The following is a 63,488-nucleotide window of genomic DNA, read 5'->3' as shown; positions in this document are numbered from 1 at the left end:
TGGCTATGGTAATCTGTATCTGTTTCAGTCAGCTGCTCGGTAGAGGCTCTCAGAGGACAGTTACGCTAGACTCCTGCCTGTAAGCCTAATAGAGTATGATTAATGGTGTCAGGGATTGGTGGTTCCCTATGGGATGTGGATCAAGATGGCCCAATTCCTCAATCTCTGCTCCAAATTTGTCCTTGCATTTCTTTTAGATAGAACTAATTTGGGGGCAAAAGTTTTGGGGTTTGGTTAATATCATTATCCCCCCATTGGGGGTTCTGTCTGCTTAGAGGAGGCAGCATCTTCAGGTTCCATGTCCCTAGTGTTATGCATCTCATCTAAATTCACCTGCATTGACTCCTGGGAGTCTTCCTGATCTCTGATATGGTTCCCCTTCCCCCAATGCCACTCATATCTTCCCTACCCAACCACCCATAAAACTATTCTTTTCTCTTTCATTTTAGAAAACAAAAAGAAAACACACAAACACAAAAGGAAAAAAACTAAGCCATAATAAAAGTTAATAAATAAAAAACACAAGAAACACACATGGCTTTTTCAGATATAAATATTAATATAGTAATGATTTGGAAGTTACTGTGTTCTTAATAAGAGATGAGGGAGTTCACTTTAATTATATTTGTTTCAGTTTATGATTACAACCTGCTTTGATTCTCCAGGGTCTAAATCCCTAATGCTGAGCAGTTAGATGTTAGTATATAAAATGTGCATAAAACATAATTTCAAGGCCCACTGAAGAACAATGTGTGGCTCAAACCATTACTACTTTGAAAAAATGATACTTCATTGGATTGTTTGCAGAAATTTGATTGTTATTAATAGAATGCCTTACTTGGTATGTAGATCTATTTTAATTTTGAGCAATATTTTCACAGCACTTAACAATGAATAGCAAGGACATAATTTAAAATGTACAATAAGAACATCTGTCTTTGATGAATACTTTAAATTTGAGATATATTTTTGTTTAGTATTGTATATATTGCTGTCATAATAATTTTGGAAGGAAAAGCTGATATGAAATGAGAAAGAGTAACATCTGCTTATTTGACTAAAGGTATGTATTTTGGTGCTTAACAAACTGTAATGAGCTCTGATATCATCTTACTGGTTTACTCAAAGCTTCTACTCAATTCCTTGACCCATATGACCCCAACAGTCACCATCTAAGCATAAACATTCTAGAAATTATTGTATGTACTGTTTACATAGTAGCAATGTACAGTCATTCCTTTCATTTTGTGAACTTATGTACATACATACATACATACATACATATGTCCTGTATGCATACACACACATATATGTATATGTGAGTGAGTTAAAGAAATCATTTTATTTTTATTAATATACCATCTCTGTTTCTCTGTCTCTTCATCTCTCTGTCTTTTGCTTTCTTTTTCTCTTTTTCTCTCTTTCTTTATCTCTCTCTCTATATATATATATGTGTGTGTGTGTGTGTGTGTGTGTGTGTGTGTGTGTGTGTGTGTGCGCGCACATGTTTGTATGACATAATTGTAGGTGCTAACAGGCATCTGAGGAGAATATCAGATTTTCTGAAGCTTTAGTGAAGTTACAGTTGGTTATGAGCTATCCCATGTGTGTGGAGGAAAATGAACAATTTCCCCACCTAGAGTAGCAACAAGCACTCTTAATCAATGAGCCATCTCTACAACAAAGTGGTAATGCAAGACTATAAATAAATATTTAACAATATATAAATGTCTCCAATGGCAATTAATATCAGTGGCATTTAAAATATTAGTTAAGAATTCAATGCAGATATATCATGGTTGAAATCATGTGTTAGAATTCTCTTCCCTTCTTATGATGGATACTGTTATATAGAAACTGAGAGATTTAAAGATAAACTAAGCAAGAAAGAACATTTTCATTTATGATTTTTGTTAAATTTTATTTTACTTATTCTTGAACTTATTCATAAAACTACGCATAGTGACACAGTAAAAAGTTATAGGTCAAAACCTTCATATATTATATACTATTAAAGTAATCTGAAGATCATCAAACTCTTGAAAAAGTAGCCAGTTATCATGAATACATTTAAATGCACCATTTTAACTTTGAAAACAAACTACATGCTATTTTTACTCTTGGTCACCTGACTTTACATCTCCACACAAGAAACTAGCACTGCTCTTTCAATGAAATTTGTTTTCTTGCCATATTGCCCTTCTTAGTTTCTGCTCCTAATAACTTCCACACCATTGTGAATTTCTTTGGTTTATATTAAAAGTTCTTTGGTCATGTTGGAATATTTGCATCTGGCCTTTAGGAATTTTGTATACATATGGTTTATTTTCAAATCTATGTTTTGGTTTTTCTGTTGAGATTTTCTGTTTCTTTTTTCAAATTTTTACTGGTTGTTTTGTTTATTTTCATTTCAAATGTTATCCCTCTTCTCGGTTTGTCTGCCACAAACCACCTATCCCACACCCTCTCCCCTGCTCCTATGAGGGTGCTTTCCATTTACTCACACTCTTCTGCCTCACTGCCTAGCATTTCCCTACACTGGTGCATTGAGCCTTCACAGGACCAAGGGCCTCCCTTCCCACTGATGCCACATAAGGCAGTCCTCTTCTACATATAACACTGGAGCCATGGGTCCCTACATGTGTACCATTTGGTTGGTGCTTTAGTCCCTGGGAGCTCTGAGGGTTCTGGTTGGTTGATAGTGTTTGTCCTCCTGTAGATTTGAAAACCCCTTCAGCTCATTCAGTCCTTCCCCTAACCCCTTTGTTGGGGATCTCAGTGCTTAGTTTGAAGTCTGCATTTGCATCTGTATTGGTCACACTCTACCAGAGCCTCTGGGGCATAGCTATATTAAGCTACAGTCAGCAAGTGCTTCCTGGCATCAGCAATAATGTCTGAATTTGGTGTCTGCAAATGGGATGGAGTTCCAGATAGGGCAGTCTCTGGTTGACCATCTCTGCTCCATTTTTTGTCTCTGCATTTCCTTTAGACAGTAGCAATTCTAGTCTAATATGTTTGAGATGGGTGAGTGTCCCTATTCCTCAAACAGGGGTCACATCTAACAACTGGATATAGTATTTACAGGTTCTATCTTCCCTTTTGTTGTGTATTTTGGCTACAGTCATCACTGTTTGGTCCTGGGAACCTCTTGCTGTGCTCTAATCTGTGACTTTCTAGTTGCGACTCTTGGTTCCCCATCCCACACCTCTACGAACCTCAATTTCCTGACCCTCTGCACTTCCCCATTTCCTCCCACACCTGATCCTGACCCCCTTTTTTCTTGCCCCCCCTTCCTCCCAGGTTCCTCCCTCTTCCTACCTCCCATGATTAGTTTTTGTTTTTTTGAAGTCCCTTATGTATTATACACAATAGTTTACATTCTATACTGCACTTTCACTCACTCTGTAATTCTTCCTTTCAACTACTTTTATTCTTTCTTGTAATAAGGCTTTTATTTGAGTATATTTCTTTGTTTTATCTTTGTGTTTTTGAAGGATTGAGATTCCTTCCCCATTATAATGTCCTGAAATATATCTTCAATCATGATGTTGTATGTAAAATTTTATTGTATTTTATGTTATGCTTAGTTATTTAGTATGATTAGATTGATTTTATAGTTGATATGACAGAGTCTTAATTCTATTATTGAACATGTGAACATATATTTTTCCTAGCACCATTTTTTGACAAAATGGACCTTATTCCATTCATGTTCCCAGTAATTTGATATCAGTCATTTACTATCAACATTGGGGTTTATTTTTATGTTACTTAACTTGTTCCATATCTTGGCTTGTTTTATGCAGTGTCCTTCTGACATTGATAATTAGAATTTTGCAGTATATTTCAAAGTCATGGAATTTGCCTCGAGCTGACTATCTCACTCAATATTACTGTGACTATTATAAGTTCCCCTGCTCATGCTGTGTGTTAAATTTATGTTCAGTTATATAAAGCTTGTCATTGAAGATTTGAATGGAGAAATTATTTCATTCTTTAACTGTTTGGAAGAACTCAGTAGAGGAACCTCCTCCTGAGCTTTCCTTGATGACTGATCATTTATTTCTAATCAAATTTCATTTTTTGATTGTTCAGATTTTTTATTTTATCTTGATGAAGAATTGACATGAAACATGTCTCCAAATTGGCTCATTGTTCAGAAATACTTTGCCATATATATTGTCATACATCTTCTGATAATCTCTAATGACTAATTGTACTTGAGATGTTCTACACTAGTATTTCAACGTTTAGTTATTGAATTAATTATGATATCAAGTAACATACAGCTTATTTTAATGACAACAACTGTAGTAAGTTCCCTATAAGTGAGGAAATCTATAATATAAAAACATAACATGAGATGGAGGATTGATGAGAAAAAAAGAGGATATAAACATGATAAGTTCAGAATTAAATAAAAATAAAACTTAAAAGATACATGAGAAATATTGTCAATGACGACTGAAATGTATTTTACATTTATCATAAACTCCTTTCATTTCATACTTCATCAACTTTTAATATCTCCTTGGTTTAGGTTGGGAAGATCACTCAATGTTTATGACATTATGATATGACCATACTAGGAATTATTTTTCACAACAAGGTAAAGACACTTTAAATTGATTTCACTGATGTACAAAGAAAATATGACATTTCTGAATTAATTGTACAGGAGAGTCAACACAGTTCTCACCCACAAAAATTGTGTGCAACCTCTATTGTAACATTAGGTAGATACTAATCACACTACCTGCCTGAAGTTAATTCCATACATCATGTAAGTTACAACATGATGTAGTTAAAAGGAACCATTGAGTTTTCCCTGCCTTTCATGATACTCAAACATTTATATAATTTCTACCTACAATCTCTGACCAAGGCCTCAGGTATAATCATGTAAATTTCTTAATACTTATACTCCTAACAAATAACTAAAATAATAGTTCTCATGAACAAATCAGGTATATGTTTTAAATTTTTTTAAAGACACAAAAAAAAAAGAAATTGTTTTTATTTAATATGAAAGCATATCTGTTCCTTCCCAGGCTTTTCCTATTTTAATCTTTACTAATTGATGGTTATTAATATTAATTCCTGTGTGATGAGATATGTACCACAGATGGACATGAAAGCTAAAGAAAGCCATTTTGAATCTTTGTTTCATTAAATTATCTTTAATCTGCCTTCCAACAGTTTCTTATCCTATTCCTTCTCCCACATCTCTAAGTAGAGGTCTGCACACTTCTGTACTCCATTCTAACTTGCCAGGCCTCCCCACTCCCTGGGGTCTCAAGTCTTTCCCAGAGAAGCACCTAAAGAAATGTTCAACATCCTCAGTCTTCCAGGAATGCAAATCAAAACAACCCTGAGAGATTCCACCTCACACCGGTCAGAATGGCTAAGATCAAAAACTCAGGTAACAGCAGATGCTGGCAAGGATGTGGAGAAATAGGAACACTCCTCCACTGGTGGGAATGGGAACATCCTCATAGGAGCAGGGGAAGAGGAGAGGAGATATGGGAGAAGGGGAAATGGTATTTGAAATATAAATATATAAAATATCCAAGAAAAATAAAATTAAAAAAAGTTAGGTCCATCTTCTCTCACTGACGCCATACTAGGAAGTCCTCTGTTCTCTATGTGTCGGAACCCTCCTACCAGCTAGTGTATGCTGCCTGTTTGGTGGCTCTGTGTTTGAAAGATATTATGGGTTCAGGTTAGTTGAGACTGCTTGTCTTTCTATGGGGTTGCCCTCCTTCACAACTTCTTGCAGCCTTTCCCTAACTCAACCACAGGGGTACCATTCCATTGGGGTCTTCAGTCCATTGATTAGGTATAAGTATCTGCACCTGTCTTGAGTCAGCTGTGTGTTGGACAGCCATGCTAGGTTCCTGTCTGCAAGCACTCCATAACATCAATATTAGTGTTAAGCCTTGGAGCCTCTCCTTGAAATGGACCCAATTTGGGCTAGTTACTGGACTTCCTCTCCCTCAGTCTCTTCTCCATTTTTTTTTCCTGTAGTTCTTTTAGACAGCAAATATTCTTGTCAGAGTTTTTGACTGTGGGATGGCAACCCCATCCTTCCACTTGATACCCTGCCTATCTACTGGAGGTAGATCATTTATAATGTCTTTAATTCCATCTTCATGAAATCGTTTTTGGCTGCTGAGACTCTTGAGCTTTTTAACCTTTCAGAAGGTGAAAATCTGAGTCCAATAACAATACTATCAGTGCTCTTCAAGGGCCACTTAAAATTATAAAATATATGTGATTTAAAAAGTAGGTAACAGTATAATGTTTGTAGGATAGTTAAATACAACACAGTACATTAATATGAAAAATTCTGTTTTATATATACATATACATATATATACTAATATACATATATACTTTCACATATGTATATATAATTTGTAATTATAATTTTATCAGGTGCTACTGTATAAATTGTACATTGAAAAGAGGAGCCCACATGACTGAAAATCAAAATCAATGAAAATAATACCAATAAGAACTTGATGCAAGGAAGAGTCCAATTGAAGGAGAATTTTCATGAATGAGAATGGACAACGTCTTGTTTTCAATAGGCCTAAGCTAAGATATCTACCAAATCACACTCTTCCACTTTGCTGATTTAAATTATGCTCTCTTTTATTCTAATTTTTTTCAGTGAAGTATCATGATGCTTGATTTGGGAAATGAGAGTACTGTGACCATGTTCATCCTTTTAGGTTTTTCAGAATATCCACATCTACATGCACCTCTTTTTCTCCTCTTTTTTATGATCTATGCAGTTACTTTATTCGGTAACATGGGCATAATCGTGGCCAGAAAGATCAATCCCAAGCTCCACACACCAATGTATTTTTTTCTCAGCCATCTTTCGTTTTTGGATATTTGTTATTCCACTGTATTTACACCTAAACTGCTAGAAATCTTGATTGTGGAGAACAAGACAATCTCTTTCAAAGGTTGCATGACACAATTTTTTTTTATTTGTGCATTTGTGATTACGGAGATGTTCATGTTAGCAGTGATGGCCTATGACAGGTTTGTGGCTGTATGTAACCCCTTACTCTACACAGTTTCAATGTCTCCTAAGCTGTGTGCTTTCCTTGTAGCTGGAACATATATGTGGGGTATACTCTGTTCCATGACTATTACATACTCTCTTTTGCAACTATCTTACTGTGGCCCAAACATAATCAACCACTTTGGTTGTGAGTACTCTGCCATTCTTTCTTTGTCCTGTTCCGACCCCACCTTCAGCCAAGTGATATGCTTAATCATTTCTATATTCAATGAGACTTGCAGCTTGCTCATCATCCTGGCCTCTTATGCCTTCATAGTTGTCACAATCATCAAGATGCCTTCTAAGGGTGGACTCCAAAAAGCTTTCTCTACATGCTCCTCTCACCTGACTGCCATCAGCATCTTCCATGGGATCATACTCCTTCTCTACTGTGTACCTAATTCCAAAAACTCATGGCTTGTGGTCAAAGTGGCAACTGTGCTTTTCACTGTCATGATCCCCATGCTTAACCCCCTCATCTACAGCCTTAGGAATAAAGATGTGAAGGGGACAATCAGCAGACTCATGCGCTTAAAACTTCAAGCTCATACAACATAATTTAAGCATATACTATATTTTTATACATACATATTTATATCAAAAAGTTGATTATAGTTTGATCATAACTAAAATTATTAGTCATATATATGTATATATAGAGAGAGACTTGAATATACACTGCTTTTCACTTTGTTAATAACATTTCCTTTCACTAATACAATGTACTCAGCTTTGATACATGTGAATTTCCTATATAAAATATTTTTAAATGTCCCTTCTGAATAGTGTAGAAATATGATTTATAAAGGGAAATTACATACTTAATACTTTTTACTTATGCTTTATTTTGACTTTTGATCAATAAGTTAAGTAAATAATGATAATTGTTCCTATATTATATAGACAGAATCCACAGAAGTATGTTTGAATGAGTAGCATGAATAAATTATGGTTATAATTCTATCTTAATATTGTATTTCATATCAAATATTGTTTTACATTATAAAATACTGCTTTGATTTAAACCGCAAGGATGCATTGAAAATATTAGTTTCTAAGCATAGCACTAACTTTTGAATGTCAACATGATATACTAAGAAAACTAAAATGTACTAAAACAATGCCAATATCAAGAATATATTCTAATTGTTTACAATAGTGTTTGCATATAGCATATATATGATTGATAGAAACATCAAAAAGAATTGTGACTTTTTTCTCAAGAATATTGAAAGTACAAATGATATTTTGTTCTGCAATGATTATCTATAAGAATTAAAGATCAAGACCCATGACTCCTTTTTCTTAGGAAAGACATAAAATGACCAAGCTATACCCATGTTGACTATTTTTCTTTTCATCATTTATTTTTTCATTCATATTACATCCCAATCACATTCCTCCATGCTTTTACACCTCAGACTCACCTTAACAAATATTTCCCCTTAGGGAAAGGAAAGTCCCCCCTTTGGTACCACCTAACCCTATGACATCTAGTCCCAGCATGAATAAGTACTTTCTCATCCACTGAGGCAAACCCTGTTAATCCAGGTAGAGGAAGGGGTTCCGATGGTTTTCAACAGAGTCAGGATAGCAACCTCTTCTATTGATAGAGGACTCACAGAGCAAGCAGCACACCTTTTACAAATGGGAGGAAGCTAGGCCCAGTTCTTGTATGCTTGTTGGTTGGCGTTTCAGTCTCTGTGAGCCCCCTTTGCCCATGTCAGACCATGTTAGTTGACTCTGTAGGTTTTCTTGTGGTGTCCTTGACATTCCAGCATATTCAATTCTATTCTACACACTTTCACAAGACTCTCCAAGGTCTGCCTGATGTTTGGTTATGGGTGTCTATATCTGTTTCCATCTGTTGCTAGAAAGCTCCCCAAGAGACATGCTAGGTTCCTGTCTGCAAGCAAGTATAGCAGAATATCTTTAATAGTGTGATGGGTCAGCACTCTCCAGTTATACGGGTCTCATGTTGGCAGAGTCATTGGTTGGCTATTTCTTCAGTCCCTTTTTATTCCTGTACATCTTGTAGGCAGGACAAATTTTGCATTGAAATTTTTGTAGGAATATTGATGTCCCTCTACTCCCACTGAAAGTCCTAGCTGGCTATAGGAAGTGGCCACTTCAGTCTCTATATTCCCGTGTGATAGAAATCTCTGCTAGATTCTCTTCCCTATCCCAGAAATCCAACTAGTCCCAGAGATGCCTCCCACTGAATTCCATTTTTATACGCAGCACTCAACTGGTCACCATTTCCATGTGCCTCCTCACAACCTCTTCTGTACAGTTTCCTCTTTCTATTCACTTCTCATTATTGTATAACCACTTTGGAAATCAACTTGGCAGTTTCTTGTAAGACTGGGAATGTTCTACCTCAAGAACTAGATATACCACTCCTGGCCATATACTCAAAAGAAACTTTATCATACCGTAAAGACATTTGTTCAGCTATGTTCATAACAGCTTTATTATAATACCAAGAAACTGGAAGTAACTTAGATGTTCTTCAACTAAGGAATAGATAAATAAAATGTGGTACATTTATGCAATGGAATAGTATTCTGCTATAAAATACAAAGATATCATTCATTTTACATGCATATGGACGGATCTTGAAAAGGTCATCATGAGTATGATAGCCTATGGTTTCGCATTCTGTCTCACTGCCGGGTGTGTGAACACCACACCTTGGACAGATGAAACACCGGATACTAAGACACATCCCATCCTTTCCACCATCAGGAGGCAGGAGTAGCATAACATAGTTTAAGGTGAGGGTCCCAGCTCCAGTGACAAACAATGCAATCTGAGACTGAGTTATTCAGGTTCCCAAACTCCTGTGTGTCCCATCATTGCTGGGAAGTTCATGGAGTCAGGAATGAAGGAACTCTGGGTTAGCTCAGGGGCTGAGTTCCAGAAGGCAGAGGGGCTTTTTGTAGAAAATTAGGTGGTGTCTCTGTATGACAAAGGCTTTCCCCCATGGTGAATTTTTTTTATTAACTTGAGTATTTCTTATTTACAGTTCGAGTGTTATTCCCTTTCCCGGTTTCCGGGCAAACATGCCCCTAACCTCTCCCCTTCCCCTTCTTTATGGGTGTTCCCCTCCCCATCCTCCCCCCCTTGCCGCCCTCCCCCCAACAATCTAGTTCACTGGGGGTTCATTCTTAGCAGGACCCAGGGCTTCCCCTTCCGCTGGTGCTCTTACTAGGATATTCATTGCTACCTATGAGGTCAGAGTCCAGGGTCAGTCCATGTATCGTCTTTAGGTAGTGGCTTAGTCCCTGGAAGCTCTGGTTGCTTGGCATTGTTGTACATATGGGGTCTCGAGACCCTTCAAGCTCTTCCAGTTCTTCCTCTGATTCCTTCAACGGGGGTCCTATTCTCAGTTCAGTGGTTTGCTGCTGGCATACGCCTCTGTGTTTGCTGTATTCTGGTTGTGTCTCTCAGGAGAGATCTACATCCGGCTCCTGTCGGCCTGCACTTCTTTGCTTCATCCATCTTGTCTAATTGGATGGCTGTATATGCATGGGCCACATTTGGGGCAGACTCTCAATGGGTGTTTCTTCAGTCTCTGTTTTAATCTTTGCCTCTCTCTTCCCTGCCAAGGGTATTCTTGTTCCCCTTTTAAAGAAGGAGTGAAGCATTCACATTTTGATCATCCATCTTGAGTTTCATTTGTTCTAGGCATCTAGGGTAATTCAAGCATTTGGGCTAATAGCCACTTATCAATGAGTGCATACCATGTGTGTTTTTCTGTGATTGGGTTACCTCACTCAGGATGATATTTTTCAGTTCCAACCATTTGCCTACGGATTTCATAAAGTCATTGTTTTTGATAGCTGAGTAATATTCCATTGTGTAGATGTACCACATTTTCTGTATCCATTCCTCTGTTGAAGGGCATCTGGGTTCTTTCCAGCTTCTGGCTATTATAAATAAGGCTGCGATGAACATAGTGGAGCACGTGTCTTTTTTATATGTTGGGGCATCTTTTGGGTATATGCCCAAGAGAGGTATAGCTGGATCCTCAGGCAGTTCAATGTCCAATTTTCTGAGGAACCTCCAGACTGATTTCCAGAATGGCTGTAGCAGTCTGCAACCCCACTAACAATGGAGGAGTGTTCCTCTTTCTCTGCATCCTCGCCAGCATCTGCTGTCACCTGAGTTTTTGGTCTTAGCCATTCTCACTGGTGTGAGGTGAAATCTCAGGGTTGTTTTGATTTGCATTTCCCTTATGACTAAAGATGTTGAACATTTCTTTAGGTGTTTCTCAGCCATTCGGCATTCCTCAGCTGTGAATTCTTTGTTTAGCTCTGAACCCCATTTTTAATAGGGTTATTGGTGATTTTTGACAAAGGAGCCAAAACCATCCAATGGAAAAAAGATAGCATTTTCAGCAAATGGTGCTGGTTCAACTGGAGGTCAACATGTAGAAGAATGCAGATCGATCCATGCTTATCACCCTGTACAAAGCTTAAGTCCAAGTGGATCAAGGACCTCCACATCAAACCAGATACACTCAAACTAATAGAAGAAAAACTAGGGAAGCATCTGGAACACATGGACAGTGGAAAAAATTTCCTGAACAAAACACCAATGGCTTACGCTCTAAGATCAAGAATCGACAAATGGGATCTCATAAAACTGCAAAGCTTCTGTAAGGCAAAGGACACTGTGGTTAGGACAAAACAGCAACCAACAGATTGGGAAACCAAATCTTTATCAATCCTACAACAGATATCCAAAATATACAAAGAACTCAAGAATGGTGAATTTTTTTTATGAGAGACAGTCCTTGCTTGTCCAAACTGTTTATTCCTTGTTCATCAAGGCAAATGAGTGCATATCACTCAGGGAGGACCAGAGATTAAATACTTTTGCAGGATGAATTTCTTAACTGATGATGCAATAATGAAGAAAATTATATTTAATTATATTGAATAAATAAATCCTGAAAAGTAAGCCTATAAGGATGTCTGTCTGGGTTTGTGTACAATCAGAAAGACTGGCAACAGATGAACAATGGCATAAAGTACTGAGCGGACCCAGAGAGAAGAGTTTTATAAATGTCACCTTGGTAATATTATAAGTTGAGAGTCTCATGCTAACTTAACATTCTCAAAAAGTTAACCAGGACAGGAGCAAGTAGCAAAGTTAACTGCAGATGGATAGTTATTTCATTGTTGTGGAGAAGGAGTAAAATGGAATGCCTCTTGAATAGTTCTCAGTTTGCTCTAGGCAGTCTTTTTGATCACCTGCAGCTGAGATGAATATGTGTCAGAAAGCTGGAAAAAGAAAATGGTATATCCGTTAACTAGCTTTGATAATGCAAACGAAGGAGGGGAAAGCTTTGTACGTTTCTTCATGATGAAAATGTCTTCAGATTACTCATTTTACATGCAGGGAAAAAATACGTAAGCTAACTGGAGTTAGCCTGGGTCCTGGGCTGAAATACTATTTTGAAGTCAATCCATAAGTTTAACTGACATGGCTTAACAGGGCCAAAATCAGGAGCAGGTCTCCTTAAATACTTTTAAGATTTCCAAATTCATGTTTCTTATGTGCAGTTAAAATCACTCTGAAATTTTATCTGACTCTAATTCATTGATATTTTATAGCTCTATTCTTACAGTCTATCTAAATCATTAGCTCTGTTTTATAGTTTTTCCACAATATACCATGTAATTATATTTTCTTTAAATGTATTATACCAGTTTACAAAAGACATAAATTTAACAGCATAATCATTCTTTAATGTGAGCTCAGAGAAGATAAAACACTTTTGAGGGGCAGAAGGGGCAAGAGGGGTTTTTCCCTCTATCCAGAAGACTGAATATGTATAAATTTGGCATAATGAGAAACATCTTTAAGTCTGTAGCTAAAAGACAATCCAAGGAAACATAAAATCTTGAGCTTGTGACTAAGACAGTTGATTGCATTAAATTAGCATAAATTTTGATATTTATGTCTGTAGTTAAATGACAACCTAGGAAAATTTGATTTTGTGATCATGGCAGTTGATTGGTATAGTAGATTATTTTATCAGAGTTAGGCTAATAATTTATTGGAACTCCATTGATTAATGTCAGAATGTGGAACTTTTGAAGTCCAAATATGACAGTAGCAATGCAAGGGGAAGAAATCTGAAGGATTTTGTTCTTTTTATGTAGCTTAAAATACTTTCCTGGGTTGGGGATTTAGCTCAGTGTTAGAGCGCATGCCTAGCAAGCGCAAGGCCCTGGTTTCTGTCCTCAGCTCCGGAAAAAAAAATACTTTCATATAATCAGCTAAGTTTTTGCATCTTGCAACTTTTATATCTTCTAATTAATAAACTCGAACATCCTATCAAGGCAAACATAATTGTCATTTTAAAAAGAGATGTGATAGTCTTAACTAGCTAATGAACTGACCAAAGAGCTAACATGGTGTTGGATTGCCATGCAGTAAGTAGCTAGTTGCTTGTTCTCTAGCTGTTGAGCTACAGTAAACTTAACTGTCAACATAATCAGAGAGACCTAAAAAGAATAAGTTACAATCTTGATTGTATTAAAATTATTAATATATTAATTAAAATGTAGAGGTTACCCTTAGTCTACTACCAAAACAGGTCTCTGAGGTTCCTGTGTGGATTTTTAATATATGTATAAATAGTGAATTAATATGATAGTGGTAATTCTTTACCTTGCATTAGTTCCCAATAGTCACAGAGATAAACCAAGAGTTATTTAAAACTGCAACTCAATAGCTGAGCAATTAAATAATTTGTTTTTACTTTCTATGTTAATCTGGTTACCTCCCAGCCCAATCCTTCGACACTTGCATATTATTATTGATCTGGATTTTCAGACTTCAGTTATGTTTCATGATTTCTTTCTGGACCATTCCTCATGTCTTCAAATCCTTCTACCTGATCTGAATCTCCCTTGCTCTCCTCTTTCCTTCCTCCTACTGGCTGACATCAAGCCTCTTCTCTATTCTGCCCAGCCGTTTGGGTGATCAGCATTTGTTTACAAAGCAGAGAATAAATGATAAGAATTTTATACACAAACTTGAGACAGGATATTCTTGGTGTAAACATTAAAATCCAATGTATGAGAGTAGAGACATGAGGGGAGAAAAATCAGCATTTGAATAACACATGGATAATCTTTGCAGTGTAAAAAATCATTATGCCTATAGCCATTTTCTCTCTACTCAGGCTATTATGTTTGTTCTAACAGCTTTAAAAATTCTACCTCAATTTTAGTTTTATATGAACCGCAAGTTCTGAATCAAATGGCCATACTCATTGGATTACAAATGCAATAGTAATAGTATACTCTGTTCTGCTGAAGCTCAATGAGTTAACAATTTATTTACAAAGAAGGTCTTTCTTTGTCAGGGTTAGTAGTCACAGAAATAGAAGCTGTAGCAACAATAACTCTTTTTTTTATTAACTTGAGTATTTCTTATTTACATTTCGAATGTTATTCCCTTTCCCGGTTTCCGGGCAAACATCCCCCTCCCCCTCTTTATGCTTGTTCCCCTCCCCATCCTCCCCCCATTACCATCCTCCCCCCAACAATTACGTTCACTCGGGGTTCAGTCTTGGCAGGACCAAGGGCTTCCCCTTCCACTGGTGCTCTTACTGGGCCATTCACAGGGTCAGTCCATGTATAGTCTTTGAGTAGTGGCTTAGTCCCTGGAAGCTCTGGTTGGTTGGCATTGTTGTTCATATGGGGTCTCGAACATAACTCTTAATGTCTCTTCAACCGTAGGAGTGGCAAGTTGTCTTAGAATCTACCATACCCTCTGCATTATGGTGCTTGTTTAAACTCAGTTTGTACATAGTTACACTTTCCAATATTTATATATGGGATACTGCAATTCTCAAGCCTCCAGATTCACTTCTAATGTTCAATGCTTATTTGTTTAAAGGATTTTATATTATTTTGTTCCTCTACATAAAGACAATATTGTTTGCTGTATATATTTTTCATGGCATATAGTCTCATGGTTTATCCTAAGCTAAGGCTAAACTATAACTTATAGGTCAAGCTTGCCCCAAACTCATGGTAATCATCTTGCCTCAATTTCTCAGGGTGAGCATTGCAGTAATATATAATTTATAGGGTTTTTATTTAGATACAAATTATCTAGAAATATAATAATATTGCTTATTAAGATATATGTATAATAATATTGTTTATTAAGATGTATGTGTACAAGCAAATGGGATGGATGTATAAAATAGGCAAGCATACCATTTCAAACAAGATAATGATGAAATGTTCAAGGTAACTCCAAACTGTATTTTATTAATCCATGCTTAGATAAAATTTATAGCTTTACAAATGACTCTCTGGTAAGGACACCATTGAGAATGTTTAGGTTATTTGACTAAAGACTTTAAATACAAAAATATATAAATAGAAGAAAAGCTGTTCATAGATTATCATGTATTCCTTGAAAATCTAAAAAAAATATTCATACAGATTATTGTGATTTTCTTCTCAGTGACACATGTTATAAATATAGAATTCTTATCACCTTCACAATTATGAACAAGCAAAATTATTATTATAGAAATACTGTTAAGACCTCTATAGGTAGATACTGCTGAACCACATTTCTTACAATTAATGTTTTATAATTTTGTAAGGAAGATATCCCTCATTCCATTTTATCTCTTTTTTCATATATCATTGGAATTAAGATGAAACTTATTTATAATTATAAAACGCAATTTTCAGAATAATCACATAGTTGTAATACATATCATTATAATTGTATTTATTATTGATAATTTCATATATGAATCATTCTCCCTGACCCATCCATTGCCCTAAATTCCTTCTGTGTGCCTACCACTCTTGCAAATCTATGATCTCATATTTATTAATTATAATTATTAGATATAAGTGTATACAAGTTTATGGATTTAGTCTGCTGAGATCATTTAGTATTGCTCAAACTTATTTAAGATTAACCTCTTGGGATTGGCTAACCTATCAGGGGGTATGTCCCTGGAGAAGACTGATGCTTTCTTTTATCTGCAACTTTTAATTGTCAGTGACTCTTCCTCTAGGAGTAAAGCCTTCTGAGAATTGTCCCATGTAAGGTGGCATGTCAACTGGTGTTGTCATACTTCAGACCTTGTTGATATTTCATGTTTGCAGCTCCTTCTTCACATATAAAAGACTCTTCCTCAGAGCAGACATATGGTCTGGCTCTTCTGGCTCTTAAATTTTCCACCCACCTCATTTTGTCTTGTTTCTTTATCAGTGGTTCTCAACATGTGGGTTGTGACCCCCTCTGTGGGTCATATATCAGGGATTTTGCATACTAGATATTTACACTGATTCATAAGCATAGCGAAGTTACAGTTATGAAGTAACAATGAAATAATTTTATGGTTAGGGCCACCACAGCTTGAGAGAGTGTATTGCGTATTAAAAGGTAACAACATTAGGGAAGTTGTGAACCACTGTCTTAAACTTAGATATAGGAGCTCCATTGAGAATGGATTGAAGACTGGACATCCCACAGTCAGTTACTTCTGCGTTTTCACCAGTTTTGGTTTTCTTTAATGATCTGCATATGCTGCAAAAAAAAGTGTCTTTAGTGAGGGTGAGAACTATTCTGTGGGAATAGAGATAAGTATAGAGAATGCAACTAGAAATTATACTGGTGCGGTGAATTGGTATTATTAGATTCTCTTCTAGGATTCATGGCCCCACCAGCCATAGATAGGAAGATAAATTTATAATACTAGACATGAATTTACTATTATTCAATGAGCCTTAAGTCCAATTTCATGACCATTCTTTTACCTCTAAGATATATGTGCTATTATTGCATCTTTCAGGAAATTTTGCTATTCGTAGGTAATTCATTTTATTTATAATGATCATATTTTTTTATTTACAGATAAGAGGCATGAGCAACTCCGTGAAAAAACACAAGGCATGTTCAAATAGAAAGTGGAACTTGATTGAGATAAAACATAAGTATGGCAGAGAGAAAATAATACACATTTGATACATGGCATTCCAGTGGCTCCTCTTGGAGGTGTGCCTTTGTTCCGTCATACCTGTTCTTATGCTGCAGACCACTGCTTAGGATGAATTCTGTGGTTCCTTCTACCAGAAGCCAATGGTGGAATGAGGGAAATCAAAGCATGGTGTCTTCTTTTATTTTGTTGGCTTTTTCAGAATTTCCAAACCTCCAATTGCCCCTGTTCCTGGTATTCTTGATCATGTACACAGTTACTGTGTTGGAAAATCTTGGTATGATTTTTGTCATCAGAATAAATCCCAAACTCCACACTCCTATGTACTTTTTTCTCAGCCACTTATCCTTTGTTGATTTTTGCTACACATCTGTAATTGCACCAAAGCTGTTAGACCTCTTGCTTGTGGAAGACAAATCAATCTCCTTTGAAGGGTGCATGGTGCAATACTTTCTTGGGTGTACATTTGTGATTACAGAGATGTTCATGTTGGCAGTGATGGCCTATGACAGGCTAGTGGCTGTTTGTAATCCTCTGCTTTACACTGCTGCCATGTCTCAGGAGCTCTGCTCAATCCTGGTAGTAGTTACTTACATATGGGCTGGAATATTTTCCTCAACTCTCACATACATTCTTTTGCAGCTCTCTTACTGTGGACCTAATGTCATCAATCACTTTTGCTGTGAGTACTCTGCCCTCCTTTCTGTATCCTGCTCAGATATCTCCTTCAGCCAAACAGCATGTCTAGTCATTTCTATGTTTAATGAGGCTTGTTGCCTCCTGATCATCATCACCTCCTATGTTTTCATAGGTGTCACTATCATCAAAATTCCCACAAAGGGGGCCTTCCAAAAAGCATTATCCACCTGTGCCTCACATCTTACAGCTATTGGTGTCTGTCATGGGATCGTTCTTCTACTGTATTGTGTGCTCAAATCCAAAAGCTCATTGTTTCTTGTAAAAGTCGCCACTGTATTCCACAGCATGGTCATCCCTATGCTGAATCCCCTCATCTACAGCCTCAGAAATACAGATGTTAAAGAGACTGTCAGAAAGTTAGTCTACCTGAAATGTATTTTTCATTCAATATAACAAGCATTTTTAATTACTTTCATAAATATACTTTATATATTTTGCAGCAAATTTGCAGCTATTTCTACCAATAATGAGTGATATTTATTGAGGAGTTAATTTATGTGTACTTACAAAAATTAAATTTAGTTATGCCTTAATAATTAACTGTAAAGAGTAGAGAATAATTGTTATATGTTCAGAATTCAGTATATTACTGTGGAATTTTAATTTTTTCAAAAAGTATGTTTTATAACTACTAATTTGCTTTGCTAATATGTAGTAGTACTTTAATGTTCAGACAGAAACATGAAATATCTAAAAAAATCATTACATTTAATTCCAAATGGATTATACTAATATAAAAACAACCAATAAAATATGCAATATTTACATATTACTTCATAATGTATAGTATAATTTAATTGAATTTATTCTAGCTTTATAAATTAAACAGTTTCTTTGCTGTTAAAAACCAACATAGGACTCAAAGTATAGTCTAAATTCCCGTGTGTCCTTTGTGATAGTATAGTCATTCAGTGGTTATTTATTGTTATTTATGTAAACCCTGGCTGAGATAACTTTAGTTTCATTTCCTTTGTGGAAATCAGGTATATGAAATTAGTTTACTTAGGTTCTCCCATAATTCATCAATATAACAACAAACTTATTGTTATTGATGTAATAAATGCATTTGATATTTGATGCAGTTGTTGGAGATTTTATAATATATATTTATATATATTAGATATTGTAGAGGGCTGCAATAATATTCACCACCACAAGATGGCGCTGGTTTCCACTGTGCCCCACATGGAAGGCCAGGATAGCTTTCGCCATTACAAGATGGCGCTGGCCTCTGCTGTGCCAGCCGACTTCCTTTCAGGAAGTTAACTGTTTGCGCATGTGCAAGAGTGCCTTCGTGCCAGGTCTTTGCCCACTCCGGGGCGTGCCTAATGAGATCATGGGTAAGCAACCAATCAGGTGTGGATGCGCTGTGCTGGGGTGTATATAAGCCAAGCCATGCCGGCACACGGGGCCTCTCCTTAAGATTCAATAAAACGTTTAGCTGGAGCAAGGATTCGTATGTCCCCGCGTGTTTTCTTGCTGGCAAGGTCGCGCGGGACAATATATTATATACATTTATATATTTTGTATATATACAAATATATATAATATGTATAATATATATTATATAATATATATTTATATATATAAAGGATTTTTAACAATTGTTTGTTATTTACTATAAATTCACTAGTTATATACTATAGGCTATCTGTTTGCACCTGTAATTTTACTGAATTATGGGGATTTCAAGTCTAGGCTCCTGAACTATTAAATTTGAATCTTCGAACATATGCACATAAAGACATTGGGCTACTCATCTGATTAAAGCAGAGTCATAATAAAGCAATCTAAGTTCAACTTTTATCATAATTTATGTTATGCTTCATCTGTTACCCTAACTCAGGAGAAATTTAAAACCTAAGCCCCAAATCTATAGAATAATCTAAAAATAAATGTAGACAAAATGTAAACAAAATGTATTGTCATAACGGGGTCATACTTAGTCAAGCTATTGATAACATATTTCATGTGTTAAACTTCATTGCCATTGTTCCTATGACCAATTGAAAAGTTGAAATGGTGTTCTTATTGTTATATTACATAATTCAGAGTTTAGAGTGAAATGTTAAATGTAAATTAACTCCTGACATTTAATAATTTAATAATAAATACAACTGAAAATACATATGAAGTGTAATTGGAATATAATCTCATATCTAGCAAAATGAGTCCTGAAGATAGTAGAATAAGGACAGAAATATTCAAATATCCTTTTCACCTTTGTTTGCTGATTTCACAATGAGCAAAACATGAAATCATGAAATAATAGGCAGGAAATACCAGGGAGTGATAAGAAATAGGAAACCAAAGACAATCAGCAGTTAAGAAAGAAAACAATGAAATCTGAGTTACAACTAACTATTAAGGGATGATGTGGTTACTATATTACAGTCTCAAAAAAAGCATAACCATAACTAATAAAACACTGTGGAATATAAACTCTTAGGGTTTTCTTTTTCACAAGATCCTGATTAGTAATGCCCTAAGTTCTTTGTTTAATTAACTATAGAAAACTCTGTGACCATTTTTTTTCAAAAGTAAAGTTCTGATATTACTTACAAGTTCCTTGTTTTCCTAGTAATTTATTGTTTACAAGATTGGTGCAAAGCTAATGTATAAAACAGAGCTAAAAATTTGTGACATATTTAAGGATATAATAAGAATAAATCTCTTCAATTTTTAAATTTACTTATTTATTTTTACACTCCAGATTTAATTCCCTTCACTGTCCACTCCCTCAACTGTTCTATATCCCATAACTCGCTCCCCACCTCCAGTCTCTACAAGAAGGTTCCCATCCTACCAGACCTCTATACTTCCTGGGCCCTCCAGTCTCTTGAGAGTTAGGTGCATCTTCTATGCCTGAACTCAGACCTTCAAAACATACATTTTATTGACAATAATATCAAGACTCTGAAAAAGATCATGTAGATATTCTCAGTTAAAGTTCATCCTAACCATTTTACAACATCCCAAATGTATTACATGAAAAATGTAAATAAAGATAACAATGCTTTCAATATTTCAAGACCTATTTCAAGTTTGGCACACTTGATTGCTGTGTCTCTCAAGGTATGTACTCTAGGAAAGCTGAAAGCTGGACAGGGGATGGATTTCAGTCTTGGAAACATATGGTGGTTCTTATAATCAGAAATCTTGTTGATTAGGAGCATTCTGCCATCTTTTGCTTTACCTGAATAAGGCATGCATTACTATTTGTATATGAAATAAATTTGGAAATGAAAGAAAAATATGTACAATACACAGAGCTATAAGGGAAAAGGGGCAGGGAGTGTTAGGGAGAAATAGGAGTAGAGCAAATATGGTGAGCTTTGATCAAAGTATACTGCATGCACATATGAGATTTGGACTGCAAGAAGTTTTATTCACTTGTGTATCCTGTATATTGACACCAGCAACTTCCATGGAATCTTTTTCCATCTGTATATGACACTCGTATCTTGAATTCATGGTGCTAAGCATTGTAAGCGGTGCATTTCTCCCACTGTCAGGTGGATACTTTACTGACAAATTCTGAAACAAGAAATCATTGCCAAACACCAGGAAGATAGCTATAAAAATGTCTTCTCACTGAGTATAATCCCATATGTACATGTACACACACACAATTTACACTCCCATACACACACACACATACACACACACACACATATACACACACACATACACACACACACACACGTATTTCTCTCATTATTTTAAAGAGTGTTGTACATTTCTTTGAAAATTATTGTTTTCTTCAAAGATGATATCATATTTTCAGAATGTGTTTTCATATTTTATATACAACTTTAAGCATTCTATAACTTTACTGTCAACAAAAGAAATTCTCTCTCAGGAAGTAATCATTTGTAGTTGGTACATAAGTACCATAATTTTCTGACTTATGGAAAATTCTGTAATTGGTACCACTATCTTTCTTTAAATGTGCCACCATGGTAGGTTGCCTGCTATGGCTTGTCCTTCCAACTTAATTGTCCAAATTTATTCATAATTATTTTTGCAAATGGCCTCCTTGCATCAAAGTCTTTGTTTTGGGATTATTACCAAAGGCCAATGACACCTATATTAGTTGGTAAATGTGAAGCTACACTCACATTTGTATAACACATGTCACACAGATATAGGGTCATATTACTAAAAATAGAATATATTTAAAAATATATATGTTTTGTTAATATAGGTCAGAATTGATGGCTTAAGAGACAATGCCAGGAAGGAGTCATATTTTATGATTCTTGGTAATACTATTGTAATGATACTTTTCTTCATTTGATAGGTATGCATCTTTGTTCATTATAGTATATTGAGTTGAATGCAATGCGCTACTTCATTTTATTTCAGTTAGGCTTCTAAAGAATTAATCAATAAAGAACTTGAAAAAATTATATTTTTGGTTACTTTACATGTACATATTGAATTGTAAAGCAGCTATTCTCTATGTACTTTTTGAGGAAGAGTTTGTTTTATTTATTTTAATTAAAAATAGATTTTTTTTTATTCAATAGATTATCTCCTGCCAACACTCCATTCACTTCCCATCTTCTACAGATCCATTCCCCTGCTATCTCCTTTAAAGAAAGAACAGGCCTCCAAGAAATCAAAACTAAACACAACAAAACTAAATACAATAAGAAAAGGCAAAAGGTCTTACACCTAGACTGTATACTGCAAGCCAATGGGAGGAAAAGGGTCACACATGCAGGCAAAAGAGTCAATGTTCTACCTACTCATACAGTTTGGAGTTCCACAATGACACCATGTTACAGACTCAATATTTATGCAGAGGTCCTGGTACAGACCCTTGCTGACCTACTGCTTGCTGTTTTAGTCTCTCTGAGTACATACATTTGTGCTCTGAATAGATGATTCAATGGGTCGTGTTCACATGGTGCCTATATTATCTCGGACTCCTACAATGAATGTTTTATCCCCCTCTTCTGCAGGATGCCTGAGCTTAGAGGAAGGGACATGATGGAGATCTCTAATTTGGATACTTTCTCCACATATTATCTGGCAGAGGGCACCTGTATATGCTCCCATATGTTGCCAGGGGAAGGTTCTTTGAGGATTATAGGACAAGGCACCAATTTTTGTGCAGAATATATGCTTAGGATATTTCATTGATTTAAAAACAGTTGTGTTTTGTTTTATTTGTTTCAATTGTTTGTTCATGTCATACAGGCTTTCTTTAAGGTAATTTACCCCAAGTGTTCATTTCTGTCTCTCCTGATTCCTTTAAGTAATTTATTTATTTCCTCTTTCCTCTATCATCCTTGTTTAGTTGATTTTAAGGACTAATGTTCAGGGCCTGCTGGGATCTAGTAGAGCCATACTGCCATGGTTGTTTTTGACTGTGTACTTATGCTGGCATTTGCATCTATACATCAGATTTGGGGATGATTATAGGTCTATATCCTGATTTCAGGATTCACCTTTCTTTGGTGAGTGTTTGGTTCCTTGGTTTCAGTTTCCTCTTAAGTTTTACAGAGAGTGTTGGCTGTGTTTTGCCTGTTTGTGCTGGTTTGTTCAGCTGGTGTTTTCATGGGAAATATCTCTTGTTGATGAAAGCTGAGATGTGATAAGTGAGGAGAGGGAGGTCAGGAAGGATGACATGTGGGACACACTGAAGGCATTGGCAGGGAGGAGGGAAGCTGCTTCTGGTGTTGTTGCAGAGCTATATATTATCCTGAGGGACTGGGTCTCCTGAGGGAACAGAGGGAGTAGAAAAAGGTGCTCATGTAGACTAACCAGCCTTCTAACAGGTCTGGCTTTGGATTGAGCAGGGAGTAGCTGTCCAAGTTATGGACTGGAAAACACCAAAGAGTGGAAGGAGGGATGTGAAAAGAGGGTGGTCTGTTAGATCCACAAAAGGAATGGAAGTGGGGAAGTAAAGTTGCATTTGGTATTCTGTTGTAGCACAAGGAATGAGTATAAGGGATTTGGTCTTCTGGGAGAGGAAGTTTTATGATATAGAATGTGTTTTAGGAAAAGCATATTAATAAATAAATAAATTCATCATTGAATAAAGAGATGACTTTGATTGTCAAGAAATCTGCTGTGATTCAGCCATTCCTATATACCCATGACTAGTCAGCTGTGATTGCTTCATATACCTAAAGCCAGTACTTAAAAACATATATGTGGGTTGTCAAGTGTTTCATTCAAGGGGAATTCTGCAATTTGTTCATATTTGTGGACTTCCACATACCACTGATGATAGTCCAACTTGCTTAATTTTTCTATAGAATTTTAACATGCACATTATAACTAAAATTGTTACTTCTTTTAAACCACTTTTAAAAACATTGTAAAGGAGAAGATAAAATATGGGATAAAAGTTTTCAAGATATATTTTATATATGTGTAGGATTTTCATAAATGAAATTTTATAAATAAAACAAAAATATATGGATATTATAATTGTAATTTTTACATAATAAAATGCTTATCATACTGCCTTCTATTTTATTTTTTAATTGGATAATTTTTATTTACATTTCAAATGTTATCCCCTGTTTCCAGTTTTTCCATCCTTATACCCCCTATTTTATCTCTCCCTTCCCCGACTTTTATGAGCTTGCTCCCCACCCATCCATCCACGTCTTCCTGCCTTACCGTACTGACATTCTCTTATACTGGGGGGTTCAGCCTTCACAGGATCAGGGGATTCTTCTCCCATTGGTGTCCAACAAGGCCACCCTGCTACATTTGCAGATGGAGGCATGGGTCTGTCCATATGTAATGTTTGGGTAGTTGTTTATACCCTGGTAGCTCTGGTTGATTGGTACTGTTCTTCTGGGGTGGCAAAGTCCTTAAGCTCCTTCAATTCTTTTTCTAGTTCCTCCAGTGAGAACCCTGTTCTCAGTTCAGTGGTTGGTTATGAGCATTCAGGTCTGTATTTGTCATGCTCTGGCAGAGGCTTTCAGGGGACGATTATATCAGGCTCTTGTCAGTATGCAAATCTTGGCATCAGCAATATTGTCTGGGTTTGGTGGTTGTATGTATATGATCTGGTTCCCCAGGTAGGGTAGTCACTGCATGGTCTTTCCTTGATTCTCTGCTCCAAACTTCTTCTCCATTTTATCTCCTATGAATATTTTGTTTTCCCTTCTAAGAAGGACTGAAACATCAGCACTTTGGTGGTCCTCCTTCTTGAGGTTCATGTAGTCTATGGATTGTATCTTGGGTAATTTGAGCTTTTAGGCTAATATCCACTTATCAGTGAAGGCAGATTATGTGTGCTTTTTTGTGGCTGGGTTATCTCACTCAGGTTATTTTCTAGTTCCATCCATTTGCCTGTGAATTTCATAGAGTCATTGTTTTAATAGCTGAGTAGTACTCCATAGTGTAAATATACCACATTTTCCATTTACATCCCTCTGCTGAAGGATATCTGGGTACTTTCCAGCTTCTGGCTATTATAAATAAGGCTTCGATGAACGTAGTGGAGCATGTGCCCTTGTTTTATGTTGGAGAATCTTTTGGGTATATGCCCGGGAATGGTAAAGTATAGTCTTCAGGTAGTATAATATCTAATTTTCTGAGGAACTGCTAGATTGATTCCCATCATGGTTGTACCAGCTTGCAATCCTACCAACAATGGAGGAGTGTTTCTCTTTCTCAACATCCTCACCAGCATTTGTGGTCACCTGAGATTGTTACCTTAGCCATTCTGACTGGTCTGAGGGAGAATCTCAGGATTGTTTTGATTTGCATTTCCCCAACAATGACCAACGATTTTTAACATTTCTTTAGGTGCTTCTCAGCCATTTGATATTCCTCAGCTGAGAATTCTTTGTTTAGCTCTGTACCACATTTTAAAATAGGGTCATTTGAGTCTTTGAAGTCTAACTTCTTAAGGGTTTTGTATATATTGGATATTAGCCTTCTATCAGATGTAGGATTGGAAAAACTATTTTCCCAATATGTTGGTTGCTTTTTTATCCTAATGACCTTATCCTTTACCTTAAAGAAGCTTTAAATGTTTATGAGATCCCATTTGTCCATTCTTGATCTTAGAGCATAAACCATTTGAGCTCTGTTAAGGAAATTTTCCCCAGTGTCCATTTATTTGAGGCTCTTCCCTACTATTTATAATATTAGATGAGTGCATCTGGTTTTATGTGAAGGTCCATGATCTACTTGGACTTCAGTTTTGTACAGGATAATAAGAAAAGATCGATTTGCATTCTTCTACATGCTGACCACCAGATTAACCAGCAACATTTGTTGAAAATAATATCTGTTTTTTTCCACTGGGTGGTTTTTCTCCTTTGTCAAAGATTAAGTGACCATAGGCATGTGGGTTCATTTCTGGTTCTTCAATTCTATCCTATTGATCTACCGTACTGTCTCTGTACAAATACTGTACAATTTTATTTCTATGGCTCTGTAATACAGCTGTGTCTAGGGATGGTGATTCTTCAGAAGTTCTGTTATTGTTGAGGACAGTTTTCCCTATCCTGGGATTTTTTTTTCTTTTTCCAAATGAATTTGGAAATTTTTCTTTCTAATTCTATGAAAAATTGAGTTGGAATTTTGATGGGGAATTGCATTGAATCTGTAGATTGCTTTTGTCAAGATGGCCATTTTTCCAAACTTAATCCTGCCAATCCATGAGCATGGAAGATCTTTCCATTTTCTGAGATCTTCTTCAATTTTGTTCTTCGGAGACTTGAAGTTCAGATCTTTCACTTGTTTGGTTAGAGTCACATAGAGGTGTTTTATGTTATTTTTAACTATTGGGAAATTTGCCATTTCCCTAATTTCTTTCTCAGTCTGTTTATCCTTTGAGAAGAAGAAGACTACTAATTTGTTTTAATTAACATTATATCCAGCCACTTTGCTGAAGTTGTTTATCAGACTTAGTAGTTATCTAATAGAACTTTTGGGGTCACTTAATTATAGTAACATATCATCTGTAAATGGTGAGAGTTTGAGTTCTTCCTTTCTAATTTGTGTCCCTTTGACCTCCTTTTGTTGCATGATTGCTATGGCTAGGACTTCAAGTACTATACTGAATAGATAGGTAGAGAGTGGGAAGCGTGTCTAGTCCCTGATTTAACTGGGATTCCTTCAAGTTTTTCTTCATTTAGTTTGATGGTGGCTACAGGTTTGCTGTATATTGGTTTTACTATGTTTAGGTATGGGCCTTGAATACTTGATCTCTTCAAAACTTTTAATAGAAAGGGTGTTGAATTATGTCTAGTGCTTTTTCAGCATCTAATGCGATGATCATGTGTTTTTTTTTCTTTAAGTTTGTTTGTATGATGTATCACATTGTTGGATTATCATATTTTGAACCATCCCTGCATCCTTGGGATGAAGCCTACTTGATCATAATGGATGATCATTTTGATGAGTTCTTGGATTCAGTTTGTGAGAATTCTATTGAGTATTTTTGCAGCAATATTCATAAGGGAAATTGGTCTGAAGTTCTCTTTCTTTTTGAGGTGTTTGTGTTGTTTATCTGTAGGCATAATTGAGGTTTAGTAGAAGGACAGTGTTACTTTTTCTTCTATTTTGTGGAACAGTTTGGACAATATTCATATTAGGCCTTCTATGAAGGTCTGATAGAATTCTGCACTAAAACCATGATGTCTTTTATATTAATCTATTTTGAAAAAATTAAAATCATATATTAATTAAAATGTTAAGTCTTTTAATATTAATTGCAGCTTATAACTTGTATACTATGTATTTATAGGTATAAATATGTAGCTTCAGGCTTCTGAAGCAGACCTAGTGCCACAGCTCCCTGTATCCACATACTTTGGGGAATGAGCTGGATTCTCAGAAGTGGAGACAATCCTGAAAGCACAAGTGAGACAACCATTTCTACTCACAATCCTGGCCCAAAAGGAAAGCATCTGGAGCCCTCTGGAAACATAAAACAAGGAGTAGCCTTGGACAGAATCCTTCTCGTTTCTCCTTGTGCCAAGAACTGACCCTATGACACAGCATTCTGTACCCATACCCTGCTGGGAGATAGTCAGTCTCCAGGAGTGCTAACACACAGGCTTATAGGAAGGTCAAGCCATTGTCAGAGAGAGCAAGGCCAGCTAACATCAGAGAAACACAGATGGCAAGAAGTAACTGCAAGTATCTAAACAACAGAAACCAAAACTACATGGCATCATCAAAACGCAGTTCCCCCCCCCCACAGCAAGCCCTGGATACCCCAAAACAACTGAAAAGCAAGAGTTCGATTTAAAATCACAACTCATGATAATGTTAGAGGTCTTTAAGAAGTACATAAATAACTCCCTTAAAGAAATATAGAAAAACACAGGTAAAGAGGTAGAAACCCTTAAAGAGGAAACACAAAACATCTGTTAAAGGATTACTGGGAAACACAATCAAACAGGTAAAGGATCTAAATAGGGAAACAGAAACAATAAAGAAATCACAAAGGGAGACAACCCTGGGGATAGAAAACCTAGGAAAGAAATTAGGAGTCATAGACATAAGCATTACTAACAGAATACAAGAGATAGAAAAAATCTCAGTGACAGAAGCTGCCATAGAAAACTCTGACACAACCATCAAAGAAAATGTAAAATGCAAAAAGCTCCTAACCCAAAACATCCAGAAAATCCAGGACACAATGAGAAGATCAAAACTAAGGATAATGGGTATAGAAGAGAGTGAAGATTCCCAAATTAAGGAGTCAGTAAATATCTTCAACAAAATAATAGAAGAAAACTTTCCTAACCTAAAGAAAGAGATGCCCATAAGCATAGAAGAAGCCTACAGAACTCCAAATAGATTGACCTGAAAGGAAATCCCTCCTGTCACAAAACACCGAACACACAAAACAATGAAAGAATATTAAAAGCAGTAAGGGGAAAAGGTCAAGTAACATATAAAGGCAAACGTATCTGAATTATAGCAGACTTCTCACCAGAGAGTAGGAAACCAGAAAATCCTGGGCAGATGTCATACAGACCAGGAAAAGAACACAAATGCCAGCCCAGGCTACTCTATCCAGAAAACCTCTCAATTAATATAGATTAAGAAACCAAGATATTCCATGACAAAACCAAATTTATACAGTATCTTCCCCCAAATCCAGCCCCACAAAAGAAAATAAATAGAAAACTACAAGACAAGGTGGGAAACTATACCCTAGGAAAAGCAAGAAATAAATCTAATTTCAAGTAATCCAAAAGAAGATAGCCACATAAACATATTTCCACCTTTAACAATTAAAATAACAGGAAGCAATAATTCCTAGTCCTTAATATCTCTCAACATCAACGGACTAAATCTCCCAATAAGAAGATAGACTAACAGACTGATAAAAAAAGAGGACCCAGAATTTGCTGCATACCTGAAACAAGCCTCAGTGCAAGGACAGATACTACGTCAGAGTAAAAGGCTGGAAAACAATTTTCCAAGGAAATTGTTCCAAGAAACAAGTGGGAACAAACATACTAATATCAAATAAAATCGACTTTAAACCAAAAGTTAAAAAAGATAAGGAAGGACATTTCATATTTGTCAAAGGAAAAATCCACCCAGATAAACTCTCAATCCTGAATATCTAAGCTCCAAATGCAAGGACACCTACTTCATAAAAGAAACCTTACTAAATCTCAAAGCACACCTTGCATCTCACACAATAATAGTGGGAGTCTTCAACACCCCACTCTCAGCAATGGACATATCATGGAAACAAAAAGTAAACAGAGACACAGAAAAATTAATAAAAGTTATGAAGCAAATGGATTTAACAGATATTTATAGAACCTTTCTTCCAAAAAAATACCTTCTTCTAAGCACCTCATGGTACCTTCTCCAATATTGACCAAATAATCAGTCATAAAACAGGCCGCAAAGATATAAGAAGATTGAAATAATCCCATGCATTCTATCACTTCACAAGTGACTGTGAGTCTGGTGTTCAATAAAAACAAAAATGACAGAAAGCCCACATACACATGGAAGCTGAACAACTCTCTACTCAATGATAACTTGGTCAAGGAAGAAATAAAGAAATTAAAGCCATTTTAGAATTTAATGAAAAAGAAGGCAAAGCTTACCCAAACATATGGGACACAATGAAAGCAGTGCAAGAGGAAAACCCAGGGCTGTGAGTGCCTCCAAAATGAAACAGTAGACAGCATACATTACCAGCTTGACAGCACACCTAAACTCTAGTACAAAATGAAGAAAATGCACTCAAGAAGAAAAGATGAGAGGAAATAATCAAACTCAGGGCTGAAATTAAACAAGTAGAAAGAAAAAGAACTGTATGAAGATTCAACAAAAGCAGGATCTGGTTCTTGGAGAAAATCAGCAAGAAAGATAAACCCTTAGCCAGACTAACCAGAGAGCACAGAGAGTGTATCCAAATTAACAAAATCATAAAATCAGAAACAAAAAGAGACATAACAACACAATCTGAGGAAATACAAAAAAGTCATCAGATCGTACTACAAAAGCGTATACTCAGCAAAACTGGAAAATCTGGGTGAAATGGACAATTTTCTAGAGAGATAACAGGTACCAAAGTTAAATCAGGATCAGATAAACCATCTACACAGTCCCAGAACTGCTAGAGAAATTGAAGCAGTCATTAAATGTCTCCCAACCAAAAACAAACAAACAAACAAAAGCCAAAAAAAAAAAAAAACAACAACAATGACCAGATGGGTATAGTGCAGAATATTAGATGTCATACCAATACTCTCCGAACTCTTCCACAAAATAGAAACAGAAGGAACACTACCCAATTCCTTCTATGAAGCCACAATTATGCTTATACCTAAACGATACAAAGATCTAACAAATAAAGAGAATGTCTGATCAAATTCCTTTATGAATATCGATGCAAAAATACTCAATAAAATTTTCACAAATGGAATCTAAGAATACATCAAAACGATCTTGTAACATGATCAGGTAGAATACAAGAATGGTTCAATATACAGAAATCCATCAATGTAATCCATTATATAAACAAACTAAAAAAATTATCTCATTATATGGCGAGAAAGTTAGTTTAAAAGTATTTAGTTAAATACTAAATTCAATTTCCTTTTACGTTAAAAGTCTTGGAGAGATCAGGAATTCATGGCCCATAGCTAAACATAGTAAAAGTAATATACAGCAAACCATATGCCACCATCAAACGAAATGTAGAGACACTTAAAGCAAACCCACTAAAATCGGGGTCTAGAAAAGGCTACCCACTTTCTCCCTACCTATTCAATATTTTACTCGAATTTCAATCAGACAAAAAAAATACAGGTTAAAGGGATACATAAAGGGGTTATGGAGAAAAAGTTTGGAGCAGAGACTGAAGGATTGGACATTCAGAGCCTGCCCCACATGGGGATCCAGCCCATAAATATATACAACCACCATGACTAGACAATACTGATGAAGCCAAGGAGTACATACTTGGTAAGAGGCTGATATAGTTGTCTCCTGAGAGGCTTAGCCAGAGCAGGACAAATATAGAGGTGGAGGCTAGCAGTAAACCATTGAACTGAGAAAGGGGTCCCCATTGGAGGAATTTGAGAAAGGATTGAAGGAGCTGAAGGGGCTTGCCACTCCATAAGAACAATACCAACCAACCAGAGATCCCAGGGACTAAGCCTTTATGCAAAGACTACACATGGACAGACATCCATAGCTCCAGCTGCATTGATAGCATATATAGTGCCTTGTTGGGCACCAAGGGGAGAAGAAATCCTTGGTCCTGCCAAGGTTGGACCCCCATTGTAGTGAAGGTGGGAAAAGGGGGTGGATGGGGAAGAGGAACACCCTTATAGAAGAAGGGATATGGGGCTTATGGCCAGGAAACCGGGAAAGGAAATAAAAGTATCCAATAGCGGGTTGGGGATTTGGCTCAGTGGTAGAGTGCTTGCCTGCCAAGCGCAAGGCCCTGGGTTCGATCCCCAGCTCCGAAAAAAAAAAAAGTATCCAATAGAAAAAAATTCTACCAGAGAACTCCAAAAGCTGTTAAACACCTTCAGCAAGGTGGCCAGATATAAAATAAACGCTAACAAATAAGTAGCCCTCCATATCAGAATGATAAATTAGATGAAAAAGATTTAGAGAGACAACACCCACCCTAATAGCCACAAATAATATAAAATATCTTGTTGTACTTTAACCTTGCAAGTGAAAGGTCTGTATGACAAAAACTTCAAGGGCCTGATAAATAAAATTATTAAAGTTATCAGAAGATGGAAAGATCTCCCATACCCATGGATAGGGAACATTTACATTGTGAAAATGGCCACCTTACCAAAAGCAATCTACAGATTCAGTGCAATCACCAGCAACATATCATTTTTATAAACTTTAAAGAAGCAATTTTCATGTTCATGTGGAAAACCAAAAAACCCAGGATACCCAAAACAATCCTGAACAATAAAAGACCTTCAGGAGGAATCATCATCCCTGATCTCAACCCTGCAGAAACTCAACTTCAAGTGGATCAAGAACATCAACAAAAATCCAGATACACTGAATCTAATAGAAGAGAAAGGAGGAAACAGCCTCAAACACATTGGCACAGAGGAAAATTTTCTAAACAGAATGCCAAAGGCCCAGGCCCTATTTAAGTTCAACAATTGATAAATGGGACCTCATGAATCTGCAAGGTTTTGTAAAGGACACTCTCAGCAGGACAATTTGGCAGGAATAAGATCGGATAGGATCTTATCCAACCATATATCTGACAGAAGGATAATATCAAAGGTTTACAAAGAACTCAAGAAGTTAGACATCAACCCAAATAATCCTATTAAAATATGGCATACAGTGCTAAACAGAATTGTCTACAACAGAATCTCAAATCACCAAATAGCCCTTACAGAGATGTTTGAAGTCTTAGTCATAAGGAAAATGCAGGTCAAAACAACTTTGAGTTTCTGTCTTAACACCCATCAAAATGGCTAACATCAAAAATTCAAGATACAGCAAATGCTGGCAAAAGATGTAGAGCTAGAGGAACACTTTGTTGCTGGTGGTAGTGAAAAAAAATTCATACAAGCACTTTGGAAATAAATGTGGGAGTTGCTTAGAAAACTGGGAATAGTTTTACCTCAAGACCCAACTGTACCACACCTGTTCATATATCCAAAAGAATCTCTAACATTCCTCAAAGACACTCGGTCAACAATGTTCATAGCAGCTTTACTTATAATAACCAGACACTGGAAGCAACCTAGATATCCCTTAACTGAATGATGTAAAATGAAAATGTGATACATCTACACAATGGAATACTATTTAGCTGTGAAAAACAAAGTCATGAACTTTGCAGGCAATTGGATAGAGTGGAGAATAACCTCCTGAGTGAGGTAATCCAGTCCCTAAAGGATATTCATGGTATGTACCACGTATAATTTGGTATTAGCCATAAAAGGCTGACACCATGCTACACTCCACAGACCCAAAGAAGCTAAACAAAAAGAAAGGACATAGTGAGGAAGACTAGATATAACTTACAGAGGGGAATAAAATAAGAGGCAAATGGAGAGAGGGAACTGGGAGGAAGAAGGGTCAGTGATAGGATTAGATGTGGGGAAGAAGAGGAGAGATTTCTAGATGGCCATAAAAATGCATAGAAATCTGTAACTGACAGGATTGAGGGAGTCAGGGACATCCACAAGATTAGACAGAGACCTGAGGTAAGGGAGGCACAATAATAAAAGGGGATGACCTTAGCTATAACTCACTACTTTGGGAATATGGAACAAGAAGAAGCCACCTTCTGTAGCCAGGCAGGAACCACAGTGGGGCAATAGAAATATAAACCCACTCACAAAACTTTCAACCCAAAATTCATCCTGTATACAAGAAATGCAGGCATGAGAGATGGAGCAGAGACTGAGTGATTAATCTATCAATAACTGGCTCAACTTCAACTGAGTGGGCAAGCAATAATCTCTAATACTATTTATGATACTCTATTTTACTTGCAGATAGAAGCACATTGTCCTCCGAGAGACTCCACTCAGCAGCTTACTCAGATACAGAATCAAAAAGTAGATGGAACTTCCAGAGTATTATGGAAAAATAGGAGAGAGCATTGTGAGTCCTGAAGGGGATAGGAACTTCAGACGAAGACCAACAGAGTCAACTATCATGACTCTGGCCTTGGGCTTTCCAGAGTCTGAAACACTAACCAAAGAACACACCCGACCTGAACCTAGACTTCCCAGCACATATGAATAGATGTTCAGCTTTGTCTTTATATGGGATGTGAACCCCTGCAACAGGGCCTATCATAAAAGCTGTTGCCTGTACACGGAATATGTCCTCTCTGGGTTGTGTTATTTGGCCTCAATGAAAAAGGAAGCCCCTAGCCTCATAGAGACTTGATACGCCATGGTCGGGGAATACCCAGTGATCTCCAGTTGCTCGGAGGAGACAGAGAGGGTGAATAGGGATAAGAGAGAGTTGGAAAATCTATTAAAAATATTACTTTTAGTCACAATTTACACATTTTACAGAGACAGTGACCAAAAATAATCATAGTCTTCAAAAATGAATTTAATATCATTACATACAAAGGAATTATAGCAGGTTATTGATTATATATTTCTTATATAAACCATATGTAACTAAAATATTATCATCTATCTTTCTTTCCAAAGGATCATTATCACTTCCAGCAGAAATTTTTTTATGTCATTGATTAACAAAGATTAAGCAGGCCAAGTATACAGTAGTAAGTTTTTCCATATGCTTTGTTGACACCAATTTGTATTTACTAAAGATCAGGTAATCTATCTTATGTCTTATCTTTGAAGTTCTGTTCAGGCAGGATGGCTAATCATCTGTTTTCTGTTCTTATATTCATAATAGAATTATTTGTTCTTTATTATAACATTATTATTATTCTGCTTCACATTGAAAACCTGCTATCTCATCACTAGATAAAAAGATGAAGGAACTCATGCCCAACCTATAGTATATGCGTCTTTGATCATTAAATTGTCCCAAGCCTATTTTTCTCGCCTCTGTGGTACTTGAATGCTCATTATACTTTCTTTTTTCTTCTAACCAAAGAAGTTTTTGGCATTTTAACAGGAAAGGGTACATTTCATTCTTCATTAAAGCTTTCTATCAACTCTCCTAGTTTCCTAACTTTATATTCCCAATCAAGTACATTAAGTTCCAAAATTATTAAAATCAAGCTAACGTCTGAAAACTACTGAAATCAGTTCAGAAGTTCCATAAAATCACTAATTAATCAGAACAGCTATAACTCAGGAACTTTCATCTACATGTTGAGTTTGCCCAACAGAATGGGCTATCACCTAGGAAGTAATCACATCAAGTTATAGTCAGTGAGGTTCTCTTGTTTTCCACTCATACCAAGCCAAATGAGTGAGAAGTTTGGCAATGACAAATGTGAAAAAGTGAATCAGTATCAAGAAGTATCTGATATCATTTCACAGCAGAGTTTATTTTCCACACCTGAGCAGGACAGTGGGCCATCTCTATTAAGCTCACTTGTCTACTCTAGCTCTTCCTGCATGGTGTCTGCCAACTTGAACTTAAAAACCATTTAATTGTGTAATTAACCATTGCAATAAAAGGTGAAGTCTATTTAAATTGATATTTATGTGGTAAATTTGTGATTGATAGATAACTAACTCATTGCTATTTATAATAATTCGACAATACAAGAAGTTATTTTACATATACTGTCTTCTAGCTTCAGTTTGAAACAATTATTTGTGTCCTAAATTCAAGTTTCAGTTCTACATTATAAATGCAACACAGTTGGACTATACATAGTATTGTCCATACTATAGATTTCTATGATAGTGATGCTAGTAGTTTTATATATCCCCTATTCTCCCATAGTTTCTGTTTTTTAAAAAGCAATATGTTCAGTATTTTTTAATTGGACATTTTTTATTTACACTTCAAAAGTTATCCTCTTTCCCAGTGTCCTGTCCATAAACTCCCTATCCCATCCCCCCTCCTCCTTCTTTTATTAGGGTGTTCCCCCACCCATCTACCCATTCCTTCATGTATCCCCGCTCTAACATTCCCATACACTGGGGGTTCTAGCCTTCACAGGATGAGGGAATTCTTCTCCTATTGGTGCCCAACAATTCTCTGCTACAAATGCAGCTGGAACTATGAGTCTGTCCATGTGTACTCATTGGAAGTTGGTTTAGTCCCTGGAAGCTCTGGTTGGTTGGTATTGTTGTTCTTATGGGGCTGCAAACCCCTTCAGCTCCTTCAATCCTTTCTCTAACTTCTCCAATGGGGACCCCATTCTTAGTTCAATGGTAGGCTGTGAACATTTGTCTCAAAGACTTTACTCCAAATAATGGAAAATCTCAACAAACTGATGATTTTCTAGACAGATACCATTTAGCACAGTTAAATCAAGATTAGGTAAACTAAACATCCCTGTTTCCCCTAAGGAAATATAAATGCATTAAGTATCTCCCAACCAAAGAAGAGCCCAGGGTCAGATGGCTTCAATGCAGAATTCTACCAGACTTTCAAATAGGAGTTATAACAATACTCCGTAAATTATTCCACAAAATGGAAACTGAAGAAATACTGCCAGGATCATTTTATGAAGCCACAGACACCCTGATATCTAAACCACACAAATTCTCAACCAATAAATAGAATTTCAGACCAACACTTGTTATGAACATTGATGCAAAAATGATAAAATTTTCCCAAACCCAATCCAAACACATCAAAAACATCATATGCCATGACCACTCAGGTTTCATACCAGGGATGCACAGATGGTACAATATACAAAATCCATCAATATAATCCACCATATAAACAAATTGAAAGAACAAAATCACAACAGCATGTGCTTAGATGCTGAAAAATGCTTTGAGAAAATCCAATACCTCTCTGTATCAAAAGACTTAGAGAGATCTGGGATAAAATACCTAAATATAATATAAGCAATTTACAGCAAGCCAATAGCCAACATCAAATTAAATGGAGAGAAATTTAAGCAATTTCATTAAAATCAGGGACAAGGCAAGTCTACCCACTATTTATTCAATATGGTACTTTAAGTTCTAGCTAGAACAATAAGACAGCTAAAGGATATCAAGAGGATAAAAGTTGGAAAAGAAGTCAAAATATCACTATTTGCATATGATATGATTGTATATGTAAGTAACCCCAAATATTCTACCAGAGATCTACAACTGATAACCAATTTCAGCAAAGTGGCCAGATAAAATATTACTCAAAAATTTAGTTTTCCTCCTTTATACAAATAATAAACTGGCTGAGAAAAAATTAGGGAAACAACAGCCTATATATATATATATATATATATATATATATATATATATATATATATATAGTATATAATATACTGTTATTAGTATAACTCTAATCAAGAAAGTGACAAACCTATATGATATGAACTTTAAAAGAATTTGAAGAAGATATAGGAAAACTAAAAGATCTACCATGCTTAGGGTTATTAGGATTAATACACACACACACACACACACACACACACACACACACACACACACACACACACACACACCACTCCAATAGCCCAATCGCCCTGGAAAGAGATTTTGGTAGTTCAGCCCATTCTGCATTACCTCTGATCGTCCTCATAGGACACAAGCCTTTTGTCTCAGTTTCTCTTTTGTCAGAGCTTACAGAAAGGGAAAGGTTTGCTGACAGAGAATTTCAGAGTTGGTTGAGGAGTGTCCAGGGTTCTTTTACAATGAATGAGATTGAGTTTCCTTTCTGACGGAATCTCCCCTTGGTCTGTTCAGCCTCTCCTCCCACACCTTCTTGCTGATTTGTTGCTTCCCACCACCACTAACATGCTTCAGATGCTCCTACATCCAACAGGATGGCTAAGAAAAATAAAAAAACAGTGAGAAGCTCCAACATTTATGGTGACTGCATAACTGCTGTGTCTTAATAAACAAGAGAAATACATCATTACATAATATTTGTAGGTTGTAAGTACATAGTGCACACATCTATATAACTACTTTTGAGACTATATAAAATTGTGTTTAATATGGAGTTCTAATGTTCCAGGCATGACTTTTTACTATTTTTTTAATTTTTTGAGATATAATTGTCTAATTTCCCTCCTTTCTTCTCTTCCTCATTTTCCTCGATTGTTACTCACATATATGAACATAGCATTAAAATCCTTATATTCACTGGCATTTTTCAGGACCACTGTAGAGTAGGACTAGAATTTTGCTACTCCCCACTTTCATATTGTGTCATTGTACATGAGAAGTCACCTGGAAATAGGGCCTTATTGTGTTAGTTATTCCATATTAAAATTACCTCCCAGAATATGAAAGAAAGCACTGAGAATATAAGCAGCTGCTCATCTTGTGAGTCCCCCACAACTGGAGCAGCAGGCTGTCCCTAAACGTGTTTGTGTGGAATTCTTTCCCCTAACACTTTGGCCTGTTGAAAAAGAGCCACCTAACTCTACAGATACTTGAGGTGCCAGCCAGAGTGGAGTGATTCTGAGATCAGATCTCCACTCAGAGGATCAGAGAAGGGGATGCAGATAAGAGAAGGGACTACAGGAGGCTGCAGGCCCAGTAGTGGATTGACAACATATAATGAATTCAAGAACATTTTTGGATGTTTCTTATCTCATACAGTCATGTGAGACCTCAGAAACATTATTTTGATTTTATTTTAATCTCTCCTTTTAAACTTGTATGCCATTAGCATATACATTACAGGTTCCAATTAAGTGTTTTTCAGTAATACCTGAGTTTGTGAATGAGTAAAGCTCTGTCTCTTTATCTGTTTCTAGTGCATTTCCTTGCGAATTTTTCCACTATTTATTGTATACTATTTCAATGTATTAGATTTTTTATTTTCCCTGATATTTTATTTTGCTCACTTAGAAGAGTGTTTGTTCTCTACTGAGAGAAAGAAGGGGGCAGATCCAGATGGAAGGGAAGGTTAGGCAGAAGTGAGAAGAGAAAAAGCCATAATCAGGATACATTATGTGAGAGAAAAAGATATTTTAATAAAAAGGGAAATGCTTGACTGAAAAAATTAGAGTAGTTATCTTAAGAGAGTTCTGTTGTATTCCTTGACAATTTTGAAGATCTATTCAGCACATAATTGTGTGGTCTACATAATGATATGAACAATATCTGCCAAATGATTCCTATGAGATGTCATGAATGCTGAATTAGAGGGCCCAAATAAAATGGTGGCTTGCATGGTACACTGGATAGGTCAGAGAGATTCTTTTGCTTCATGTATTACATACAATCTACAGTTTTTATATTGTTATGAAAAATGTTAAATTATTTGTCTTAAATTGCTATATACTCTTTTAAATAATCCAAAGAGATCTACTAAGCTCAGCAGAAGATAAGTGAATGTTTGGATAATATTTTCATGCCAGCAACAGAAGATGTCTTAATATGTACTAAGAGTGCTTGAGAGTGGACCTCATGGCAGAGGCTTCTTTGTCCTTTCAAGATAAGTCTCATTATTAAGGATTCTTCAAGACAAGATTTGGTATTCATAGTAATTACCTGCTCTGAGCCTATATGGAATATTGTCTTGAATTTTCTTTAGAGTCGGTCCCCAGAGATATCAGGTAAACATAAAATCTTTTCTCTTAATGCTATTCTCAATTCACAGAGCACCAGAAGTATTCTGACCCTCTCTTCAACAAGTGAGTTTATTCAGATTTCATTTTTACTGTGAAAATGTTTTCCTGACCTTGTAATTAAGATACACTTTGATTTTTCTTTCTATGTTAATTGAGAAACAATAATATTCAGGAGCAAAGTAAGTATATATAGTCAATGTCTTATTCATGGCAATATGTATCAAAGAAAGCATTAAAATTTTTTTTTAGAGTATGCTTATGCCTCAGTGATATCAAAAAACAAAATATGGCCAAATGGCACTGTTTACATCTTTTATTTTAGACTTCTTTAATCTTTTATTTCTTGGAGAGGAAAAAAAACAAGTGAACAAACAAAAAAACCAAAATTCAATAGATTAATTTGTGCAAATAACTGATTAAAATGGCATTTTATATTGCTCTATAAGGATATTTGACATTTCTTACATGATTTTGTATTTAACAGAAGATTCTACAGTCTCAGCTGTCTGCTAAAAGGCAATATGGTGCCAATGGAAAGAAATGTGAGTGTGGAGATTATCTTTGTCCTGGTGGGCTTCACAGACTACCCTGAGCTTCAGATCCCCCTCTTCCTAGTCTTTCTCTTCATGTACATCATCACTGTAGTGGGGAACCTTGGGATGATAGTGCTCATCAATATCGACCCCAAGTTCCACACTCCCATGTACTTTTTCCTTAGCCACCTTTCCTTTGTTGATTTCTGTTATCCAACAATTATCATGCCCAAGCTGCTTGAGAACTTGATCCTGGCTGATAAAACTATACTTTATTTCAGCTGCATGCTGCAGTACTTCCTGTCCTGTGTGGCTGTGGTGGCTGAGTCCTACTTGTTAGCAGTTATGGCCTATGACCGCTTTGTGGCCATCTGTAATCCCTTGCTGTATACTGTGGCCATGTCACAGAGACTGTGCATCCTGCTTGTGACTGGATCATATATCTGGAGCACATTGGCCACCTTGATTCTCCTCTGCTATGCTCTGCAGCTAAAGTTCTCAAGATTTACTGTGATCAACCACTTCTTCTGTGAATATTCTGCCCTCATTGCTGTCTCTAGTTCTGATATACACATCCCCAGCCTGCTACTCTTTTGTTTTGCAACCTTTAATGAAGTGAGTACCCTACTGATCATTCTCACTTCTTACGTGTTCATTTTTGTGACTGTGTTAAAAATCAAATCTGCTAGTGGACGTCGCAAAGCCTTCTCTACCTGTGCCTCCCACCTGACTGCCATCACCATTTTTCATGGAACCATACTTTCTCTGTACTGTGTACCTAACCCCCAAAATTCTAGGAATGCAGTCAAAGTGGCCTCTGTCTTTTACGCAGTTGTCAACCCCTTGCTTAACCCTCTTATCTACAGTCTGAGAAACAAGGATGTGAAAGAGGTTTTACAGAAAGTAGTGAGCACTTCATTGAAATTCCCACTTCACTGAAGCATCTTAAAGCATGTTCAGTACAAATATAAAATTAGAACAATGGCTGTTTCTATCTACTTTGATACATATTTGTTTGAATTGTATTGATTGTTATGATGCATAGATTGATTAATTCAACTCAGTAATGGAGGGAAAAGATGCTTAATATTTGGAGGAAATAGAAAATATTTTGGTTCATAATATTCATTTCAAGTCAATATTATTATTATTATTATTATTATTGTTATATTAGAAAACATGTCAGGATATATTTCAGATTTTAATTACTTTTGAAAGAAGTTATTATTATAGATGATAAAAACTAACCAAGAAATGCAGAAAATTTCTTTGGTTGTTTTATAATCACGACAGAATACTTCTGACTGAAAACTTCAGTGAAATTCTGTCATTGGTAATATAAGTTTGCCATTAAATTACATTATTAAAGCACAATGGAGTATCTTGCATCATATATTTATTTCATTCTTTATGTTCAACAAATGGTTTGTATAATGTAACTGATCTCTATAGCCACCTTATTTGAGTGGATTGCATCAAAACAATAACAACATATCTTTGAAAGAAAATGATACCAATATCTAAGGAAATGATAAAGGACTAGCTGACATGATTTAAATTTAAAGGTTAGCTCTACAATTTGAATATCTTCTTCCTTTTTCATAAAGCAATTGTTAGAGTCTCAGTGATAGAGGCTACACACATTACTTCTGTGTTTCAAAACAAAAAATGTTTAAATTACTTTATTTCTAAGGTAGTACTTGGATATTATTGGGAGAAACGTTTCATTCCTAGAATAACTTGTTATCAAAATATTTAGAAGCATGGTTTATAGCAATTCATATAAAAAAACAAACGATAACCCAGAAATATTGAAGATCATATTTTGTTATTTATGTTTCATTGTTTATACATCTGACTGAATTAACCTAAATATCTGGTAGTGAAATTTCATGAATTAAAATAAATTTGAATGATGAGAAAATACTATAAGTTAACATAAATTATGAAGTATCTATTTTAAAATATCACTACTTTAGAAGAATAATCAAATAAGGAAAATATTACATATTTTATTTATTTCCCAAAGACTAAGTACTGAAATTTTAGTGTTAAAGTTTAATCTTTAAATTCCATGAAAAGAACATTAACAGATTAATAATAAAAATGACTAAACACAGAGAAAATATCATTTGCATATAAACATTGATATAAGATATACTTAGGTTTTATGAAATTATAATAGCCATTTAAAGAGATGTTTCTCATCAGAAAGATGGAATAAAAGCTCATATGTGTTACACTTCTTTTCTGTAACAATTGTTGTGAAAAAAATTTTTAATAACACAACTGTGGAGGCTGAAATACAAATGACCCTAGTATTGTGTTTGAAAATGTGTTTGAATCCTTGGCTCCCAATTATTAGAAATGTTTGGGAAGATTAGGAACTAAGTCCTTGCTAGAGGAAATATGTCTATCAGAGTAGGCTTGAGGGTTCAAAAGCCTATACAATCTCCAGTTCTGTGTGTGTGTGTGTGTGTGTGTGTGTGCGTGTGCGTGCGCGCGTGCATGCATGTGTGTGTGTCTGTCTCTCTCTGTCTCTGTCTCTCTCTCTGTCTCTCTGTCTCTCTCTCTCTCTCTCTCTCTCTCTCTCTCTCTCTGTATCTCCCTCACTTTCTCCTTGCCCCTGCCTATTGATCATGCCTCAGCTGCTTCTGTAGCACCACTGTGCCTATCTTTCTGCTGCCATGTTTCTCACCATGATTATCATGAACTCTAACCTTCTAAAACTGTGTGCCCCCAATAAATGCCTTCTTTTATAAGATGTCTGGTTCACAGTCTTTTTTCATGGTTATGAAAAAAATAACTTAGCTATGGTGGTAAGGAATCACACAATTTTATGCATTCCAGAAGTATGACAAGATTTATTATCCATATGAGAATATTTGAAGGACCAGCAATGTTAAATTCATATCATTTGACATGCATTCAAAAATCATAATCCTAGGAATTACTCTGAGAGCTAAAGTAACAAACTAAAGAAACATTTCTAAAACTATAATGGCTAACAACACCAAGGTAAAAGGAATTTAACAAAAAGATGATTGAATAAAATTTTGGTTACTATCAAATAATAAAAGAAATAGGAAAAATGTTTAAGTATTTGTATTTTGTTTACAATTGCAGTTTAAAAATATTTATTATTATACTTTATGTGTATGAATTTTTGCTTAGATATCTATCATGTTCATTCTTGGTACCAGTGGAAGCTGACAGAGAATGCCACTATGTGCTACTGTGTCAGTTCTGAAACTGTGACACAAATCTTACAAAACATTAACAACTTTCTTAACGACTGAGCCCTTTTGCAAAATGCCAGTTGCAGCTTTAGTAAGTAAAGACAAGAAATGTAAGAGAGATTATAATATGAAAAATTAAAGTTAAAACAGAAAGACAAGAAAGAAATAGGTAATATAATTTGATTAAATTCATTAATGAATAAATAATTATAGGCTAGGATTCCCAAAATATTGGAAAAGAGTTAGGTCTCAAAACTTGGAAAATTTAAGCACAGATAATTTAATCTCAACAATATTTAGGAATTTCCTTGAAAATAATGATCCTCAAAATAAATCTCAATAAAAAATAGTGAAGAATTTTTTAATCAAAAATTATTCTATATTTCATCAATACTTTCTTGTGAAACAGAAATAAATTTCCTTGGGTAAATGATTGATGTGTATGCTAAGTTATTAGAGATTACAGATGAATCTTGGAGAGGGTGACACTCAACAGCTAGTGATATTTTAAAAGATATAAAAACTGTAATGTAAAATAGTGTATGTATAGATTAAAATGTCTATAAAAATGAATGTACACTATAGTTGATTTAAAGCCAAAATGTCTTCCACCTTCTTTGATATTAAAAATGCCAAATTAATGTATGAATAACAAATCTTTCTTTCCTACTAAATGTGCCTACATGGTGATCATTCCTATAAAAATAAAAACACAATATTTATACTTTCTGTGCTTAAATTAACATTAGGATTTCATTGAGGTATGAGAAAAGGAAATTCAGAATCAGTGAGTATAAATAGTAGAATCAATAGCCAAATACAATTTGAAAGTTTTAAATTAAATAATGGATTGTAATAATAATTGTCTGTGTAGTAAAATCCATTAACAGAATGATAGTAAATTCAAAAGTGAGATTTGTATTTTTGACTATCAATAGTGAAACTATTGATGAGAATGGGATATGAAATATCTTTTCATGTACCTCCAATGGTCTATAACAGATAGGGGTGGATATGAAGAACTCTTGCTAAAAAGAAATTTAAAAATTAATTCAAATTATATAATTATCTAATTAAAATCACTGTTTCAAGGGCAAAACCAATAAAAAATGAGCCAGCAGGAGAAGAATCCAAGTAAGAATGAGCTACAAATATTTGATCATGTCCATCCCCAAATCTGCCAAAATATGTACATCTCATGTATTGTACACACCCATTTCAGAATGCAGAAAACACAGTTATTAACTGAGTTAGTTTGATTGATTTTTGTCAACAGCATACCTACTGGTGCCCAATTCACCATAGAAAAGTGATTCTTTTTATTTAGCTGTCTTTAACTGTCAGTTTTCTAATTAAGCTTAGGCATAGTGGGTAATTCTGCTTTGAATGTGGTACACGAAAGGTCAGGTTAAAGGGAGGTAGCAATGTGCTTTAAGAAGGTTGGAAAAAGAGTGACTAAGCCCCTGGGAGGTCTCCTAGTTTGTTCCTGGAGTTTTTGCCATTTTTGGTTTTGTGTCATGGTTTTTAAGTAGACCCTCTTTAAAAAGACTGGGAGAACTCAAGAAGTTAGACTTGGGAGAGCCAAAAAAACCCTATTAAAATTGGGTACAGAGCTAAACAAAGAATTCACAGCTGAGGAATATTGAATGGCTGAGAAGCACCTAAAGAAATATTCAACATCTTTAGTCATCAAGGAAATACAAATCAAAATATCCCTGAGATTTTACCTCATGCCAAAAGATACTCCAACATAAAATATGGCTTCATATGGAACATGTCATAACATAAGCACACTAGGATAGCACTGAACTGCTTATAAATAAATATGCAAATTTATGTACATTTCCTTATCTCTTTCTCTTACAGTAATTAAGGACAATTTTGAGCATTATATGAATTTATATTTTTAGGTCAAGAGGATATAACCTAGTAGTAAGAAATCAAGGTCACGTAAGATGATGAGCAAAATTACTACAAACTGATCTGAGTGTAATCATTAACTCTATGTATGTGTGGAATTGAAATTGCATTGTGTGGAGTTATTTGAAAATATTTATGATTGAAATAGAGTGTGGAAAAATGACTAGATTTGTGTATACATCAAAATTCTTATTTAAACCTGGAACTTCAAATGCAATCTTCATCAATTCTCTAGTTTTAAGTATCTCTAAATTACATGATGTTGTCTTTACCAATGTCCAGTGACAAAGACCATTTGAATATTGTAGCACTGATGACTGTGTTAATAATGGTAAAATATAATTATCTGTCAATACCTTAAAACAAGTAGCTGTCCTTTTTACTGGAGTAACTAAATAAAAGAATGAAAAAGAGTTGTCATATGTTTAGCTACAAATAATACATGTCTACTTCAATATCTTAATATAAAAGTTGAATTTAATGTAGTTTTATATACTATTTTTTCTATGTACTATTATTGTGAGTCTCAAAAATTACAGTTTTTATAATTTTGAAAATATGGACATTTCTATGTTCGTTCAAAACAACTATGTTGTTTTTTAGCCTTAATTTGACTTGTAGTAAGGATATCAATGATATTACTCTAATTAAGCCATATAGTACATGTAAAAACTTGTAATTTAACCTCTTGTTGAGGTTGCTTTATTATGTAATAGGAAAAAGATCACCAAGCATTTTATTTAGCCATTAATGAATAAAAGAGTCAATCAAAGGCAGAAGTTTATCATACTTAAGTCCCAGTAGTCTCAGAGTGAAAATAAAATGTCATCCACATAGTTCATATGTCAATGATGATAATAGAAAGATGCGAGCCATGTATGTTAGTTTCTTTGTTTCTTCCTTTCTTCTCTATTATTTATTTATTAATAATTTATTTATGTTTAACTAATCTTTCAGCAATGAAGACTTCTTTATTAATATGTTAGTGAACAACTCATGCAAACATAAACTATAGCATAATGAGCAATGACAAACAAAACAAAATAAAAACAAAAAGCAAAAAAAAAAAAACCTCACCCCCCAAAACAACCTGACACCAGGCTCCTGTCTTATAGGTGCAGCCCTCCCCCACAGCCCCTCTTTAGAGAGGTTTGTGGTCATTAGTTATGTAGGGGCAACAAACCAAAACCTTCCATATATAAATGAGGCCTCTCTAACCTTTCAGACCAAGTCAACAGACACCACCGACTGTCAGATGCCAACCCACCCCACAGCTGTACATAAAGATTCTGTCCAAAAGAATAAAGGTGTGTGAGAATCAGTTCATTGTCTGATAGCTCCTGTCATAAGAGCTATAACACCACCACCAGGGAAGGGATCTGCTATCCGGAAACAACAGCAGAAACTCCCCTGCACCCCCTTACTGGCTAGTCAGCCTCCCTCAGGTCAGTCAAGAAGGTTCAGTGCAGCATGGCCAGTGTTACTTCTGGGAGGAACAGCAGAGACAGCAGCAGTGGAGGCAGACCCTGAAGTGATAGAGTCAATTCACTTTCCTTGCTAACATCCTTTTCTCTTTACTTGAACCTTCCTACCTGGCCCGACCAGAGATCTACATGGAAGGCCTCCAGTACACAGGCTCACAGGAAGGAAACGAATATATATCTATATTACTTAGAAGCCTGGGGTAGAGATGTGTATGTGGAGGAATTTGACCAAGATATAGTAACATTGTTACGTGATTAAAAATTAAAATATTTCAGGTAGTGTAACCCCCATACTATATACATGATATTGAAATATACTGGTTTTCCTATAAATCAGAATTGTTCCCAGTTTTCAAACACAGTATTCATGTCTAGAAAGTACAGATGGAGTTCTTTTGGCAACAGCAGTATCCATTCAACTCCGTTGACAATAACTTCTATTTAGTGAGAAATGTTTTTCTGAAATAAGAACTTCATTTCCATCTCTGATTAATATGTATAGAAGTATAACTGCCTTTTGAAAGTCCAATTTTATAAATACAGTTTATGTTGTCTTTACCTTGCTTCTTTGTTTCTGATGTCTTAATATTTAACTTAATTGTATTCATCATAGGTTCAAAGAACCATATTCCCAACTCAAATGCAAATGTCTTTTAGAAATTATCTGAACTAATCAGTTTTTCACTATGCATTTTTCTCATTTTCTAGGCTTAATAGGAATATGGCAGTGAACCATTTAGCAAGGCAGATTGTTTCTTAGAAAAGTTTAGATTCTCTCGGAGTAAATGGTAGCCTGTGAAAGAATGTATCCCGTAAAATAAAAGTATGAGAGAGAAAATGAATTAAATAAAATGAGATGTGGACCAGGATGACTACAATCTTCACATGCATCACACAACTAGCCAGCTTTATTTGGTTAATGAGGGTTGAAGCTCTTGGTAATTACTTTGCCTCATTATTTCTCAGAGGAATGTATTGGAATGTACTCCATCTGCCAAAATATAGTAGATGGCATAAAAAATGTCATAGCAACCAGCTGTGAAATACATACAATCATAGAAGTTATGTCATGAGCATGCTAACTCTTAGAAGATAACAAAGAGTTCCACAACAGCAACAACATAACAGCCACCATCATAGCTTGGTTTCAGAAGAGACATGAAGCTTCCTTTGAGCATTATGTTACATAAACTCTTATGTTCCTTGAACATTTGTTTTTGGACATGTCATTCACATACAGGCACTGGACATTTTAAAAGTAACCAGGTGGATTTAACATACATGTCAGAATACTTGTTAAAACATAAGTCAACAGCAGATTTATAAAAAAAATAACTTTTCATACCACTTTGTATCTATACAGTGTGGTAATTAATACTGGTCTCTTTTCCAAGACTTTGTTCTGTAATGCATTTTAGGAAGCCCATTTTTTTTCATGTTTGCTTTGTAAATATATAGAGATGTATCATGTATATATTTTATACCATTAAAATATATGTTTCACTCTCTGTAGCATTTTCTCTTCCTAATTAGATATAAATCTAGTACTGGTAATCTGGTTAGGGTTAGAATATTTTGCCTGTTAAATGTTGAAGTCATGACCTTGGTCATGATAAAGTAGTGGCATAACAGTGAGCTTCACTCTCAAACTAAAAACAATTTACTCTTCTAGAATAAAAAAAAATCTTATTTGCTTGTGAACCACCCTGCAAGTGTGAAATTCCACATGTTGTGCCATATGCTTATAATTTCTAAATAATTTCTAAGAATCTGTTATCAGGTACAGGATTAACTCAAGTTCTGAACCTTTAAGTATCCAGAGATTCTTCCATGAATAAATCAATAGTCTATACATATTTTCAGGCTTTCAGAATTTGTACTGTTAATTTCATTTGTATTTCAAAAACGTATTACATAAGGAAAAAGAAATAGCTCCTTGAGGCAGATATGGGTTCAAATTTGTATCTTATTTACATAACGGCTTGTGGCTATAGATAATTCTTATAGATATCAACTCTTAAAGAGTTAATTAAAACATTATAAAATATTATATGTAATATTATGCAAGAGAGTGTTTACTATTTTATCAGACTACATATAAAGGATGAAGTCCTTAGTGTTTAAAAGAACTGATGGTAATATTCACATCATCATGTCATGAACCACAGATTTGTCACAAACCCTGTTCTCTTAAAATCCATCTGTCTATTTGGTCATAATATACCTATGACTGCTAGCTTCAGGCTCCAAATGCAAATCTGTACAGCATCTAACTATGATGCTAGGTTTCCTCTTACTACCTTCAGTATTGGATAAAGCTGTGCATAAGTTTTCAAACGGTGATCCAGGCAATCTCCCTATTATCCCTGCTGAGGCTTTAACTACAATGATGTCTAAATCCCATACTCTACATCCCAAACCACATTTGACTATGAAGACTAAAGCACTATATTTTATATTAGCCTATATAGTTCTTGCCTAGTGGGCATGTTGAAATGCCATATTGACCTACAAAGATTCATGATCTATCAGGTAGTTCAAATAATATTTACTCTTGGCTATTCAAGATGAAATATTTACTGCATTCAATATCAAGGTGCCATCTTCTCTTTATTTTCTTAAAGCCCCTTTTCCAGGTCTCTATTGTATTATAGGTCTGCTGGGGAAAATTATTGCTTATAAAATAATTACCTACTTCAGGGAATAAAAACCTGGTATAGATTCAAAACTTGCCAAATATTTTTAGTATCATACTTTTTCCATCTAATTTATCTTCCTTATTTATCCTTGTATTTGGCTTATTTCTTTTCTGCTATTCCTGAAAAACAGTGTTTGTCCTAAAAAACAGCCAAATAAGCCATCATCTCCAACTCTTTGATTACAGTTTCTGTCTGTACCATCATTATGACAAATACTCCTAATAATGTTACCACCATAATTAGAGATCAAGTGATTTAAATCCCCCCTGATCATTAAAAACATGTATTTTATCAAAAATTGAAGCTATACAACATGTATGAATATTCATACAATTATTACATTAGTATTTAAAAAACATGTTGGCTAATATCTTCCTAAGTATAGCTTGTATTAATAGGCCCATTCATAGGAATTAAGTCAAAACACTACAAAAGGAAAATTTACACTTTCAAATATAAAAGTTATACAAATGAAACTAAAAGAAACCAATAACAAACTGATATTTATTTTTAAAAACACTCAGGATGTACACTAAGGCAGATACTGTCATCAATGTCATGGAATTATTCAGTGAACAGGAATGGATAACTATGGAAGTGAGACAATGCAACACATATGTAGCAAGATAGAAAGAATAGACAACATACATAACCAAAAAAAGTAAATATAATTTCTTACATCCATCCTTGAGTTAAAATTTAAAACACAAATTGTCTTTTGTAAATACATATGTGTTTAGAAAAAAATGATAATTTTTGAGGAATTAAAAGTTTGTTCTATCTCAACAAAAACTACAATGAGTTTATATTATTTGTATTTTAAAAGGGAAGGAGGAAATATATAAATCAACTTTCTTTACACTAAAATAATTATTAGGATGCTACAACCATTCTGCTGCTCTTATGATCACATACTTTGACTGAAAAATAAGAAAGACACAAAAATGAATGTACTGTGATGTATGATAGATCTGGGAAGAGCTGGCAGAGTGAGTAAATTTGATACAACTACATTATAATATATTCTCATAGGAATGATAACAGAAGACTTATCTGCTACTGGCAATTTTGGAGAAATTTAGCATGAAAGACTATGTAAGTGAAAAGACAATCTTACTTAAAATATATACTAAACATCACATGCCACAGGAGCACGTGTTCCACTATGTTCATAGCAGCCTTATTTGTGATAGCCAGAAGCTGGAAACAACGCAGTTGTCTCACCACAGAAGAAAGAATACAGAAAAGGTGGTTCCATTACACAGTGCAATACCGCTCAAGTACTAAGAACAAGGACATCCTGAATATTGCAGGCTAATGGATAGACCTAAAAAATATTATCCTGAGTGAGATAAATCAGGTCCAAAAAGATATGTACAGTATGTTCTCCATGATAAGTGGATATTAGCCAAAAAAAAACAGTATAGAATACCCAAAATACAGTCCACAGAACTAAAAAAGGTTGACAAGCTGAAGGGCCCAAGTGAGGACTCCTTAGGGCCACTTGGAAGGGAGAAGAAAGCAACCACAAAAAGGGAGGGAGGGAGAGACACAGCAGAGAAAGGGGATGAGGGTGGAGGGAGAAATGAATATGAAAAGGTATTGGGTTAGGAAAAAGGACTGAAGCACTGAGGGCCAGCAGAAAGAATAGAATCGGGCAATCTCAGGAGGAAGGAGGTTGGGAAGACCCTCCAAAATGTAGCAGAGACCTGGGAGGTGCGAGACTCTCAGGATTCAAAGGGGTGGACCCCGACATGAAATGCCCTGCAGTGAGAGAGGGAACTTGATGAGGCCACCTCCAGTAGAAAGACTGGGCATCAGAGTAAGGAATGGGTTGTTGACTCCAACAGTCAAAGTTCAGATAATTCTTGCTGTCTGAAAGAAATGCATGGATAGAAATGGAGAGAAGCCTTAGGAAAAGAAGATCCAGTGACAGGCTCAACGTGGTATCCAGCTCAAAGGGAGGCCCCAAGACCTGACAACATTACTGAGGCAATGGGGCACTCACAAAAAAGGAACATAGCATGACTGCCCTTCAAAACACCCAAAAAAGATGTAGATGTGTGCACCCAAACAATGAACAAAAGCTGCTGACCCCTCTGGTTCAATTAGGGAAAAGCTACATGAAGCTGAGGAGGAGGGCAAAACTGTAGGAGGACCAGTAGTCTAAATTAACCATGATGCCCAAGATATCTGAGACACTGGATCACCAATATACCAGCTGAGATTAGGTCCCCAGCACATATACAACAAAGGACTCCCTGGTCTGTGCTTAGTGAGAAAAGATGCACATTACCCTCAAGAGACTGGAGACCCCAGAAAGCTTAAGGTTTGGTAGGATGGGTGGGGTGGGGACATCCTCATACAGACAGATATGGGATGTGTAATAGTCAGAAGGTGGATCAGTAGGTAAATAAAACCTAGAATACAAAAATAAATTTAAAAAAGGGATATTCAGAAATAACAGGGAAGATGCCTAGTTTCAATGATAGACAGTGGACTTTCTTAATGGAACTTCATTATACATACAGTTGGGGAAATAAAACATTCAACCGACCTTCCCTAATTTTACTAGGGAGAAGTAAAGAAATTTGCTAATGTTTTGAAACCCATCTTTACTTAGTTAAGAAAACAATTTTTTTTGCTAATAATTTTTCTAAAGGCAAATTTGACATCATTGTTTCTGAGGCTGTATATCAAGGGGTTAAGCATGGGTATAATCAATGTATAGAACACAGAGGCCATTTTGTCAATATCCATTGAATGTCCTGTACTAGGACGCAAATAAATGAAAATCAGGGTGCCATGATAAATGGTGATTACTGTCAGGTGAGAAGCACAAGTAGAGAACCCTTTCTTTCTTCCCTCTGCAGAACCTATTTTAAAAATGGCCACTATGATATACATATAGGAGAGGAGAACAGTAAGAAGAGAGAGAGCTTCCACCAAACTTGCAAATACTACCAATATTATATCATGTGTATAGGTATCAGAGCATGACAGAGAGAAGAGTGGAGAGATATCACAAAAGAAATGGTTAATTTCTTTGGAACAAAATGACAACTGGAATGTATTAGTAGTATGGATTATTGAACTCATAGTTCCACCTAAGAATGCACCAAATGCTAGCTGAATACAGACTCTCTTGGACATAATTACAGTATAGAGCAGGGGGTTACAGATTGCAATGTACCTGTCATAAGACATGGCAGACAAAAGGAAAGATTCTGTGTCAACCAGAGAGCAGAAAAAGTACAACTGTGTAGCACAGCCATTGTAAGAAATTACCTTCTTGTCAGAAATCAGATTCACAAGTAATTTAGGGGCAATGACAGAAGAGTAGCATGCATCTATGAAGGACAGAATACAGAGGAAAAAGTACATGGGGATATGTAAATTAGAACTGACTGTGATTAATAAGATCATCCCAATATTCCCCATCAGAGTAACAGAGTAGATGGAGAAAAACACAACAAATAGAAGACTCTGTAGTTCTGGATGATCACTGAATCCCAAGAGAAGGAATTCAGTCTTCACAGTGTTGTTCTCCAAGCTCATTATTTGTTGAAATTTTGGTTTCTGCAGACCAGGTAAAATAAAAATAGAATAAAAACATAGAAAATTTTAAAATTTAACAGAAAAGTGATTTATAATCTACCTCATTCTTAAAGTGTAAGAATTATAGCATATTAAATTAATAAATTCCCAATATTGATGTTAAATTAAAATTTATGTCTTTTTAAAATGTATGCATCACATTCACCATCACATTGCTGTGCTTTCTGAATATAGATGACAGTTTACTTTTAATTCTTTGGCTCTCTATCAACATTGTCAAAGTGTAACTCAGTGTGTTGTTCTACAACTGTGAACAAATTCGTCAGTCTCCTATATTTTGTCTCATCAATTTCTAAAGTAGATAAAAATATCTAACTTCCAGAAAAATCTTCAACAATGCAGTTGAAGGACTGTTTTTTCACTTTAAGATGTAGTTTCCAGGTGGGGAACAAGGGATGTCCTCAGAATTATTCAACTACTATTAATAATACAAAATAAAAAATAAAATAAAGACTAGGAATGATTATTTCATGAGTATCAGTTCTGTTCCTCAGAAGCTAAGGAATGTTCAGAAAGACAATCATCTACCATGTCTGAGGCTCATCAATAATCTGAGAATGATAGAACTGTACTAATAAATAATTATCTTATTCAGAGTTTAACACACCAAATGGCACACCATTTTCACTAATTTTCACTGAATGTTATGATCTCTCCTGCAGGTCCATTACATACTTTTTCTTACAAGTAATGACCTCATTAAGATAAAACAAGGAGAAATCAATTGTGTTTTACAATTAATTTTACACCAATTACTAACTATATCTGTCCTTTTTTGTTCCTTTATGTGTTTATTGGTGTTGTTGTTTTGAGGCTGGGTCTCATGTGCAGACTTGGTTGGCCCAGAACTCACTAAAATCCCAGGCTGACCTCACATCTGACTCACAGAAATCCACTTGCATCAGCCTCCTGAGTACTAGGTTAAAGGTGTGATCCATCATGCCTGGCTCTGTTTAATTTATTTAGTTAATAGTTAATGCTTTACAGTGAAGTGTTCAGGACATTGCTTCAGGATCTAAAATATGGATTAATGTCTTTAAAATATCCACACTTTAAGTGTATTCAGATTTATAGCTAGGATTTTGTTGGACTCACCAAGAGAATGAAAAACATGCTTGACTGGAATCATGTTCAAATCAATCACCAGTTTTCTAGATGGTAATTATGAGAACTGAACTACTGCAGTCTCATCCAGTATCAATATCTGAGAATTGTGATTAGAATACTTACCAGATTACCTATCTCTCATTCACTTCCTTCTTCACTCTTGTGAGCCAAAGTTTATTTTTGAGGAGAAAACCTATGTAACAATTAAATAAAAAATATAAATCCATTATAGCATTTCTCATTTTCCATTTTTGACACACCTTTTGTGTTCTTCAAGGAAAGTACACTTCCCTTAAAAAGGCTGGGTTCCTAGGAAAAGCAGGACATTTTATACTTTGCATTTAGGACGCTAATCTCATGTGAGCTTCTAGGAACCCAAATGCTAGCATCCAAACTCCCATGAGAAAATAAGTGAGCTATCAAACCATTTCACGAAGGAATTAATTAAGCATAAAATGGAATGATGCAACAAATATTTGTCTTGGAAATGCCTCAAAGAAAATCACTTTGACTTTCCAATTATGGACTATGTAAATACTTAATAGTATTTGTTAACCCCCTGATTTAAGTAACCACAGCCGATTTTCACATGGCACTGAGAACATTATGTGCAAAAAAAAACAGTAGAATGAATTGACATAGCATATTTATGGGTTCAAAATATTATATATATATATATATGTATATATACATATATATAATTGCAATAAATAAAATGAGTACAGTTCATTGTTTATAATTAGACTTTAAAAAATAAAACTGTTGAAAGACAACAAATATGAATATAATAAATTTATATCTATATTTTACTGAAATTCTATCTGCCAAAAGCAGCACTATTTTCTAGTCTTTATTCTATAAACATCCATACTTCATGAATATTTTGTTCCAGTTCCTTTTCTGGTTAGTAAACAAAGAACAGGAGAATAATTTTATTTGGAAAATAAAAAAAAATTATTAAGAATGTAGTAGTAACAGAAAAACAGCATCGAGTCATAAGAAAGTGTGGTAAAGAGAAAGTAAAATATTAAAGTTCATGGTTTGTATATCATGGTACTTTAGCTTACCAATTTATCCTTCTAATCACATATAGTAAATGTGAACTAAATGAAAGGAACATTTTACAAAAGGAATATAGTTGCTCACATTCAATTATATGTGTCTAAAAATGGAAGAAATCTTCGAATTGGTCTTCATGTAGTCTGTAAGTTGTATCTTGGGTATTCTGAGCTTTTGACCTAATGTCCACTTATCATTGAGTACATACCATATGAGTTCTTGTGTGACTGGGCCACCTTGTTCAGGATGATATTTTCTAGTTTTATGCATTTGCCTAATTTCGTGAAGTCACTGTATTTAATGACCGAGTAGTACTCCATTGTGAAAATGTACCACGTTTTTCTGTATCCATTTTTCTGTTGAAGGACAGCTCAGGTGTTTCCACTTTCTAATTACTATAAATAAGACAGCTATAAACATATGGGAGCATGTGTCCTTGTTTTATGTTAGAGCATCTTTGGGATATATGTCCAGTAATGGTATAGCTGGCTCCTCAGCTAGTACTGTGTCTAATTTTCTCAGGAACCACCATAAAGATGTGGATGATTACAGCCAACCATCTGACTGAACACAGGGACCCCAATGGAAGAGTTAAGGGAAGAATTTAATGAGTGTCAAGAGCCATAATGTGACAAGCTAATAACTAGCAGGTGATATTCCTGAGATTGTCTGCCTCAGATTCTTGTATAATTATCAACAGGTTTGCTCTTTAAGGTAAGGCCATAGGAGAATTCATTTTAGTAAAGATTCCTGCTATTAATATGTTTTCCTTTATTATTAATCATATATAACAATCAGTAAGTAATAGCCCACTTCTTTGGAGCAGATCTATGAAGATGTACAATCTTCTAGTGATACTATATAGACAAATAAATGACTTCTTAAGTATTAATGAAGATCCTATAAGAATTCCTAAAATTATATCAGTGATTATTAAGCTCTTTTATAATGGGACTACTATATAGTCCTTTTTTGATAGTCAAAACTGCAATGAGAACTCTGCCAGTCTCCCAAGTGTTGCCAGTTAATTGCTCTTGATAGTAATCAGACATTCTCTACACAGGGCACATTTCAAGCAGTTGTAAAACAATTAACCAAAGATAAAAAAGGGGAACTAACAACTTATTATAGGTACTAGGATAGAAGATAAAATATTGACTGGGTTTATCTATACAAAACTTCACTAATAACTTAGTTATGGTTTTAAACCTTCAGTGAATCTGTGGAGTTGTGACAAGTGATAGATGTTTAGCCAGAGAATTACTCTTTATGGATATGCATGTTTTTATCAAAATGTTAATTACATTGGCTACACAGAATAATGTTATCCCCCAAGACTGAAAAGGATTAATGTCAAGTGTTCTAGAAGCTAGACAACAATTATAGTGTTTTTCATGATGTATCCCCAAAGGCACAAAATAAAACAGTGGAATATAACAAGGAGAAATAAATGTTACTAAAGACCAACTGCTTATTGAAGGATATTATGCTGAGTTACAAGAATAAATCCAATCTGATGATGGCTAGTTGAAGAGTGTTGTATTTGGCTTTAAATACCTGGGATATAACTGAGGAACTAGGGGAAAAATCTTCCTCATTTACAAAGTTAATATTGGAACCTACAGAAGCATTCACTGATTTCTTACACAGATTGCATTGAGCTGTAAATAGAGCCATATCTGACCCTGAAAACAGTCATTCATAGAAGTATTGGCGTTTGAAAATGTGAATACCAAATATAATCAACCATTGAAAACATGGGGTCCCCTATAGACAAATGAATAAGAGAAACAAAGGATATTGGTTTTCAGGAGCATCGGGCTAATATCATAGAGAACAATAGCTAGCAGTCTTAGAAATTACAATGCCTGATGTTTTAATAATGGTGAATTTGACCATTTCCAAAGAGATTGTCAGACTAGAAGATTCAGAACTCCTAATTGCAGGTACATTGACTCAAGTGAATATGTTTTTTTGTAGAAGAGAACATGTAAGTTCTGGCTCTTATTAACCACAAAGTTTTCCAGGGTACTCTAGTTATTTTTGAAAGGGAATACACTGTTTAAAGGATTTCTCATCCAAGATGGACATACAAGGTAAACTCTTACCTTGGGAAACAAACAGAGAGGACTGTCAGCTCAAGGGCCTGCAGTATACAATACAAGTTGCTTCCTTTTGTCAGACAGAAAGTACCAAGCAGGCAAGAAAATCAAAATTAAAGACTTCCTATTGTATATGTTCATAGTGTTATACTAGATGGGGTTAGCAACGAAGAAATTAGAATCATGGCTACATGAGAAAGGAGATACAATTCCTCCAGACAATTATAAGAAGACAGTCATCCTGATGGTCTCTTAAATTTGTATATTGTTTTGGGTGATTGATGTGTTATGGTTGTTATTATCTAAGATGATAGTGGTAGATTTAAATGATTGTAGGTTTATAGAAGTTTAAGGGTGTAGTGTTTGAATGACTGTGTACTGATAGGAATTTAAAGACTTTTTTTAAATTGTATGTCAATAGATGTTGTTATAAAATTATATTAAAATGCTGTTTTTACCCCCTGCTAGATCCAGGACTGCAGTGCCCCAAAACATCTGCTAGATATCTTGGCAGAAACACACATCCCAATTCCATGGTGGCCAAGTGTTTCTGCCACCACACACTCCTTATTATATTTAAATCGCTACAAGGAAGTACACACAACAAAATACCTCTGATCTAATTGATAAGATATAATTGCCCATCTAACCATAAAAATCCCTGTACACATCCATCTCTTAAGAAGATTCATAACAATCTGTAATGGTACTGCATGGAATTTTAATTTTGTGCCAAGGCTATTCCCTCTCCCTCTTCCTCTTCCCTTCCTGTCTTCTCTTCCTTCAAACTTTTCTCCCACCCATCCTTCCTTCTCATCCAATGACAGGCCTCATTCTATCTTGTGCCTGCCTCACCTGTGACATCATCCAACATTTCAACCCTTTGTCTAATTAAAAATATAAATAAATAAAAAATAAAAAACGTTTCTCTCAAATATAACCTGAGTACAACTATTATCATTTTGTAATTAAAAGCATAAAATATATCTAATACCCAGTCCAACAATTTATCAGTTAAACAGAACATTTAGTTATCCATTCCAACTTAAGGCTTAAAATCTATGTTATATACTGGCTAGCTTGTATACTATCTGATAACTATCTAATAAAATATGTATTTTCAGAAGTTAAACAGCCTGATAGGTTATGCAATTTATAATCAGTTTTCAACCCTGTCAGAAATCTGAGAATGACCAAATATCTATACACATAGAAAGCCTAACATGTCTTCTAGAACTGAGAGGTTGCAGAGACAAGTCTCCACTAGCATAGTCCTCTGTTAGCAACATGTGAGCACAAATCTTTGGCCTTCTGGCCCAAAACCAACTGACAGACTCTTGAAATTCAGATTCTTGAAGGGCTGAGTACCCTGTCCTAGCAGAGCTTATCAGTCAACTATTCTTTTTTTTTCTGATCCAATTGATATAATTGCCCACCTAAACATACAAAGCTCTGTACACATTCATCCCTCAAGAACATTCATGACAACCTTTAAATACACAGAGTGAAATCTTAACATCAGCTTCCATGTTCTCTCTGTGGAGGTTTCTCTGTTTTTTCTCTCTCTCTTCCTCCTTTCCATTCTGTCTTCTCCCCTTCCCACCATGGAGTTGGGATGTGTGTTACTAACATGGAAACCTGCCTTGGGAACTAGATAGGTAGAGAGATTACTGCCAGGCTCAGAGAGAGGCTTCAGCAGTGTGATATGGAATGAAGCAGATTGGATGAGACACTTTGCTGACTGAGACAAAGATATCAAGCAGATATCTTGGGGCACCGTACTACTGGACCCAGTGGGGGATAAAGACAGTCACTTAATTTTTATAATTTTACAACAACAGATGGCAAAACAGTGTGATGGGAAAGAATCCACTAGAAATTCTAAGAGTTGAAAGTTTTATTTTCTAAGGCCCATTTATTTTATTTTCAAGGCCCATACCTAAATATAGTAAGAGCAATATATTGCAAGGTAGTAGTTAACATAAAACTAAATGGAGAGAAACTTGAAGCAATCCCACTAAAATAAGTGACAAGACAAGGCTGCCCCCTCTCTCCTTACTTATTCAATATAGTGCTCAAAGTCCTAGCCTCAGCAATCAGAAAACAAAAGGATGTCAAAGCGAATAAAATTGGTAAGGAAGAAGTCATAGCATCATTGCAGAGTGTGGGAGCCGAATTGTATTTGGGCCTGGTTGCCTTGTCACCACTGTGTGTCCTTAGTCTTAAATTATAGGATCAAAAGTCTCTTCCTGTAATTTATGGCACAAGAAGTTTGCATTCATGGAATGTTTTCAGCCAGAACAAGACCCTTCTGGGTCTCTAGCAAGGTTTGACCCCTGTTGAGCCCTGCCCTTGCATGTGGAAGCTTTTTGTTCCCAACTGGGAATAGTCTGGCCAGGTACTTCTCACCTGAGTCAAAGAATTAGGCTGGCCTTCCTGGTTATTTCCCTAATTTATTCAGGTCACATAGTCGATCCTTTGTTACCGAAGTCTCAGCCAGGGTTTCCCACTGTGCTTCGAAGATACCTGCTAAGTGGTGTACTTTGGATATATAGTTTGGTCAATAAAGAAACCAGAGGCTCTCTTCCTCTTCTGGCTTGACACGAATAACGTGTGTGTGTGTGTGTGTGTGTGTGTGTGTGTGTGTGTGTGTGTGTGTGTGTGTGTGCTTCTTTCATCCCGCAGGCTTTCGCCCGATTCTCCGTACCATGTCGGTGCTGGCAACACAGTAGAGGATGTGATAGTGAAGAGTTAAATTTCAAAAAGAGCTGCCCCCTCCCCTACCTTCACTCCCTGAGGATGAGTCATCCCCCTGCCCAGTGAGATGAATCATCCCACCCCATATTGCTCATCGGCTAGATAGTACTCTTTGATGATGTAATCCCGCACCGAAAGTAACTGTGAGTCCTTTGAATTAGCCAATCCTGTGTAACCGAGAGAAATTCCCTGGCTTCCCCTATATAAACCCCTGCCTGAAGAGGCTCGTGGTCATCGGCTCCTCTATCTCCTGCATGAGATGCATGGCGTGTCGGCCCGAGACCTCGGTGTCGGCCAGAGATCTCGTTAATAAAGCTGCCTCTTGTTATTACATCAAGATCAGCTTCTCGAGTTTCCTGGGGCATGCCACCATCCCGAGACTGGAGTGAGAGTCTCCCCAATTTGGGGTTCTTTCATTTGTTCTTTCACATGGGGGCTCTTCCGGGATTGGAGCGTGACCCCCAGAGACTCGAATGCCCCTTGGAGGTACGTTGGCATGCGTGTTGAGAAGCGGCCGCTGTGTGTGTGTGTTGAGTGTTGTGTACTGTGCATTGTGTTTTGGCCAAGGTTTGAGCTGAGAGTGCATTCGGGGGTGAAGGGTTTCCACCAGGTACAGGTTTGAGTGCACTTGGGGGTGAAGGGTTTCCACCAATTACAGGCACCTGGGAGTAGATGCGGATTCCTACTGTTGTTTATATTCTGTTTCTGTGTTTGGCATTCCTTTTCTTTGCCATGGGGCAGACTGTGATAACCCCTTTGTCTTTGATGGTGGACCATTGGACAGATGTTAAGACAAGAGGATACTCTGGAATTCTGTTGGGAGGTAGAATCAGATGATCCATCTCACCCCAGAAGCAGCTAAGGTTAAGCTGCAGTTTGGGCAAGGGTGCTTTGTTTTAGTCTTGCTTGTCTGCTTTGTTTTCTGTGGTATTGTCGAGTGTCTTTTTGGCTTTTGTTTCATTTTTGAATTTGAACTGATGACTGTGTTTGAAATCTTGGATTAACGACTGTGTTTAAAATCATGAAACTGTTTGCTTTGTTCGTCGAAGAGTTTTACTTGGTCCCCTTAGTGCTTAGTGAGTAAGAAACTTAATTTTCTGGACCCCGCTCTAGTGGCGGTGTGTTGTTTGATAGCCAAAGTTAATTTTTAAAACATATTGTTTTATCTGTGCTTGTGCTCGCAGCCAGCTGTGATGAGCTGGGGAAGATTTAAATTTTGCTTGGGAGCAAAGAACCTTAAAGGGACAGGGTACATTAGAAATGCTACAGGAGGAACTATCTGAAAAGGCTGAGAGTGAGGTGGGAGAGGACTCTAGAGAAAACAAGAACAAGAAAGGAATTTACCTTTTGTGGCTTGACCTTCAACATTTGCTCACAGAAGGAGAGCGCTCATTAAGAGAAGTTCTTTAAGGGAGCCTGCCTTATCTGCTGGCCTTATTCCAAGGGAGGAGTCAGTCTCCAGCAGTAAATTACTTTTCTCGTTGGTCATCATTAACATCAGAGTGCCTTTGATCCTATTCCCACAGCAGCCAGTTCCTGCCCCTGTGGTCAAAATGCCCCAGGTTGGGGGATAAAAAGAGCCCCTAAAATAGTTTAAAAGAATCTACAACAAACTGTGAAAAACTTTGTTTTGCCAGTCAAGATTTAGAATTCAGGCTTTGGCTGAGGCCAAGGTCAGGATTAATGTTTTCTTTTCCATGGGCCTTTAACCCAGTGAGACAGTTTGGTAAAGGGCTGCTACTGAGGTCCTGATAGCCCCAGGTGAACTGGTTACGATTCTTTTGTCAGCCACCTGGCATCTAGCACCCAGGTTCTAACCATCTCTCCATCCTTTTGTTATTAGTTGTTACTAGAAGCCTAGTGTCATTTGGAGGCTGGTTCTCTTGAGAGGCAAAGCCACGGAGCTGACACTGAAGAGAGATACTCCTTGAGGGAAAATCTAAGTCTAGAGAGATAGTCGATAACAGATCTGCTGCCTCTCTGCTCGCCTTTCTGTTTCATAGACAAAGCTTGTGCTTATTTGTACAATGGCCTTTTTGTCCAAGAAAGCCTCCTGGCTTAGCTGTGTGACTAAATGCTGTTTGCCCTCTTCAGTAGACTTCTATTCTCAAGATTCTCTTGTTTTCTCACCATCCCATTTGAGATGCTTGTTAGTAACTGTTACAGGTCTTCTTTACCACCGAGGAAAGACGGAATCCTACTAGAGGCCAGAAAGAATGTTCCAGACATGGATGGAAGGCCCTCACTTCTGCCTGTGACTTCAATATGCCTAAAGGTAGGGAGTGCCAGATCTGCCGCCAGGCTCCAAGGGTGGGTCTCTGATGGGCTGGAAAATGCCCCACCGATCTGGCTAAGATAAGGAAAGGATATGAAGAGAAAGTTACAGAAATTTAAAGAGTTAAGCTAAGTTGCTGAGAGTTAGTATAAGTTACAGAGAAAGTAAGGTTAAAAGAAAAAAAAAGGTAAAAAGAGCAGGAAGTGAGGGAAGAGAAGAGACAAAAAGAAGAAAAAGTTAGAGAGCTAAAGAGAGATAAAAGACAAGAGAGGAACATATACTGGCCACAGTAGTTAGGGAACCTAGGAAGATAGTACCTGGCAACAGAAGAGAATTCCTGGCTAAAGATCAGTGTGCCTAATGCAAAGAAAAAGGACACTGGGTCAGGGACTGCCCAAGAAAGAACAAGAGGGGCCACTGGAGAGCTTCTTGGTCCTAGAGTGCTGGCTATGTACAGAGATAGAAGGGAAGTGTGGTTACAGGGACCCAATGCTCTGTGCTTCTATGCCCCCCCAGTGGGCCAATATCCAAAGACCTTGAGTGCAAGGGGCTACTGGCAACGAACAATACTTATGGATTGCCTGAAGAACAGTGAACTGTGGCATGCACTGGGTAACCCCCTAGTTCATGGTCATCCCTGACTGCCCCTATCCCTTGCTCATGAGAAAATTGTTCTCCAAAATGGCTTGCATGGGCTGAAATGGCTGGGTGAGGCCATTTGTATGCATATCTGCAGACTGTGTATGTGGAGCTTAAGACATGTCTCAGTACACCAGTACCTGATGCTGGGAGATGTGTGGCTTAGTGCTGTTCTGCTTGGAACACATCACTCCTGCCAGCCGGGCACTAACAATTATCACCCAATCCAGGAATTAAACTGTGATAGAGTGGCTGATGTTTTGCCTTTAAATAGAGTGTCCCAAAAGATGGGACCGCTGGTCAGCTGCTATGGACTAGATTCTCCACCTGTTGGGGGCAATCTGGTCACCTTGCTGCCCAATCCGGACCTGGAGCCACCACAGCACGAGTGTCAAGCACTGACAGAAGTCCATGGGTGAAGGAAAGACCTCTGCGACTGGCTGATTGACCCCTGCTGAAAGCCAAGGACCTTGTCCACAGACGGGAACAGTTCTCTTCATGAATGAAGGTCAGCGATAAGTGGGTGTGGCCATGGTGGACAACACGATGTCATCTGGGATGGCTGAAATTCTACCCCCCAGCACATCAGCACTGCAGATGCCTTTACCATCTCTTGGATGCCCTGGTGAAGCCAACAACTGCAAGAGA

At 36.1% G+C, this 63,488-nt stretch overlaps 4 protein-coding genes across 5 annotated transcripts; 3 read left to right on the top strand and 1 right to left on the bottom strand.

The window, feature by feature from the left end:
* The first annotated feature begins 6,685 nt into the window (after positions 1-6,685).
* Or5d20 (olfactory receptor family 5 subfamily D member 20) lies at positions 6,686-7,636 on the top strand. The gene is given in 1 exon segment (NM_001000335.1): positions 6,686-7,636. A coding segment is annotated over 1 exon segment (951 nt).
* Positions 7,637-15,061: 7,425 nt separating this feature from the next.
* Or5d37 (olfactory receptor family 5 subfamily D member 37) lies at positions 15,062-18,167 on the top strand. 2 transcript variants are annotated; one of them, XM_087653675.1, is made up of 2 exons: positions 15,062-15,079; positions 17,232-18,167. In XM_087653675.1, the coding sequence occupies exons 1-2, from the start codon at positions 15,062-15,064 to the stop codon at positions 18,165-18,167; spliced, it is 954 nt and encodes a 317-aa protein (XP_087509801.1). The 2 variants fall into 2 exon arrangements, with proteins under 2 accessions (XP_087509801.1, NP_001000655.1); NM_001000655.1 differs by lacking the exon at positions 15,062-15,079 and having other exon boundaries at positions 17,187-18,167.
* Positions 18,168-39,929: 21,762 nt separating this feature from the next.
* Positions 39,930-40,880, top strand: Or5d14 (olfactory receptor family 5 subfamily D member 14). The gene is given in 1 exon segment (NM_001000334.1): positions 39,930-40,880. A coding segment is annotated over 1 exon segment (951 nt).
* An 11,018-nt stretch (positions 40,881-51,898) lies between these two features.
* Or9m1b (olfactory receptor family 9 subfamily M member 1B) lies at positions 51,899-52,841 on the bottom strand. Its single transcript, NM_001000927.1, is given in 2 exon segments — positions 51,899-51,918; positions 51,920-52,841. Coding segments are annotated over 2 exon segments (942 nt in total).
* Positions 52,842-63,488: the final 10,647 nt, after the last annotated feature.

Source organism: Rattus norvegicus, chromosome 3 (assembly GCF_021556685.1).
Source record: "Rattus norvegicus strain SHRSP/BbbUtx chromosome 3, alternate assembly SHRSP_T2T, whole genome shotgun sequence".
NCBI lineage: Eukaryota > Metazoa > Chordata > Mammalia > Rodentia > Muridae > Rattus > Rattus norvegicus.
Note: the sequence above shows the minus strand (reverse complement) of the source record. Positions and strands in the feature narration are given on the sequence as shown.

Excerpts from the sequence above, each read along its gene's own strand:
- Or5d37 (NM_001000655.1), top strand. The coding sequence starts at position 17,187 with ATGAATTCTGTGGTTCCTTCTACCAGAAGCCAATGGTGGAATGAGGGA.